General features: G+C 40.5%; 1 protein-coding gene across 3 annotated transcripts; it reads left to right on the forward strand.

Moving 5' to 3' along the window:
- The first annotated feature begins 10,815 nt into the window (after positions 1-10,815).
- Positions 10,816-46,093, forward strand: LOC104212125 (protein PHOTOPERIOD-INDEPENDENT EARLY FLOWERING 1). Of its 3 annotated transcripts, XM_009761326.2 has the most exons (22): positions 10,816-10,981; positions 22,311-22,370; positions 24,646-24,739; positions 26,531-26,611; positions 26,706-26,813; positions 26,945-27,025; positions 27,126-27,214; positions 27,418-27,563; positions 27,652-27,713; positions 29,138-29,273; positions 29,487-29,558; positions 29,642-29,709; positions 29,798-29,932; positions 30,429-30,479; positions 30,671-30,739; positions 30,885-30,947; positions 31,022-34,364; positions 34,679-34,743; positions 34,863-34,927; positions 42,060-42,819; positions 44,059-44,594; positions 45,240-46,093. In XM_009761326.2, the coding sequence occupies exons 3-22, from the start codon at positions 24,680-24,682 to the stop codon at positions 45,658-45,660; spliced, it is 6,411 nt and encodes a 2,136-aa protein (XP_009759628.1). In that variant the 5' UTR covers positions 10,816-10,981; positions 22,311-22,370; positions 24,646-24,679; the 3' UTR covers positions 45,661-46,093. The 3 variants fall into 3 exon arrangements, with proteins under 3 accessions (XP_009759628.1, XP_009759618.1, XP_070026807.1); XM_009761316.2 differs by lacking the exon at positions 22,311-22,370; XM_070170706.1 differs by lacking the exons at positions 10,816-10,981; positions 22,311-22,370; positions 24,646-24,739 and adding an exon at positions 25,049-25,659.
- The last annotated feature ends 25,996 nt before the right edge of the window (positions 46,094-72,089 follow it).

Below are 72,089 nucleotides of genomic sequence, written 5' to 3' on the forward strand. Positions count from 1 at the left end.
ACTTGTAATGGCCATACCTGGTTCTGAATGATGTCTTAGGTATGTGACACTCTCTGAATCTAACCTTATGGAAGCTTGATATTAAGTCTATCTTCAAAAAGCACTTGGCACCCTGAAGTTGGTCGAACAAGTCATCAATTCTGGGGAGGAGATATTTGTTCTTAATCGTGACCTTATTAAGCTATCTGTAATTTATGCACATACGTAGGGAGCCATCTTTCCTTTTCACAAATAAGATTGGTGCTCCCCAAGGAGAAGTGTTGGGTCTAATGAAACCCTTATCTAACAAATCTTTAAACTGCTCATTAAGCTCCTTTAATTCTGTGGATGACATCCTATAATGAGGAATAGATATTGGTTGCATACCCGGTACTATATCGATGGGAAAGTCAATTTTCTACTCTGGAGGAAGACTTGGAAGCTCATCTGGAAATACGTTAGGGAATTCATTCACTATTGGAACTAATTCAAGAGTCAATGTTCCCTTCTCTATGTCTCGAACATGAACTATATTATATTAAGCATCCCTTGGCGACCATCTTCCTCACCTTAAGGTACGAAATAAATATACCTTTTGGCGATGTAGAAATACCTTTCCATTCTATAGCTAACCCTTCCGAAATTGAACTAGACCATCTTCGGTCTACAGTCAACATTAGCATAGCAAGAATACAACCAATACATACCAAGTATAACATCAAAATCAATCATTTCTAACTCAATCAAGTCAACTGTAGTACTACAGTCGCCAATCACAACAGTGCAACCACTAAAAACATGCCTAGCTACTACTGAATCACCAACTTGGGTGGCTACCTCAAAAGATTTAATGGCTTCTAGTTCTATCCCAAACTTAGTAGCAACAAAGGGAGTAACATATGATAGTGTAGAATCAAGATCTATCAACACATACACATTATGAGAATTCACTAATAAAGTACTTGTAACCATGTATGGTGAAGCTTCCCGGTCCTGAGGAACAACCAGAACATAGGTGCGATTTTGGGGACCACCTGTAGTAGGAGCTCCACCTCGGCCTCTACCATGGCCTACTGGTGTCTAAGGAACTTTCCCTTGCAGGCGTGTTGGTGCTAGTGCTGGTGCTGAAGAAGCTGCAACTAATCTAGTTGGCTGAGCTGCACCACTACCACCCTTAGACAGGTAATCTCTCATAAAATCGATTTACACCCAACTGGCATCAGCCCAAATAGCGTCTACACAATCAGAACACCTAGGGAAAAGTGAACTACCCTGACTAAAACCACCTCGATGATGGAATCCTGAAGCCCGTGATGCCTGACTAGCTCTAAACCATGGGGGTCGATCAGCTCTCGGCCCCTGAAATCATGAAGGAGTACTAGTTGTTAGTTTCCTAACATTCTGATGTCTACTAGTACCAGATGTCTCACCAAACGAACCTGAAAATCTACCTCTCTTGCTTGAGCTTCTCTCTCTGTCAGCCCTTTGTTTCTGTTTCCTTCCCTCAAGTGTTAAGGAGAATGCCTAAATATGTGTAATGTCCACACTTGACTGCGTTGATACAGATATACACTCATTTACTAAGTGAGGGACAAGTCCCCCATGTCTGTGTAACCTGTCATCCATGTCTGATACAACTGCAGGAGCAAACCTTGCCAAAGAATTAAAGCGAATGTTGTATTCTGCAACACTCATACCCTCTGTCTTAATGTCAGGAACTGAGCTAATCGTGCTTTATGTGTCTCTATAGGTAAGTAATGGTGGAGGAATGCCTCTGAGAATTCCCGCCATACAGCTGGAGCAGCATTTGCTCCCCTAGACATCTCCCGAGTGGTATACCAACTTGCTGCTAGATATTGTAATCTATATGCTGCCAATTCAACTAACTCTCTATTTGTGGCATTCATAAGTCTGAGGACTCTAGCTAAGTCTAGAAAATCCTGGGGATCCTCTACTGTACTAGATCCCGTGAAAGTTGGAGGCTCTAATCTGATTAAATCACGAATCCTAGAACCTGTATCACCCTGAGGACCAGTAGTCAACAATCTGATGGCCTCCCTCATTTCGTCGTGCTGAGGAGTAGTAGGTGTGGTAGCTAGAGCACCCCTAACCTCTCCCTAAACAGACGGAGTCTATGAAGCTCTGGATGGAACCTTATGTCTAGACTCCTCATGCTCATCTAACTCAAGGGGTACTCTGCTAGTACCTTGGCCAACAACGGCATTGCCCTTCTGGGTAGCTGCGAGTCTCTTCAGCGGCATCTCCACATATAAAACGTTTTATTAGAACGCTAAATTCTTATAACATAGCTCTATCACATGATCTAGAGAAGAAGGAAGGACAACCACCCTATAATGCTCTGTAGCCTCTTGTTCATAAGTATGGCACACAACATACTCTTGAACAAAACTCTACTAGACACGGCGTGTAGACACCCTAGTACTGAACTGCTCTGATACCATGTTTGTCTCGACCCATCCTAGGGTTGTGACGGATAACCGACACTAAGCGCCGACCATCACTAAACTTGTTGATAATTATACTAATCATGAATATAAACTGATAAACTGAACAAGCATAAGCATAGTTAATAAGAACTGTACAATCTGGAAAGCCGACAAGGAAACACAAGATGACATATGAAAACATACTAACTGCACAGGATATAGGCCTCTCGGAGTGCAGAACTGAACAAGTACTGGACGGGATAGGGCCCCGCCATACACAAACTAGTTGACTATACACATACCAAAAGATAAGTAACTCTGGGAGTTAGCGGAATGACTCTAACAGCTGGTGGATGGCCTACTAATGTGGCTTAAGTGCTGATCTATCTGTACCTACACGACACGAAACACAATGCCCTGGAGGGACGTGAGTACGATAAATACAAAGTATGTAGGGTGGAAAGCATACTAAAGTATGACTGTAAGCTGGAAATCTGAATATAAGCTGAAAGCTAAACAAGAGTCTGAGCTAGCAACTGATCTGGAACTGAACCGAAGTTTAAGCTGAAACTGAACTACTATATGAACTGGTACTTGTCTGGAGTTATGTGCTATATCCTTCTAATCAAGTAACTGTACATCTAAGCTAGCATCATGTATAGTCATGCAATGAATATTGTATCTATATACGCGTATATAACATGCTTGATTAGTGTTATGGGCTATATTCCCCCAACAGCTAAATATACAATCAATATGCACGACTTTTGTTATGGGCTATCTCCCCTAGCATATAATCAATAGACCCTGCTGGCATTATGGGCTATATCCTCCCCCCCTCCCCAGCATAATCAATGTAAGCATGCATGAGGTATAACAAATATGGCAACATCATATGGACTCAAGAGATTATGAAGGAAACCATAAACGGAATCATAAACATAATCTAACGCTCATCGTCCATAAATTGGATGGAGGAGACTATCCTCATTTTAGGGAGAAACTGAGTTTGTACATGAGATACTAAGGTTAATTAACTCATTAGGATTCCTCTAGAATCAACTTAGAACCAAGAAACTCAAAATTTGTCCCACTCTTTGAATTTTCAAAAATTTCGGCAGAGTTTCTCCAAAAACTGGATGATCCCCAAAGAAAATAGCAAGAACCATAATATACACGGGAATGGATACCCGGCCAAGATGATAAAATCAAACTAAAGGAGATCCAGTTATCCATAATAGTGTCAAACAGTCGACAAAATGGAATTGTGAACGTAATGTCGGTTCATAGTGGCTAACTTGTGACACGAAAGTCTAAATATGATTTAGGAATAATCTAAGCATCAAAACCTAATAATTAGACTTATATAATCTTAAGTTAAGCTATTAGGATCATATGGGGGTAAGGTATATATAATAACATCAAAGGAACGGAATAAACGAAAGTCTGGATGGCATAGGCCAAATGGGCGATTCGCCCTTGTTGTTTTTGGTGTGTTTTGAAATTCCAACCTAAACTAGTTTCATCCACACTTCACATATGGAATTGAATAATGTACAAGGATACAATAAATGCTGAAAACTCCCTAAGAAAATTTCACACCCCAACCTCGGGGAGCGCGACCGGCACTCAACCGAGTGAATTCGGTCGAGCAAGCCTATTAGACACTTTCTACCCAACTCACTTATGATCAAGAAGAGGCATGTTTTCATTAATTAAACAATAGAAGGGGTATATATATAAACATTACTAATTCATTTCATTTTTATTTTTGCTACGCCGTTGTTAAGTTTTCAAAATACATACACATTATGATTTAGTGAGACAAGAGTCCAAAACACAACATAATTCATCGGACCTTTCTAGAACCCATACACAACCCACAAAATGTCTAAGGAGCCTCTAAAGATACAAAAGAGAGTTATGACAACACCGACAACAAGACCCCGACAATACCTTAAAACATAGTAATAATAGAATCAAAATATACGGAACATGATCCCGGGACGAAGTGGGGGCTCACCAAGACTACTGAGAGAAGAGGATACACCACTAGCTGCGATCAACATTGTCTGCCATGGAACCACCTACATCCATTTAAAGATGTAGTGCCCCCGGCAAAAGGGATGTTAGTACTGTCGAATAGTACTAGTATGTCGAGCTAAAACACCATCTTAATAGAATGAACAGTTAAACAAGGAGGAAATAATCATCAGTTCAATAAGAGCTTCAAGCAACACTAACACATCAAATAAGGATCACATAAGTTCTCAAGTCACATTCTATATTATTAGGTTGAGGAATGTTTAGTACCGATATGACACAATCCACAATACCACCGCATTCTTACACGGAGTCCGATCTCGACCTGATCGGCTAGGTCATCTCTTTTGAGACATCAACCGATCCACAATTCCAATCAATCATTTTCAGCACAGTTACCACCATGTGTGCAACATGGCGTCCGATCACGTCCCGATCGGCTAGGCCATCTCGCTTGAGACATCAACCTTTCAATCAATCATTTCACTTCTCATTTCTTTCCCATATTTCAATACATTGGCACGAGTGACCTCATTTATTAAGTCATTCTTGGCGGTTATCCGTATTTCACAATTCAAGTTTCCCTTTTTACATATTCAATAACATTATCATCAGCAACAATAAGGCCTATCGTGTAAGGCATTTTCACACATAAGGAAAAAGCTTGGAAATTCTAAGCACACAGAGGCTTTTCATACAAGTTGGCACAACAATTTTTATTCAATTTTTTTGACATGAATTCTTAACCTTTCTCAACACATATTCCACACTCTTAAACATGTTCACAAAGGGAAATATGACATGATAAGAATTTAGTACAAATATTGAACACATATCATTCCACACGACACATTTTGTATAGTCAATTCTAGTATGATCAATTTGGGGACTTACACCGATTACACGAACACCAAAAGTTTCGATTATAAGAAGAAGAAAGTTTATCCATACATACTTTAATTGAGCTTTCCTTAAATTCTACAATAATTCCGGAACTCTTTGCAATTTTAATCTATTTTAGGAATATAACAAGTTAAACAAAAAATTAGAAAAGTGATCATGATTCTAGCTCATTTGAGCACATTATCAAATACTAGGTGTGCATTATGTTTTTAAGATCCTTTTGTGAAAGATTCCATCATCCCACACCCCATTCTTTACCATTTTTAGCTCACAATCTCCCTAGACTCTTTTATCATACATGCGTGCAAGTTAATCAACCCTCATACCCATGAACCATCTTGCTAATTACCTAAATCTAGTTGATTTTCAAAAATAAAGGCTAGGGTATAGATTCCTACCTTTAGGATGAAGTCCTAGGTGCCTCCCTTGATGATCTCCAAGGTTTAGACAAGAATTGAAGAGGAATTTCTAGATGAAGAACACCTTCTCCTTCTAGGACTCCATTTCTCACTCTAAAGACATCAGAAAATAGGTTCAAAATGGCCTAATGCATATGATATATCAACCTAGGATTGGGTTTAAAAATTAGAAAATAGGAGCTCCGACACAGATATGTGGTCACAAATGCGACCGCATATTGCTTCTGCAGCCCGCAAAATGGCCGCGAAAAGTGAAACTCAGAAACTGAACCAGTTTGCAACTAATTTGCGGTTCGCATACCAGTTCTGCGACTGCAGAATCTCCCTTCCATATTTTTCATTCAAATTCTGTGATAGAAGTGTGGTCCGCATAACTGATATGCGATCGCATATTGAACCGCACAATTGACCTTCGAATTTCCAAAAGTTTTCTGCTTCTCTTTGCGGCCGATATGCGGTCCGCATAATGGTTCCGCGGTCGCAACCCTGACCGCAAAATCGCTTTCTTCAGCTAAAATTTTTAATCCACAACTTAGTGCATTCTTTGATCCCGCGAAGAATTCCTACTATTTTAACACATAAGCCTAACTTGGCACCATGAAATTCTGGGTTTCTAGGTAAAATATTACGGAGCCTTACATCCCCCTCCCCCCACACTCTTAAGATCATTCGTCCCTAAATGAGGAGCATAGTTCGCTCTAATCACCCAACAGGACTTATCTCCTTTCTCACATATCTCAAGCTCCCAAATTGCACATGCCCCTAAAATATGCATAGTAATATACCTATCGAGTGATTTTCTTGCTCTTCCTTAACCAATACATTTAACTACTTATAGTACCCTACTGAGAACTGAGAACTATATGTATTTATCTTGAACCCTTGAGAAACAAGAAAAGTCTAATACATTATCGTCCTCTTTCTCCTCCATACAAGATTTGTCACTCACTACCACTAGTTTAGTTGGTATAGCAACATCACAATCCTATTCATAGCCTCAACACTACTTTTTCTTCTACCAACAACAACAATAACAACTGGCTCCCCTCCTCGGCGGTGTTCCTTTACAATGGATTCAACTCTTCATTCACACCCTAGAAATTCCAAATTTGAGTAACTCCCCAAATTTTCGAAAATTTTGCCAGAGTTTCCTTTGTAATTAGGCTTATCCACTTGTCAGAGAGCCCAGAAACACATCCTAATAACATATACAAAACCCACTGACATAACACAACTCATAACAACATCACCCATGGCCTTATAAACAACATATAATCAAAATGGAACAGCTTTACATAAACTGATCAAGTGGTACAAGATTTATAGGAACCAAATTCATAGAAACTACTATATGGATATTCAAACAAATGAGGGTACTTCTTTTTCATTTCTTCCTTGCCCACCTCCCCAAGTAGCCTCTTCAACTTGCTGGTTTCGCCATAACACTTTTACGGAGGTAATTTCTTTATTTCTCAACTTTCGGACTTGCCTATCAAGAATGGCAACTGGAATTTCTTCATATGACAGTTCTTCATTAGCTTCAATAGTCTCAAATGGAACGATAAACGACGGATCCTCGATTACTTTCTTCAGCATAGACACATGAAATATCGAGTGCACTAGTGACATCTTAGGTGGTAGCTCAAGCTTGTACACCACCTGACCAATCCTCTGAATGATTTTGTACGACCCAACATACCCCGAGCTTAATTTCCTCCTCTTTCCAAACCACAAACCTTCAAGAATACCCAATCCTCTTCTTTGAATTCCAAATCTCCGCGGTCCGCGCCGCGGTTGGAGTCAGTGTTCTCCGCGGTCAGCGCCGCGGTCGACGCCGCGGCCGCGGAGGCATGTTCACAGTATAGAAATTTAAGGTGCCAAAGTGTCAATTCGAGAATTTTTTTGTAAAACCCTTATAAGATGTAGGAAACTCGCCCAAGAAAGAAGAGGTTTATTTTGAGATTACTTTTGCAAGAAGAACAAGTGTGAGAGATCGCCCAAAATATCATAGTTCTTATTCTCTTCTATCTTTCTTGCAATTCCCATTATGAATATTTTCGTAGTTTATTCTTACGTTGTCATGAGTAGCTAAATACTTTAATCTAAGGTTTTGGTGAAACCCGTTGGGGATGACTTGGTTGTTATATTAATATAGTTTGAATTGGTTGTTAATCTCTATTTGTTCATCTATGTTTTGATTGTGGTTAGTTAAAAGGGCCCTCAATTATCCGTTCCTATTTATTATGTATCTTCTTGAGAGAGAGTGCATATTTAGGTAGTTGTTTGAACAACATCACTCCTGGAGTATAGACGAGAGTCATAACCGAGGGTTTAGAGATTGGATTAGAGATAACGATACCTCGGCTGCAATCTAAAAGAACGGTAATGTGAATCTAGCTAGCGTAGCTTGAGAGAGTGCGTCTAGTAAATTATCATAATTGCTTGAGAGAGATTTATGATAGCTGGAGAGTTCTTGATTGATAGAGACAACTAAGACATCGCTATAAGAAACATACAACCAAGGAAATCACCAACGGGGGAAACCATTACCTTAGACCTTATTCTAACTATTTACACATCAAGCATAGTTAATTTTCAGCTGTTAATTATTTTCAGACTTTAGTTGTTAGAAATATCATCAATTGTGAATTACAAAGTTTGGGGAAAATTGATTCGGTGAATTTAGTAAATCCGTCAAAAGTAATTGATAGGTCAATTCTCTGTGGTTCGACTCTAGGAAGAATTACTCAGATTATATTTGCTACGTCCGTGTGTGTCTTTGTATAAGGCATAGTTTGGCGTTATCAGTACCGATTATACACATCGGCCCAAGTGATAGCCGGGTATTCAATCCAATTCTTCTTCAATTGATGTGAAGCCACTAAGCTTCGAACGTTGAGACCTTGAGTAAAAGCTTTAACAACCCAATTGTCGGTGAGAGGCGGCAAATCCATCCATTCTATTTGGAATCGAGATATGAATTCCCTGAGCATCTCGTTGTCCTTCTGTCTTACCTTGAAAAGGTCTGACTTCCTGGTTACGACCTTGATGGCCCCGGCGTGTGCCTTTACAAAAGAGTCTGCAAGCATAGCAAACAGGTCAATAGAATTATATGGTAAATTATGATACCATATCATAGCTCCCTTTGATAGGGTCTCTCTGAATTTCTTCAACAATACGGACTCGATCTCATCGTCCTCCAGATCGTTCCCTTTAATTGCACATGTGTAAGAAGTGACATGCTCGTTGGGATCGATCGTTCCATTATATTTGGGAATCAGTTTAGGAGCCGCGCTCGGGGGGAAAGGTTTTTAAATGAACTTCTTTGAATCCAAACACTTCAAAATCGGAGGAGCCCCCGGAATTTGATCAACCCTAAAATTATAGGTTTCCACCTTTTTGTCATTCGCTTTAATTTTCTTCTCTCCCGATTCGATTCACTTTGTTAGTTCCTCGAGCATCTTCATGATTGCGGGATCGCTCCCTAATTCACCTCCATTCGACCTTTTTGGCACCGATTCGGCTCTATGAACAACTTTTTGTGATGGCTCGAGCTCGATCCTGCTCGATGCACGGTTCTGGTTTTGGAGTTATGCTATTGCATCTTGTTGAGTCTGCAACATTTCGAATATCATTCGAAGGCTGATCCCGCCTTCTTCACCACCCTGTGTGTTCTGATCGGCTGGTCAAACGCCTCTGCGGATGCTACTTTCAGGATCGATGGCCAAATTCCCATTAATGGCAATATGGGAACTAACGTCGACTGGGTCTACGACCGGGGCTCCATTGAGGTCAACTGGAGGTACTCCATTTCTTGGGGCAACTATGTTGTCATTCTCACCATGAAGACCAAGGCCATTGTCTGTGTGTGTGGGCATTGCTTGAGAGTTTGACATGCTGATCCTGGAATCAAAAGTACTCACAAGAACAAGTATAAAATAGTGTGTGTTACGAAAGTTAGTACCAGACAATCACTACTATCCTTAGCGTTTACCCTAAAAACGGATAACAATTGAATTATACTGTGGTTTTAAAGACACATGATTTTACTTGGTACAAACTGAGAAAAATGCAATATTGATATTAAAATTAACTGAAAATAAGAATAAAACAAACCAAATGAGATAAGCAACTTTAGCCCCCGAGATAGGTTACCCTCGAACCAAAGGAACGAGCAAAATGATATATGAAATAAATAACAGAGTATTGAGAGCTTAGAGAATAGTATATTGCTTTGAATTGCGTGAATATATTGTGCATTACAAATGATCAGACCCCCTTTATATAGTAGGGGAGTCCTACCTTTGGTACAATTCTAAATACAGTAAGAAATCCCATGATTAGCTAATTAATCGGCCTCTTCTTGATATGTGCCGAGATTTCTGCCGCGATCCTCGTCCGATTGCGGATATTTTAGCGTTCCGTTATTTGGCTCGGGAGGCCTTCCTCGATCTTGCTCGGACTTTATCCCGCTCGATCTCGGTCTTGGCTGATCTCGATCTCGATTGGTCCTTGAGTCACGAGCTTGGCAACCTAACTCCATGCCACGGTCCGGTACGACATGGGGTCGAACCTAGGCCTGTCATGGCATGGTCTCGATTAATCATAAAAAAGGGCAAGCCCGATTTTGACCGTGTACAAGCAATTTTACTTTTATAAGGGGTTTATGGTTTGATTTTGAGAATAGACATAACCCTTATATTTATATTTGGGTAAGGTTTCAACTATCTAGGAAGTTTAATTAACAAGGGATGTATTTATAACATATAAACATTACAAGGGTACTTCAGGTGATTCACTTTGAAATTAATCCATATATTAGTATCATCATCACTTTACATTTTTAAAGATATATAAAAATAAAAGACGAGCAGTATTACTCTGTTATTCCGTACAGAAGCATCACGTTGTACCGAACAATCTCATTAGTCCGGCTTTGAGAAAGGGGAGTCGGGGAGTCCACCTATAAACTTATCCAAATGACACTTTTGCCCCACAATAAATATCCTAAAAGGGGTAAATCTGGTTTCGTCAGTCCCATTCCAAACTTTCCCTTTAATCGAAGCTCCGTCGCCAAATTTTTTTCCAACGCCACTGCTAGTACCGTCGCCGCCGTTGCTGCCGAGGTTTCTCCCGCCGGCGTTTTTCACTCGCCTTCTCCGGCGGTTTCGTTTTCTTTTTCCGATTAAGGTTAGTCGGATAACTTCATTACCTCTTCTCCCCTAACCCTTCGCTCCCCGTCCGCCTGTAAAGTCTTATTTTTGCTATTTTTCTTTTTTTATAAAATAAAATTTCTACTTTGCATGTACACGTTAGATTCGAAAGTTCGGACTTTTATCTTTTTCTTTTACGCGATTATTTATTTTTTTACGTTTTTTTTGTGGAGCTTTTATCCTTGCATTTGAACTCCTGTACGAAGAAGTCAAAGATCCTTATTTTTTTTTTCAAGTGTGAAGGACTCTTATTTTGTGAAAACTTTGATCTGAGCTGAGACAAGGGGTAGTGGGTAAAGGTCATGCAAGTAAAATCTTTGAGTTGTCACATGTTTTTGACACTTTTTTTTTGACAATGGTGGTGTCCGAGGCCAGCTTGAACACACCTCGGAGAATGCACTGGTTGTGTTTAGGTTGGCTGTGTTTGACTGGTTAGGGAGTTTAAGAAAGAAAGAAAGATTTTTGCAGCTTGTGGTCTAAACAAGTCATAAATATTTGTTGGGCTATAAATTATCTTATTACGGGTAAAATATGAAGTTTGAAGTTAAATTATTTCTTAATAAGTATGACTGTCTTTTCGGAGCAGACTAAAAGGAAAGTATGCCACAAAAGTTTGGATGGAGTGAGTACGCATTAACTCTCTACTCAACAATGCATAGGCATATGAGAAGAATTAACCTAGTGTAATCTCTGATGTGATTAGTACCTTGATTCTCAAGTTGTTAGTCCAGCTCTTCAATCATTAGGTCACCCCGTTCGAGTTCTTGGCACTCCTTTGTAAAAGGTCGCTTTGGACAGAGTAAAATGCATAGTATCTTGGGCAATCCTAAGATAGGGTTTCCCCACAATGAAGCCGCCTAGGTATTAGGATTTCTTTTGAGCATGTATGATCCTGGAGTACCATAAGAAAGCTCCCCCCACACCAAGCTGACAGAGAGTTTCTGTAGGACAAATTAGAGGAATAGGGGCCTCTTATCAGCTGCATGAATCTCAAGATGAAGAACACATGCCTTCAAGAAAAAAAATGATGGATGAGGCTATGTATGGCCCCCTCCTTTCTATGAAGATGCCAGAAGGGTGTAGGTCTTTTACTTCGGGGCAAAAAGTATATAAAGGTCCAATCTTTTAGTGCAACAAGAGTAAAATGCATAGTATCTCGGGCAATCCTCTTATCAACTGCATGAATCTCAAGATGAAGAACACTTGCCTTCTTCAAGAAAAAAAGAAAGATGGATGAGGCTATATATGGGCCTTTCCTCACTATGAAGAAGCCAGAAGGGTGTTGGTCTTTAGTCTTTTACTTCGGGGCAAAAAGTATATAAAGGTCTAATCTTTTAATGCAACAAGAGTCAAATGCATAGTATCTCGGGCAATCCTAAGATAGGGTTTCCCCACAATGAAGCCCCCAAGGTATTAGGATTTCTTTTGAGCATGTATGATCCTAGAGTACCATAGATGAAGAACACTTGCCCTCTTCAAGAAAAAAAAATGATGGATGAGGCTATATATGGGCCTCTCCTCACTATGAAGAAGCCAGAAGGGTGTTGGTCTTTAGTCTTTTACTTCGGGGCAAAAAGTATATAAAGGTTTAATCTTTTAATGCAACAAGAAGGCTTATCCTGTTCATATGGTAAGAAAATAGTTGCAACTAGTAAGCTATATGGATATTCATCTTGATGGAGAAGTCCTCCAATCTGGAATTCTGAAGCTAAAATCAGCAGAAGAGCCGAAAAGCATAGCGGTCCACTTCTTCCGCTCAATCATGACTGATAAGCAAATGTCTAGATGCATGCTGTAAAGCATCCCCTCTTCTGTTAAAAGTGCAAGTTTGAATATTTGGATCTATGGTAAGCACCGCTAGATGTAAATTTTCCCACATATCGAGCATGGGCATTTGGAACATCTGATCTATTAGATTCAGTAACAACCTGGGGATACTCCGTTCGTCGAATTGCTTATCTCAATGCCATTTCAGTTATTTCTTTTATGCCATTTCAATATAGCTCCCATGTTGTCTGTCATATCTTTAGGAAAAAAGAGGAAAACTAGGCCTATTAGGGCCATTCGAGACGAACTTATTGCAGCGGAGGGAAATGAGGACACATTTCAAACCAGTAAAAAACAGTGATATTGCGAGACCAATAACCAGAAAGGCCTCTTCTTAATAGAGCCTGCGTTCAATAACCCAACCTAGCAACAATGACTGCATATTTCTAGGTCAAGCAGAATGTTCCTTTCAATTTGATAGGATATTGCTAAAACCAATCTATTTTAATGGTTTGTAGACGGACTCCTTGTTCAAAGGTGCAAATTTTGCAGTTCTTTAAGCATAGATTTTTGATGTGTGCCCTTTTTATATTTACCTTTGGATGGTCAGAGCATTGCCCATAATTTGTCATGTGAGGCTAATTACTTTGTTTCATCTCTTTTCTGATTTCAGACTGATTCTGCTACTTTGTGTGTTCGTTTTAATTCCTGGTGGCTGTTACTTGGCGTATCACTTTCTTATCGTCACACTTGAACATTCAAGAATCAGAAATTTGTAAGGATACACATAAAAAACCTGGGCATTTTTAGTACAAGTTAGATCCATTGCGATGCAAATACTATATTTTAACTTTAAGCATCTAAAGAATGTCATAAGATCTGGCATTTGATGCCCTCTAAGTCGGGGGATTGTGATCCTTCCAGATCTGATTCATTAATAAAGTCACTTCTGAAGCAGTAGTATAATAATTACAAATAAACCTAGAAACCATAATAGAAGTGAAAAAATCATGACCCTTTCATTTGACTCTATAAAAAAGAGAATTTTTTAACTAAGTCTAAACCATAAGACACTTATAAGGAAAAAAAACTAATAACATAACAACAACGATAACAGCAACAACATATTCAGTATAATCCCACATAACGGGTTCTGGGGAGGGTAGTGTGTACGCTGACCATACCCCTACCTTGTGGAGTATAGAGACGTTTCCAATAGACGCTTGCCTTAGGAAACAACCTCTCTGCCCTTTTTGGGGTAGGGGTAAGGTCTGCGTACACTCTACTCTCCCCAGACCCCACTAGTGGGATTTTACTAGGTATGTTATTTTACTCGGCTTAGGAAAGCATAAGCACCACATTAATGAAAAGAAAAATAAGAAGGGACACCACAGAGAAGCCATGTAAGATCAGCATAAATAACAACAGGATATTAAGATGACCGAAATGCAAGAAACAACATGTAGTCATAGAAACCTAATACCAACAGAATGCGAGAGTACGTACTAATACTTCCGGTATGAACAATCTAGACTAGTTAACCTACTACCCTATTCCTCGACCTCTACACCTTCCTATTAAGGGTCATATCCTCAGTCAGCTATAGCTAGGGGTGGCAAATGGTCGGGTCGGGTCGTTTATGGGTGGGTCGAAAATGGATAATGCAAAAACAGATAAATTATTTGACCCGATCCAAATTTAATATAGATAAAAAACGGTTAGCCGGCGGTCCATATTATCCATGACTTCCTGAATATGATCACTTTTGGGAGAATTCCTAGTCTCTCAAACTTGAGGAACCCCCAATTTGAGGCTTTACAAATGTAAAAGTTAAACCCATTAGTTATCCATTGGTTATCCATTTTCTAAGTGGATAATATGATTCTTACCCGTATTTGACCTTTTTTTAAAAGTTCATTATCCATCCTATATTTTAATGGATAATATGGATGGATAACTGTTTTCTTTTAATCATTTTGCCACCACTAGATGTAGCGGCGGCATGTCTTGCCTAATCACAATTTTTCTTCGGCCTACCTTTACTCTCCCTCTCCTTAGACCCTCCAATGTCAACCTCTCACATCTCCTTACCGTTGTGTCTGTGCTTCTCCTCCTCCTCACATGTTCAAACCATCTAAGCCTCGCTTCTTGCATTTTGTCCTCAATAGGGGGCCACACCCACCTTGTCCTGAGTAATTTCATTCCTAATCCTATCTAACCTTGTGTTCCCGCACATTCATCTCAACATTCTCATTTCTGCTACCTTTATCTTCTGGACATGGGAGTTCTTGACTGGCCAACACTCAGCCCCATACAACATAGTCGGTCTGACCACCACTCTATAGAACATACCTTTATGTTTTGTTGGCACCTTCTTGTCACACAAAACACCTGAAGCAAGTCTCCGTTTCATCCATCCTGCCCCAATACGATGTGTACATCTTCGTCAATCACCCTATCCCCCTGTGTATAATAGACCCAAGGTACTTAAAACTTCCTCTCCTAGGGATGACTTGTGAATCCAGTCTCACCTCGCCTTCCACTCCCTGAGTTGCACCATTGAACTTACACCAAGTATTCTATCTTGATCCTGCTCAACTTGAAACCTTTAGACTCCAGGGTTTGCCTCCACACCTCTAACCTTGCGTTAACACTGCCTCACTCTCATCGGTCAGTACAATGTCATATGCAAATAACATGCACCACGGAACCTCCCATTGAATGTGGCGTGTCAGTACGTCCATTGCCAGGGCAAACAAAAAAGGGCCGAGTGCCGACCCTCGGTGCAACCCCATCATGACCAGTAAATGGTCCGAGTCCCCTCCCGTTGTCCTCATCTGGGTCTTTGCTCCATCATACATGTCCTTAATCGTCCTAATGTAGGCAACGGGTACACCTCTAGCCTCCAAACATCTCCACATAACCTCCCTTGGGACTTTATCGTAAACCTTTTCTAAGTCGATGAACACCATATGCAAGTCCTTCTCCCTCTCCCTATACTGTTCCATCGATCTTCTAACAAGGTGAATAGCTTCTGTAGTCGAACGCCCCAGCATAAACCCAAACTGGTTTTCGAAAACATACACACTCCTTATCCTTAGCTAAGCAGCTTGATACCCGATAGTTGTTGCAATTTTGAATATCACCCTTGTTCTTGTACAAAGGAACCATCGTGCTGCACCTCCACTTTTCGTGCATCTTTTTCGTCCTAAAAATGATATTTAAAAAACCTAATGAGCCACTCCAAGCCCGCCCTGCCCACACTCTTCCAAAACTGTCGGGATTTCATCCGGCCCGGTCGGCCCCTGCTCATCTTACACATAGCCTCTACGACCTCCTCAACTCTAATCCGCCTACAATTCCCAAATTCACAACGACTAATAATATAAATATTGCAAAAAAGAGTGATTTTATGAGTGCCAACAATTTTAGAACTTAAAGATTTATGTACTTATTGTTTTTTGATGGTTTCAAGCTCAATAAGATTCACATTTTATGACCGCATGCTTATTTGGTTTTATAATCTTAAATAATACTTCCTCTAATTTACTATTTCGGTGTTTTGGTAGCTGGACATTTGTTTACACTCGATAGTAATTCTACCAAGAAAAAAAATTAATAATTTCAAGCGTGGACTTTAACTTACCGAACTAACTTAGTAAAGTAGAAATCATTAGGTGTGAAATACTGAAACCATATACTGTTTCATGTGTATTTGAATGCTTAGGGACTTTATCTTACTTCCTAGTTCCTATGTCTTCGGGTTTCGTGGCGCTATGAGAATTCAGTGAAGTCACTTCATCAATATATTGTTTCTTGTAGTTTGAAGTAGCCACTTAATTTTCTAAATTCCTTTTGCTTTTTTGTTTTTTCTTTCCATTTTAGCACATTCTATCTAGATGTAGGATGAAGGTGAAGTGGGTTGAGAACCTGAGGTCTCAGGTTCAAATCCTATCGGAGAAAAACACATTAAAATATTTCTTCCTATCTGTCCAAGCCTTGGTGGATAGGGTTACCTGGTACCTGCTGCGGATGGGAGGTAGCAGGTATTCTGTGGAATTAGTCGACGTGCGTGTAAGCTGGCCAGACACTACGATTATCACAAAAAAAGAAAGTAAAGTAAGTGTCTTTTTATTCATTGTATAGTCGAACACAACCATTAGATACAGAGATATTGAGATTCATGCAGGAAGATTACCTGAACAAAAAAATTAGGAACATTGTAGTTTAGCTGAATTACTGGCTTAGAGACATCATATGGAGCTCGTTGAAGAGCTTAACATTGGTATTCCGGTTGAGGAGGTGATTTAGTTCTTTAAGAATATTGTCACGCCCCAAACTAGGGGAGGCACGACTGACACTCGATACTGTATTCGATCGAGTTAGCCACTAAACATACTAGCTAACTAAACTGGGCCCAACAGATCGAGCAGCACAACATCTGAAATACTAAGCCTGGACCGTTAAAGTCATGACCGGAATAACAATAAGCCATATAAACAAAGGTAGACGAGCCAAAATAATAAAGTACTAGTTGGCCGACGAGGCCGCGATTGGAGGCATACATGCCTACACACATATATATACATGTCAAGCCTATGGGTTGGATATTGAAAGCTGCAAAAAGAAACCCAGAATACTGTGTCCACAATAGCTTTTAAGAGTGTCATAAGCACTGTCGGAACAAGGCCCCGACTATACCCAAACTGTACACAAAAGTAATCATCCTATGAAAGCTCCAGGAAGAGGTGGAGCTTACCAACTCACAGCTAAACCCCGAAATCCTAGCGGTGGGGTCGATCGGAGTCCCTACCTGGACCTGCACGCACGAAACAAAAATGCAGTGTCCCCAGGCAACGGGACATCAGTACGAATAAAAATGTATTGGTATGTATGGCAGAAAGTAGAATCATACATAACTGATGTAAAAAAAATAATAGTGAAACCACCTGACACTGAAACTCTTATAGCCTCCATGACCGACATCCGCCCTTATAGTAATCAATTATGCATGGTATGCTCGTGTCAGCGTATGTCGTGAATACATATATATTGATGCAAATGCATGACATACCCAACCAAATGCTAGCAATGGCGGTCTCTCCCGATAGCTAACCGGTATCATATTGCCAACCTGTGGCCATCTGTACAATATATATAGTTTTTCGGGCAAATAGGCCCCTTACCTCCGATTATAGCTCGAAGTCCATGCATAATATGCCATGTATGATATGAACTTTGAATGCACATAATAGGCCATAACAAGAACTTAGCCTATCTTGGCTCATTGGTACTCTTATTCTCATGATCTCATAATCACCTTCGTATCGCATACAGTTGTCTTGTGTAATCTCATATGTTTTCTTTGAATAAATAAGCTTGAAAACTTAACTCGACTTTTAGAAAGATAACTTAACTCTGAAGATGTTCATTAAAAGCTTAAGGTGCTTCACTTAGTCCTTATACCTGATTTCTTGATAATTAGCAAAGGAAAGTATATCAAAAATCAAGTGTTTTAATAGTTTAAACGTAAAATTTATATTTGAGATTTTTGGAAATCGATGTGTCACTTTAGAGATTTTAAAATATATTTTAACAATGAAGAAGGACTGATCGTAAACTAAATGCCTTTATTTTGTTTAGTCACACAACCCAAAGACGAATAAGAATTCATATATATAGACATATGGATAAGAAAACCGACAAAATGACATATATAGATGTCGAATACCCTAATTAATTGAACGAGTGGAATATCAACCTAATAGTATCATGAAAATACTTCAGCTACGATCCCAATGCCTTTCACAGAAGGTCTTTCTAGCAATAGAATAGTAAAATATCACATTTGACGTCTTAAGAATTTCCAAGAATTCGTGCAAAAAGGAAGGACGGAGCTTAGCCTTAACATACCTTTCCAATGAACGTCCGAATGCCTGTAGTTCCTTCACGAAAGTTGTTCCTTACGTCCTAAGCTTCGCAAACACTATATATATGCAGTTTATATGCACCTATAAATAGTTCATAATTGAGTTTAAATTGGCAGATTTGCCATATGGCCCTAACTTGACGAAACGTCCGTAGAACTTTGTAAAAACGATCATAAAAGAGTCCCAAGATGATTACCTTGGAAAATCAAGTATAAAGCCTGAAGAACCAGCAAGAACAACAAATTCCTATCTTCCAAAAGTAGCTCCAAACACAGCTAATAGAAGGGGGAAACGATTGCAAAGCGTAGAGATTGAGTTTCTAGGCACGGGGACAAACTTTAACGGTAGAAATCGTTAAAAACGTACCTTAATCACTCAAGAACACCATGGAACCCTTTCTTCAGCTCTCTCACTGTTTTGGGACGAAAATGAAATGTTTTTGGGTCTCACAAGTCGGATTTGCCGACTTATATCACTTGTTTGACCCGACTCGGTTCGCGACCCGGTTTCAGCCTGGATAGTCTGAGGTAAAACAGTCATAACTTTTTACTCCAATGTCCGTTTGATGTGAGGTTTTTTTGGTTGCGAACTAGACTTGTAGACCTTCGATTCATAGGTTGTGGGTCCCATAACTCATTATATATTGGGAGAAATGATCTGATAAGACTAAGCCATATAAACAAAGGTAGACGAGCCAAAATAATAAAGTACTAGCTGGCCGACGAGGCCGCGATTGGAGACATACATGCCTACACACATATATATACATGCCAAGCCTATGGGTTGGATATTGAAAGCTGCAAAAAGAAACCCAGAATACTGTGTCCACAATAGCCTCTAAGAGTGTCATAAGCACTGTCGGAACAAGGCCCCGACTATACCCAAACTGTACACAAAAGTAACCATCCTATGAAAGCTCCAGGAAGAGGTGGAGCTTACCAACTCACAGCTGATCCCCGAAATCCTAGCGGTGGGGTCGATCAGAGTCCCTACCTGGACCTGCACGCACGAAACAAAAATGTAGTGTCCCCAGGCAACGGGACATCAGTACGAATAAAAATGTATTGGTATGTAAGGCAGAAAGTAGAATCATACATAACTGATGTAAAAAAATAATAGTGAAACCACCTGACACTGAAACTCTTATAGCCTCCATGACCGACATCCGACCTCATAGTAATCAATTATGCAAGGTATGCTCGTGTAAGCGTATGTCGTGAATACATATATATTGATGCAAATGCATGACATACCCAACCAAATGCTAGCAATGACGATCTCTCCCGGTAGCTAACCGGTATCATATTGCCAACCTGTGGCCATCTGTACAATATATATAGTTTTTCGGGCAAATAGGCCCCTTACCTCCGATTAAAGCTCGAAGTCCATGCATAAGCCATGTATGATATGAACTTTGAATGCACATAATAGGCCATAACAAGAACTTAGCCAATCTTGGCTCATAGGTACTCTTATCCTCATGATCTCATAATCACCTTCGTATCGCATACAATTGTCTCGTGGAACCTCATATGTTTTCTTTGAATAAATAAGCTTGAAAACTTAACTCGACTTTTAGAATGATAACTTAACTCTAAAGATGTTCATAAAAAGCTTAAGGTGCTTCACTTAGTCCTTATACCTGATTTCTTGATAATTAGGAAAGGAAAGTATATCAAAAATCAAGTGTTTTAATAGCTTAAACGTAAAATTTATATTTGAGATTTTTGGAAATCGATGTGTCACTTTAGAGATTTTAAAAATATACTTTAACAAGGAAGAATGACTGATCGTAAATTTCTCTAATAATTTTTCTAAACTTTGGGTTAAATGTATCAGATCATTTCTCCCAATATATAATGAGTTATGGGACCCACAACCTATCAAATTGAAGGTCTACAAGTCTAGTTCGCAACCAAAAAAACCTCACATCAAACGGACATTGGAGTAATAGTTATGACTGTTTTACCCCGGACTGTCCAGGCTGAAACCGGGTCACGAACCGAGTCGGGTCAAACAGGTGGTATAAGTCGGAAAATCCGACTTGTAAGACCCTAAAACATTTTATTTTCGTCCCAAAACAGTGAGGGAGCTGAAGAGAGGGTTCCATGGTGTTCTTGAGCGATTAAGGTACGTTTTTAACGATTTCTACCGTTAAAGTTTGTCCCCGTGCCTAGAAACTCAATCTCCACGCTTTGCAATTGTTTCCCCCTTCTATTAGCTGTGTTTGGAGCTATTTTTGGAAGATAGGAATTTGTTGTTCTTGCTGGTTCTTCAGGCTTTATACTTGATTTTCCAAGGTAATCATCTTGGGACTCTTTTATGATCGTTTTTACAAAGTTCTACGGACGTTTCGTCAAGTTAGGGCCATATGGCAAATCTGCCGATTTAAACTCAATTATGAACTGTTTATAGGTGCGTATAAGCTGCATATATATAGTGTTTGCGAAGCTTAGGACGTAAGGAACAACTTTCGTGAAGGAACTACAACCATTCGGACGTTCGTTGGGAAGGTATTTTAAGGCTAAGCTCCGTCCTTCCTTTTTTCACGAATTCTTGGAAATTCCTAAGACGTCAAATGTGATATTTTACTATTCTATTGCTAGAAAGACCTTCTGTGAAAGGCATTGGGATCGTAGCTGAAGTATTTTCATGATGCTATTAGGTTGATATTCCACTCGTTCGGTTAATTAGGGTATTCGACATCTATATAGGTCATTTTGTCGGTTTTCTTATCCATATGTTTATATATATGAATTCTTATTCGTCTTTGGATTGTGTGACTAAACAAAATAAAGGCATGTAGTAGTTACGATCAGTCCATCTTCCTTGTTAAAGTATATTTTTAAAATCTCTAAAGTGACACATCGATTTCCAAAAATCTCAAATATAAATTTTACGTTTAAGCTATTAAAACACTTGATTTTTGATATACTTTCCTTTACTAATTATCAAGAAATCAGGTATAAGGACTAAGTGAAGCACCTTAAGCTTTTTATGAACATCTTCAGAGTTAAGTTATCTTTCTAAAAGTCGAGTTAAGTTTTCAAGCTTATTTATTCAAAGAAAACATATGAGGTTCCACGAGACAACTGTATGCGATACGAAGGTGATTATGAGATCATGAGAATAAGAGTACCAATGAGCCAAGATAGGCTAAGTTCTTGTTATGGCCTATTATGTGCATTCAAAGTTCATATCATACATGACATATTATGCATGAACTTCGCGCTATAATCGGAGGTAAGGGGCCTATCTGCCCGAAAAACTATATATATTGTACAGATGGCCACAGGTTGGCAATATGATACCGGTTAGCTATTGGGAGAGACCGCCATTGCTAGCATTTGGTTGGGTATGTCATGCATTTGCATCAATATATATGTATTCACGACATACGCTTACACGAGCATACCATGCATAATTGATTACTATGAGGTCGGATGTCGGTCATGGAGGCTATAAGAGTTTCAGTGTCAGGTGGTTTCACTATTATTTTTTTTACATCAGCTATGTATGATTCTACTTTCTGCCTTACATACCAGTACATTTTTATTCGTACTGATGTCCCGTTGCCGGGGACACTACATTTTTGTTTCGTGCGTGCAGGTCCAGGTAGGGACTCCGATCGACCCCTCCGCTAGGATTTCGGGGTTCAGCTGTGAGATGGTAAGCTCCACCTCTTCCTGGAGCTTTCATAGGATGGTTACTTTTGTGTACAGTTTGGGTATAGTCGGGGCCTTGTTCCGACAGTGCTTATGACACTCTTAGAGGCTATTGTGGACACAGTATTCTGGGTTTCTTTTTGCAGCTTTCAGTATCCAGCCCATAGGCTTGGCATGTATATATATGTGTGTAGGCATGTATGTCTCCAATCGCGGCCTCGTTGTCCAACTAGTACTTTATTATTTTGGCTCGTCTACCTTTGTTTAACGGTCCAGGCTTAGTATTTCAGATGTTGTGCTGCTCGATCTGTTGGGCCCCAGTTTAGTTAGCTAGTATGTTTAGTGGCTAACTCGATCGAATACAGTATCGAGTGCCAGTCGTGCCTCCCCTAGTTTGGGGCGTGACAAATATGATAGAGATTTTATTGAGATTTCCTGTTATCCATAGTTATACCATAGTTAACCGAACGAATAATACTGCTGTCATAACACAAAGCATGGGCTCTTGACTTGCGTGTGGATTTGTTTGTTTGGGATTCTTTGGACATACGTATGTCATTTTTGAAGTTTTATACATTGTGTACAAGTTGCGTTTTTCTTGGTTGCTATCTCTTTGCTTATAATATATATAAAGTAATGTAATAGCTTTCCTGTACATACTGCACAGCATACAATTATTGTTGGTAATTAACAAAAACTATCTCTTACTGCTACCAAATATATAAAGTAATTTGTAAAGTGAGGTGGCTGTACGAAAATAGGGACCTAGAAGCACGGGTATTTAGGATTAGGGGGTTGTATGCATCCTGGGAGCGTGATATTTATAAGGAGCTGTTAATAGAAGATGTGATAAGGGAGCAGCTGGTTTTCTGTCTACCGGCATCATCCACCAGTACATTTCAATCAGTGCATTCGAGAAGAACAAAATATAGAAGAGTGTTTAATTAATGATCTTCATTGTTTTATGTTGTAAAATATTCTACTGGAGAGAACTTTTTTCTGTTTGTTTGTGTAAATAAACTTGATGTGCTCAGTTGATAGTTCTTATATGTGGTTCAGAAATGAACAACTTCTGAGAAGAGTGATAGTATCCTTCTCACCTATCTAGTTAGTTTTAAAAAACCCTAGAACATTCCCTAGTTTTTTCTTCCTTTTGATAGGCAAAGTAAGGGTTTTATTGACGTAAAATAGCCCTGTTAAAGATACATACAAAGTGTAAGGACATTACAAAACGTATAGTGAACTAAGGGTTTTATTGATGTAAAATAGCACTGTTAAAGATACATACAAAGTGTAAGGACATTACAAAACGTATAGTGTAAGAAACTATCATGATGGGGCACTAACAAATTTGCCACAGCCATGTTAAACGAAAAACTAAGCAAGGATTAACAATTGAATTTAAGTTTAACTACAATGTCCTCGTCTTGAAAAGCTCGTGCATTTCTTTCCTTCCAAATGACCCACCCTACAGTTGCGACGATGGAATTCCAAGTTTTAGAAGAGGCATTAGTCAAGCCTTTTTTATGCAGGAGGAAGTCCAAAGTAGTTCTTGGCATGCACCATAGGATTCCGAGAATAATAAAAACAAAATTCCAGATTTGGGAAGAAATCCTGCAGTGAAGGAATGAATGGTGATCTTCTTCCTGCTCCTTGCAAAGTGAGCACCTATTACATAATAGGAAGTCCCTCTTTTGTAGATTATCCAATGTGAGGCATCTGCCTTTTGCAACAATCCAAGAGAGACATTTGACCTTGTAAGGGGCATTGCTCTTCCGAATTGTTTCCAAGGCCAGGGAACCAGACCAGGGGGTGAGATAGTGAGGGTGTTGTAGCAGTTTTTTAAAAGAGAAGTGCCCTTTAGTGTGGGGTTTCCAGAAGATGTACTCAGAAGTTTTGTGGAAATGAATAATTGAGGAGAAGGATCAACTGCGGTAGAGAATAGGAGAAGTGTCTGGGATAGTGTCAAAACCTGTTTTTTCTTCCATCGCCCACCACAATGGATAAGGTGAAAGCATACATGTAATCTTCCCTAGCTTTTGCTCATCTGGAGAAAACAACTAGCCTCGCTTATCCTTGATAAGATCATAATCTGGTGCCTCTTGACACCAGTTAGACATTCCTCTTTGGTAGTTGTTAATAAACTATACCTACATACTGTGTTTGATCTAGATAAGCTAGGTGTTTCCATATTCTTGAATTCATTTTCCTTTCCTATATTCTTCCTTGTTATGGAGATAAGTTTGTGCCTGTAGCTAATTTTCTTTTTACATGTGTAGAGGCCGGAATCATGGTGTATGTATCTTGAGATATATGGCTTCTAAAGGGTACAAGTCTAAGCCGGACCATGAAATACGTGTCCGACGTCAAAAGGTATGAATTGGATCTTAGTTGCAATCATTCTTAAAGTTAGAAGCCATCGTCTAAAGTCTGGATTTTTCAATTGTGTTAATCCTTTTTCTTATTGATCCAGTTTCTTTTATATCTGCATTCTCAAAGTGAATGGGGTTGTTTCTCTATTTTCTTTTTTCTTTATCTTTTTCTAGTTTTCCCCTCTTGTGGGATTACACCAGGTTGCTGTTGTTGTTCTTTATCTTTTTCTGTTTTTGGGCAAGTGAGGACTGTTTTTGAATAGTGCATTATTCCTTTTTTGGTGCTTAGGCTGAGCAAGTATCCATGATGTTAGCATAGCAGTATGCATAGAATGTGAATGGATTGGTCTGCTGAACCTAGGACAATCTAAGCATTGTGGTTGGTGGGTGATAGTCCAAACCCTGGCAGTGGTTTTTCAGCCATGTAATTTGAAATTTTCTTGGTTGCTAAAATGTGCCTATTTTAAAGGCATTCCAGTTCCAGCTGCAAATGGCACACAGGCACTACAGTGAAATCTAGTGGGTGGAATACACTATTGTGCAACAGTACATTGATGAGATTCCATGTAAATCTGTCATGTGCAGAAGATGTTTTCAAGTCTTTATTTCTTAAGGGGGTATCTTAATTTAAAGTTCACACCAGGGAATCAAGTATACTTTTAACTATATCAATTTACGCCAGAAGGTCTTATCTAGAATGGAGGCTGTTCATAATTATGTTTGGACTGAACCCTTGGAAGTATCAGCAGTCGATGTGAAAGAGTTAATAAGTAGAGCAATTAGCTGCTGCTGTGTTGTCTATCAATGTATGGATGCCTTTTTGTTTTAAAGCAAACTGGATGCCGTCCTAGAAGATGCCAAATGCTCTCATTATTGGAGAATGACAAAGATAACTGTGAAACATAGTATATTACTGTTCAGGTCCATGCATTTCGTTAATGTTTTTTGGGACTTCTCACTTGGTTGATCCAAAGTTGCAAATTGATCCTTTTAGTGCATTAGTTCATTAAACTATTTAACTTTTGTTTTCTATTTTCTTGTTATCTAATACTCTTGACTGGAACATGCTGATGTATCAAAATGTTACACATTTGACCCTGGCATCACTTTAATGATTACAACTTGCCATATGGCCTATTAGCATTGTGATTGATTGTTCTGCACATGCTTTTCTCACGTGACTAACCAATTGTGATTATTGCAATGCAATGCAATCTTAGTGATACTCGTTAAAGAAATAGACAAAAAAGCAGTCTTCGAAACAGCAAGAACGAAAGAAAGAACTCTAAGCTTGCCTTCCCATGAGCTCCTAGGAAAGAGATCCTACTCCCAAAGAAAGGTAGCTTAAGAATATTCTGTAAGAGAGGAGGTTCTTTCTTGACCTTGTATAAGGATGGGGGAATATGGAAAGATAAAATGTGAAACATAATATAAACCACTAGTTTTAGTGGAACATTTCAGAAAAATATGAAAAGATAAAATGTGGAACATATTGCAAATCTAGTGTCAGAATCTGTTGGACCAAATTTTTTCCCCAAACAATTGTGTGACATAGGTTATGTTCTTTCTTGCTCTTGAGAGATATAATTGAAACAGATCTACCTAATTAGTAAGTTAGATGTTCGGGTATCCCCATGATGGAATTTGTTCAGTCATGGGTAGGTAATAATTGTCCTATCATAGTGTTATAGGATAAGCTCTGGTAGCTACATGAATGAATAATCAGGGGGTACCTTGTTACTTTCTTGTGTTTTACATTTTCCGCTTGCTTATTTTCTTGATTTGTATTTAGGGTCTTGAAGCACCTAAAGAACCTCGACGACCTAAAACACACTGGGATCATGTTCTGGAAGAGATGGTCTGGTTGTCAAAGGTATAGAAAGTCCTTTCCTTAGTTCAGGAGCAATTGTGTAAGCTATTAGATTAATGTCAATGAAGTTATTCTAAGGAAGATATCTTATTTACAGGACTTTGAATCAGAGAGAAAGTGGAAGTTGGCTCAGGCAAAGAAGGTTGCTATACGAGCTAGCAAGGGAATGCTTGATCAGGCGACACGGGGAGAAAAGAGAGTTAAGGTTGATGTTTTATTCTCTTCTCCCTGCACGTGAATATTGTCGTATTTAGTGACCAAAACTTCAGTATTTTGCATTCTTTACTATTTATATTGCTAAATTTTACTTATTTCTCTTCTATAATATGTCATCAGGAAGAAGAGCAACGTTTGCGAAAAGTTGCACTCAATATCTCAAAGGACATCAAAAAATTTTGGTTAAAAATAGAGAAGCTGGTAATTCATTTTCTGGAGAATTTTCTGAAGCAGTTGGTTTTTTCACTCCAAGTGATCTTGAGATTTGACAGAGATTGTTCCCATGTTTTTCATATTTCAGGTTCTTTACAAGCATCAGTTGGAGTTGGATGAGAAGAAGAAGAAAGCACTTGACAAGCAGCTAGAGTTCCTTCTTGGACAAACAGAAAGGTTCAGTCCTTTTCCCTTTCTATCCTGCTTTGCTGACGCCATTTATATTGCTAGGAAGACCCTCTTATTTGCTATGAAAAGATGTTAAAATTTTGTACACACAATGAACAACATGATCAGCCCTGATAGCTACGAATTGAGGTTTAGTTGATTGATTGACCTAAGAATAACACAATTTGGCACTCTTCTTGTTTTTATCCCAGGTACTCAACAATGCTCGCAGAGAACCTTGTAAGTTCACCAACTACTAGCAAACGAACCAATTCTTTGTCTGCACCAGAAGCCTTGAGAATTCAATTAAAAGAAGGGAGTGAAGGGGATGTAAAGAATCGTGCAGGAGAAAATCTTCGTAAGTACAGTAACTAGATTTCTGACCAATATTGACAAGCGTTTTGACAATATTTTCCCCTAGTTTCTTACGTAAACTGAAATTTCAGAATCTCATTCGACTGGTAGTGATATTGATGATGATTTTGACGTGCAGTCTGAAGACGAAATGGTAAGCTTTCGAATAGCAATAGTGGAGTTTGATACTGTGCATATTTATGTTTGTAGGATCTTGAAGTCTTACATGTCGCTCATTGTTACCATTAGAAAGTTGTTTGACATGTATTCATGAAATACTTGAATGCGAGGAGCAGAATGAAATATTTATACTTGAGCTAGAAACCAAATTATTGATCATAGCACTTTGCGTGGCTTCAATATTAAGCTAATTTAGGAAACTAGCTTTGAAGCCAATTTTCTGATGACACAAGTTTTGGAGAATTTTCTTCCTCTCTGCCCCCTCTCTTTGTGCTACACAGTTGATATCACAGCCCTGAATAGAGCTTGATTTATTTGCAAATAAGACCTAATCAATATGTTGATCTTTATGGCGAATTAAAATGTACTTAGATGACCTTGCAGAGTATAACATTACTAATGCATGTTAATGCAATCATCTAATCCAAATGGCAGGCAATAACTTTATGGGGGCACCAGTCATTTCAGACCTTTAATTTCTTGAAGCAGTTGTGTGGATTCTCATAACCAAGGTCATAACATATAATGTTGAATTATGTGAGCACTTATTATTCTCATCATGGACGATCTTTTTTTGTGAAGAATGTCAAGGATCAAACCTTCTTATACTAGATTAATCTTTTTGTTCCAGAACTCAAATGTCAGGAAGTTACCTCAGCTAATCCAAATAGTGTGAAAAATTTATATTTTATCACCTTTTAGCCTTAAACATTCCAAAGCAAGAAACAATAAATTCAAGTACCTTGTATAAAGGAATTCAAGGAGTCTGAAAACATACAACGTTTGTGCACACTCACACATAATGGGGAGATGATTTGAAGTTGACTGTTGTTTTTTTTTATTTCTGTGTGGCTTTACTGTTGTTCGGAATTTTTTAGGCTGAGAACTGAACAGGGATCTGACTGCAACCATTTTTTTGGGGATAAAGATTTGACTGCAATTGTCTGATCTCTATGAAATCATTGGTAGTCATTGTTAGTAGGATATGTACCAGAGAATTTTGTGTTATGGTATATTATCTATTGCATTGATCAAGTCAAAAACCATGTTGCTTTGTCTTCTGTACTTTCAAGTCGTCTGTAGACTAGAAGTCTCTGATGAGTTACCAATCTTTGTACTGGTGAAGCGAATTGAGTTCCCACGTCCTTTCTGGGTTGGGTTTGAGAAGGGCGCTCTTATCAACACCGTTTATTCATTTGATTAATCTGAAGTATTTATGTGGTCCTTTATCTGTTCCTATGGCTTAATTGATTGTTTTTTTCCTTATTAACTTCTCTGGTTTTGAGTTATAGCCATGTGAACCATTATTGTTAGAGGGGGGATATTACAAAGTCTGTTGCGGTTCTGCTAATTTTGTTCTACAAAACAATATTGTCATGTATGTCGATGCTGCTTTAGGAAGATGACGAGCATACCATTGAAGAAGATGAGGCTGTTATAACTAAAGAAGAAAGGGAAGAAGAGTTAGCTGCTTTACAAAATGAAATGGATCTACCTCTTGAGGAGCTTCTTAAGCATTATGCAGTTGGGGAAGGTACAATATGGTTGATTGAGTTATGCTAAAGTTTTTCACATTCCTGCCTCTTCCATCCTTCAAATTTGACAAGTTTCTGTATCATCTGACGATCGTGAGGAAAATGAACTATCTTGTCTTATGTCTCCTTGTTTTTTAGGATAATCCCATGATTTTGGCGAAGGATCATCTAAATTATGTGTTTGATTTTGTTTAATCGTTGCGAACTTTCAGCTAGCAGAGATTGTAGCCCAGAGAAGAGTGGTGCAGATGTTACGGTCAGTTCTGGCGAGGACAGTGATAAATGTGAGTGGATCTGCCACTTAGTTTATTTGCTAATTATTAAGTCATGGAACTCTCCATGAATTTCAAATAATGATGTTGTACAGGTAGAGATGATGATGTTGCTATTGAGACCAACGGGGGCTGCTCACCTGCCATTTCTGGTCGTCGTTCTGTAAGTTGTATGTGTTTATGGTTACTGCTTTGACTTCTATAACGAGGTAAGTGGTCAAGGTGATATATATGCTTTCTGGTACTTGCAGGTTGAAAGTAATGGCGTCTTATCAGTACCAAATAACCAGTATCCTGACCTAGGACAAAACAAGCTAAAAATTCCTCCAAAGAAGTATCAAGAGTTAGACAAAGTTAATTTGTTAGGTGTCTTTAATGATGAACAGGTGAAGATGCTTATCTAACAACTTTTTTCTAATTAAACCTCTCATTATCAATTATCAATATTCCAATCCTGACTAAGAAGTACTCTGCAGAAATTTTTCCTTAGCTAACATCCAAGAAAACTTATCGCTCATTACTTATCATTAAAAACCAATGCCTTGCAATATAGATGTTTGTGTATATTTGTTTTTGGAATTTTAACTTGATGCATGACCATCAAGTACGATTTATTGCTTTGTCATAGAGGAGCTGCACTTCTGGGGTCCTCCTTCAATGCGGGCCCAATTGATAGCATTTGAGTATTGAATATCAAGATTTTGGAGGGAACTTCGAGTGTGAATCACTTATGATGAAAAAAACTAAAATTTTCATCTCGCATTTTCATGGAATGCAGTGTTTTTCTATCAGAAGTTGGTTTCTTTGGTCTCCTTAGTATGCATCATGATGAGTATCTTCAGTTTTTCATACCTTTCTCTGATTTTTCTCCATTTTATGTAGGATGATGATGATTATGTCCTTGCTCTTGGTGAAAATAAAGAATGCAATATGGTAAGGCAATAACTGCTATATTGTTCAGTTGGTTGGAGAGCTTCATCTTGTCTGAGGCAAAGTTTCATCTTTTTACAGTTCATTTTTTATTGTGTTCTCTAATTTCCGAGTTGAATTTTGTGGCTAATATCTTGCTTTATCTAGGCTTTGAGATTGCTTAAAAATTTAATTACTCTGCATGGTTTTGATAGGATGATGAAACAACTTTGTTAGAGGAGGAAGAATTGGCAAAGGCAGAGCCGAATGATGCTGCAGATGAGGTAAAAGCTCACTCTTTTGACCTTCATAACTGAAGATGCATTCCATCATACGTAGACCTGGTCCAGTTTTCCCCTCACATGTAATGGAGCTTCAAAATGGTTGAACATTCCATTTGATTTCTTGAGCTAAATTCTCAATTTTCAGATTGCACTGTTGCAAAAGGAGAGCGAACTTCCTTTAGATGAGCTCCTTGCTAGGTATAAAGAGGTATGTGGTGCTCTGCTCTTCTGTAGGACTTGGTTTACATTTTATTCTCACCACTGTCACCTTTCGCTTGTTAGGATTATGATAGTGATGAAAATGTGGGGGATGATTCTGAATCATATGCGTCTGCTTCAACAGCACAGAATGTATCTGAACTGAGTCAAGTAAATGATGGACTGAGTGATGTACTGCCCACTACAGTCGCTGAGACAGAAGAAAGGGAAGTTGAAAGCATGGATAAAACAGGGGAAGAAAGGCAGAGTGAGAATTTTTCAGAATCACCAGCAAAAAATGAATCTGAACCCAATCAAGTAAATGATGGACCGAACGATTTACTGCCCACTACAGTCACCGAGACTGAAGAAAAGGAAGTTCGAAGCATGGATAAAACAGTGGAAGAAAGGCAGGGGGAGGATTTTTCAGAATCGCCAGCAAAAAATGAATCTGAACCCAGTCAAGTAAATGATGGACCGAGCGATGTACTGCCCGCTACGGTCACTGAGACAGAAGAAAAGGAAGTTGGAAGCATGGATAAAACAGGGGAAGAAAGGCAAAGTGATGATATAATTGCTGATGCAGCAGCTGCTGCCAGATCAGCACAACCAACAGGTAACACCTTCTCAACAACCAAAGTGCGGACTAAGTTCCCCTTCCTTCTAAAATTTCCCCTTCGTGAGTATCAACATATTGGTTTGGACTGGCTTGTAACCATGTATGAGAAGAAACTTAATGGGATCCTAGCAGATGAAATGGGTTTGGGGAAGACTATCATGACAATTGCTCTTCTTGCTCACCTAGCATGTGAAAAAGGAATATGGGGTCCTCATCTTATTGTTGTCCCAACTAGTGTCATGCTAAACTGGGAGACTGAGTTTCTTAGATGGTGTCCTGCTTTCAAAATTTTGACATATTTTGGCAGTGCAAAAGAGCGAAAGATTAAAAGGCAAGGTTGGTTGAAGCCAAACTCGTTTCATATATGTATCACAACTTACAGACTTGTTATACAGGACTCCAAAGTTTTCAAGCGTAAGAAGTGGAAGTACTTGATTTTAGATGAAGCTCATCTAATAAAGAATTGGAAATCGCAAAGATGGCAAACACTTCTCAATTTTAACTCAAAACGGCGTATTCTTTTGACTGGTACACCATTGCAGAATGATCTCATGGAGCTGTGGTCTCTAATGCATTTCTTGATGCCTCATATTTTTCAATCTCACCAGGAATTCAAAGATTGGTTCTGTAATCCTATATCTGGAATGGTTGAGGGACAAGAAAAGGTTAATAAGGAAGTTGTTGATCGCTTGCATAATGTCCTTCGTCCCTTTATTCTCCGCCGGTTGAAGAGGGATGTGGAGAAGCAGCTTCCTTCAAAACATGAGCACGTCATTTATTGTAAGCTATCAAGGAGGCAGCGTAACTTGTATGAAGACTTTATTGCCAGTTCGGAGACACAAGCTACTCTTGCTAGTTCAAATTTTTTTGCAATGATAAGTGTTATAATGCAACTTCGCAAAGTGTGCAATCACCCTGATTTATTTGAAGGACGTCCAATAGTGAGCTCCTTTGATATGAGTGGTATTGATATGCACTTGAGCTCTTCCATTTGCTCGATTCTGTCACATGGTATCTTTTCATCTATCAACCTTGGGGCTTTGGGGCTGTTGTTTACACATCTTGATTTTTCAATGACCTCTTGGGAGAGTCATGATGTTCAATCCATTGCTACCCCTTCAAGCTTGATTGAGGGTCGTGTGACTCAAATTCATGGTGAAGAAACTTCACTAGTACTTAAACGGAATAAGAAGTTTCATGGGACAAACATATTTGAAGAGATCCAAAAGGCACTCGTCGAGGAGAGGCTAAGAGAAGCAAAGGAGAGAGCGGCATCTGTTGCATGGTGGAATTCCATCAAGTGTAAGCGGAAACCTGTATATTCAACAAGTCTTCGGGAGATTGTTACTGTGAAACATCCTGTTCACGGTATTTACTGTCAGAAAAGTAATCCCTTGTCATACCTGTACTCCTCTAGGCTTGCAGACTTGATACTGTCGCCAGTTGAGAGATTCCAAAAAATGGTTGATCAGGTTGAGACTTTCATGTTTGCAATCCCTGCTGCACGTTCCCCAGCACCTGCTTGCTGGTGCAGTAAACCAGGTACTTCCGTATTTTTTAGTCCAACCTTTAAGGAGAGATCTTCTAAGGTTCTCTCTCCGCTTCTCACTCCTTTTCGCCCAGCCATTGTTAGAAGGCAAGTCTACTTTCCAGATAGGCGGCTCATACAATTTGACTGTGGAAAGCTGCAGGAGCTTGCAGGTTTGTTGAGGCGATTAAAATCAGGAGGTCACCGTGCACTAATTTTCACCCAAATGACAAAGATGCTTGATGTTTTAGAAGCTTTCATTAATTTGTATGGTTACACTTACATGCGTCTGGATGGTTCTACTCTGCCCGAACAGAGACAAACTTTGATGCAACGGTTCAACACAAATCCAAAGATTTTCCTTTTTATTTTATCAACCCGCAGTGGTGGAGTTGGCATCAACTTGGTGGGGGCAGACACAGTCATCTTTTATGATAGCGACTGGAATCCAGCTATGGATCAACAAGCTCAAGATCGCTGTCATAGAATAGGCCAGACCCGTGAAGTACATATTTATCGATTGATAAGTGAGAGTACCATTGAAGAGAATATTTTGAAAAAAGCAAACCAGAAGCGAGCTCTGGATGATTTGGTTATACAGGGTGGAAGTTACAACACTGAATTCTTCAAGAAACTGGATCCAATGGAATTGTTCTCAGGCCACAGAACAGTTTCCTTAAAGAACATTGAAGGAGAGAAGAATAGCAATGTTACTGAGGTTCAGCTCTCTAATGCTGACGTGGAGGCTGCTCTGCAAAATGTAGAAGATGAGGCGGATTACATGGCTCTGAAGAAAGTTGAACAGGAAGAGGCAGTAGACAATCAGGAGTTCACTGAAGAAGCAGTTGGTAGGTTGGAAGAAGATGAACTTGGTAATGATGATGAGATGAAGGCTGATGAGCCTGCTGATCATGAAGTCCCAGTTACAACATCAGGCAAAGAACTTGTGGCTATGTCAAATGCTAGTAATCCATTAAAAGAACAAGCAATTACTTTTGCTGGTAAAGATGATGACATTGACATGTTGGCCGATGTCAAACAGATGGCAGCAGCTGCTGCTGCTGCAGGACAAGCTATCTTGTCTTTCGAGAGTCAGTTGCGTCCAATTGATCGATATGCTGTACGTTTTCTGGAGTTATGGGACCCTATCATAGACAAGACAGCTATTGAATCACAAGGTCATTTTGAAGAAACTGAATGGGAATTGGATAGAATTGAGAAATTGAAGGAAGATATGGAAGCAGAGATTGATGATGATGAAGAACCTTTAGTTTACGAAAGTAAGCTTATCTTAACCCCTTCATAACTGTTTGTTTTTGTATTTGTTCCGAGTAAATATTTGACCTAGCTATCTATGGAAGAAAATGTTCAGACTGAAATAGTTTGTAGCCTCTTATATGTGAGGAATATGATCAAATTTGGCCTTCGATGCTGGTCATTAATTGGATCAATACTATGATTTGAAACAAAAATGTTTTACTGGTAGTTATACTAAACATTATCTTAGATATTTGAGGTTGCAAGCATTTTTAATTAGCTGAATATATGCTTCTAAGAATGTATTTCAAATGAGTAACGTTCCTGTTAATGTCAGGATGGGATGCTGATTTTGCGACTGAGGTATACAGACAGCAGGTGGAGGCTTTGGCTCAACATCAGGTCAGTAATTTTGTGATACTTTGGGTCATTTCTCCTGTCACCCTTCTCCTTTGGTCCTTTATAAAATCTGAAGGTTTCACATCTGTTCTTTTGGAATAACTTACCTTATAATATGACAGTTGATGGAGGAACTTGAAGCTGAAGCTAAAGAGAAGGAGCTTGCAGAATATGAGAACTCGATGGGGTAAGTGATTCCTGTAATAATAAGTAACTGTTTCCTATCGTTCTTTCATTTCTTTTATGTTTTCTTTCTGAGATAATTAAGAGTCTGCTTGTCTTTCTTCTTCTATTCTGAATCTTTACTATTCCTTATCTTTTCTTTTGGAATCTTGATTGTCAATTATCTTACTTGACTTTATTAGCTTCTACCGTTTTGCTGTAGGATGTTATTTGTGCCTCCATGGATCAATATTTTTGTGTCGTTAGTATTTAGGGCATGCATAGTGAGATTAGCTGTTTCTTCTTTGCTCGTGCTTTGCAAGATCTCTTCCGGAGCTTTTGTGGTATATATATATTGACTTAATTCAATGGATTATTGTGGTTTGATGGAATGAACTTTGGATGAGGGCTTTGTCCTGTATATATCTGTTCCTTTATGTAATTTTCTGTACCATCTTGGTACTTTTATCGATAAAACTTTACCTTATCAAAAAATAAAAAATTTGGATGAGGGATTTCCACTTAAAGGAGATTGATTGTACCTGTTAAGTAAGAAAGTGTCTTAATTAGGAATGTGGTGTTGTCTATTTCTATGGTTTTGTACAATTCTCACCTTCCAAGCTAGTTTTTAAGTTTGAGTTAGGCCCAAGCTGATATTAGAGCCAGATCCATCCCTATTCTTGGTTTACCCAATGTTGGGTCCTCATGTTATATTGTTGAGACACATGATGTCCAGTCCCGAACTTATGGGGTGGGGGTGGAGATTAAGTGTCCTACATTGGCAGAGGGAATGGGTTGTTTTTCTTATATACTCTTGGACAATCCTCGCCTCATGAGTTAGTATGTTGGGGTTGAGTTAGGCCCAAGGTTCATTTTATTGAAATTTGGGTATATGTGCTTTCGTACTCATTATTGGTTGGTGGAAAAATGGCAAAAGGTCCAAAACTACCCCTGGAATATCGGAATTGGTACAAAAATGCACTCTGTCCACCTATTTGAATAAAAATCGCGCACCGTTATTTTTTTGGGTCAGCCTTACCCTTATTACTAACGGCCCTTTCTGAAAAAGAAAAAAAAAAAACTTATTCAATATCCAAGTGTCTTAAGCCCATTGGCCTAACTTAAACCCCAACCCAAATATTCAAACCCACCCGTAACCCGTCCAATAGTCGACCCATCCCGATTTAAACCCTATTAATTCAAAATTGGAATTCAAAATTTTGAACCCCACTCGATCACCTCACCTCTGCCAGAACGTCACCAGAAGAAGCACATCCAACCAAAAGAATCAGAAAAAAAGATGAGAAAGAATAAGAGAGAATCGAGGAGAAGAAATCAGAACAAAAAAAGCTGCATTTATCAAAATTTCTGGGAAAATTGCTTCAGCGTCTTAAACACCAGCAAAATATTGGTCCATGGTGGGACTTCAAAAATTCTGCACAAAAAATATCAAATTATTGGATTCCAAATCATCAAAAATTGTGCAGAACAAGCAAAAACTATTCCGACAATGTAATTGTACTTTAATGGAAAAAACTAGATGATGATCCCATTGATTGATTATAACATAAAAAAGTGCCTTCTTGTCCAACTTTAAGGAGCTTCAATCTTTAAGAATGAAAAAAAATCATCGTTGGACCCATTTGATAGAAACAACAACAAACCCAGTGTAATCCCACAAGTGGGGTCTAGGGAGGGTAATGTGTACGTAGAGATGCTGTTTCTGATAGATTCTCGGCTTAAGAAACAATGGCAAGGAAGCAACCGACCATAACTAACTAACAAGGAAAAACAAAGACACAACGTATAAAAACAAAGATTTAAAGATAAGAAATACAAGAATAAGACTAATACTATTGTTCGAATGACACAACATGCAATAAAAAGATCTAGGAACAAGAATATATAAGAATATTACTAATACTATCGGTAAGACTAGGAGATACCCTCGACTACCTCAACCTTCGACTCTGATTCTCGACCTCCATACCTTCCTATCTAGGGTCATGTCTTCGTAAGCTGAAGCAATGTCATGTCCTGCCTAATCACCTCTCCCCAGTACTTCTTAGGCCTACCTCTACCTTTTCTCAGACCCGCCCTGGTCAACCTCTCACACCTCCTAACCAGAACGTCTATGTCTCTCCTCATCACGTGCCCAAACCATCTCAGCCTCGATTCTCGTAGTTTGTATTCCACAGGGGCCACTCCCACCTTGTCTCTAATAACTTCATTTCTAATTTTATCCTTCCTGGTATGCCCACACATCCATCTCAATTCTCAATATCCTCATTTTTGCTACTTTCATCTTCTGGACACGGGATTTCTTGACTGGCCAGCACGCGACACCATACAACATAGTTGGTCTAACTACCACTCTGTAGAACTTGCCCTAAAGTCTTGGTGGTACATTCTTATCACACAAAACACTAGATGCGAGCCTCCATTTCATTCACCCCGCTCCAATACGATTTTTAACATACTCGTCAATCTCCCCACTACCTACCTTGGATAATAGACCCAAGATATTTGAAACTATCACTCTTGGGGATGACTTGTGTATCAAGTTTCACGTCTACTTTTGCTTCATGTGTTCCATCACTGAACTTGCACTCCAAGTATTCTATTTTCATTTTACTCAACTGAAAACCTTTGGACTCCAGGGTCTTTCTCCAATCCTCCAGCCTAGCGTTGACCCCGCAATGCGACTCGTCAAATAACATACACCATGGTACCTCCCCCTAGATGTGTCCCGTCAGCACATCCTATCACCAGAGCAAATAAAAATGGGCTAAGAGCAAATAAAAATGGGCTAAGAGCTGAACCCTGATGTAACCACATCATCATAGGAAATTGCTTCGAGTCCCCTCCCACAGTCCTCACCCGAGTTTTAGCGCCATCGTACATATCCCTAATCACCCTAGTGTACGCTACTTGAATACCGCTAATCTCCAAACATCTCCATAGAACCTCTCTCGGGACTTTGTCATAGGCTTTTTCTAGATCAATGTACACCATATGCAAGTCCTTCTTCCTCTCTCTATACTGCTCCACCAATCTCCTCGCAAGATGAATTGCTTCTGTAGTCGACTGCCCCGACATGAATCCCAACTGGTTCTCAAAAATAGACACACTCCTCTTTACCCTCCTCTCCATCACTCTCTCCCAAACTTTCATGGTGTGACTCAGCAGCTTGATACCCTTATAGTCGTTGCAATTCTGGACATCACCTTTATTCTTGTACAACGGAACCATCAAATAATTTCCATCTAAAATGTTAGCTGAGAAATGAACTCCAAAAATTAAAACTAGAACAGACAAAAAAGATGAGAGAGAGAGAGAGAAACAGTGAAAAGTAGTCAGACTTTTACATGGAAATGCACTGAACAATATGGAACCGACAAGGGGGGGGGGGGTCAATTATTGGGCGGGTTACGGGTGTGTTTGAATATTTGGGTTGGGGTTTAAGTTAGGCCAATGGGTTTAAGACACATTGATATTAAATATTTTTTTTTTCTTTTCAGAAAGGGCCATTAGTAGTAAGGATAGGGCCAACCCAAAAATAACGGTGGGCCATTTTTATTCAAATAGGTGGATGGAGGGAATTTTGATACTCTAGGGGTAGTTTTGACCCTTTTCCGTTCATGATATATGGGATCATATACAATTAATTTAAAAAGTTTAATTAGAAGTAATTTAAGTAAAGTTTTTTTGTTTTATCTTTTATTGTTCAGTTTTATACCGTTCCTTACCTATATAATTGAAGTAGATTCAGAATTAAGGTAAGGAAATAGAAATATGAAAATAAGAGCTTCTCTTTGTAAAATTTTTAAGAAACGTTGACTAATCTGTAACCGTGGGCGAGCCAAAAAAGCTCCCACAAATAGAATTTTAGTATCGTGGAAAAAAGCTAGCGGGATAAACAAGCTCGGGATCGTCAATACTACCATTTTTTTGGGGGGGGGGATATAAGAGAAGCTAATTTGAATTATCAGGAGAATGCAATGCTTGGTATATCTATTTATATTTATATTATATTAAAAGCACGAAGCCCACCTGCGAAATGTCGTTCGCCTTTCTTTACCCTTTAAAAGTAGATTTCACACCAAATAAAATAGTTATTTAATTATTTTCCGTATATTTAAGAATTTTCATTTAATTATTCTCTAATATTTAGGAATTCCAAATCAACTAAATTTTGTGTATTAAATCCTTCCTTGTTCTATCTTCCTTATTTAAGCAAGAGGTTACATTTCTTCTTCTTTCTATGCGGAAACTCTTTTTAATCTTCTATGACGTGAAATGTTTTACGTAATGAATGTTTTACTTTGAAAAATCATTTTCTGTATCATGTTTCCGTGCTTTATATGATACTATGTTAGTATAAATATAATGACACGCAGCACAGTACAAGGTGGAGGGGATATAAGATAAAAAATTGTTTTTTAGTGACATTTTATAATCCAAAAGCTGACAACAATTCTAACTATTAGTTGAAGCAAGTGATATAGATTAAACGATGTAATATTTGTAAAGAAAAATGGCTTTCACCCATAAGTAAGGAATGTTATTTCCTCTTTTATTGGAACAAGCTTTTCTTAGTGAATAATCCCAAACAAAGTAGTTGCAAAATCATAAAACCTGGAATTATTTTGTCAATTCAAAGTAAGTACAAAAGTAACTTTTCTTTCTTTCACATACAAATACAAGGAAATATAGGTACCCAAAAATAGTAAGGAAATATTTGTCTAAAATGGCAGAACATATTGATTTCCAAATACGGTAATACCTAAATTACGAACCTAAATAACACTATTTGTGCTGAAAAAATACAAATAAATGGTAGAATAAGTCATGCTAAGCTTTACCTCAAGCTACTGACCAAATGAATACATCTTTTTCCTCTTAGCAATATAAAGATTGAAGAGGCAGCCAGCAAAATTATTCTCAATTTACATAATATGAAGAAATTAAAACTCTATTAAGTGTGTGTACTATTATGATGATATTATGACTCTTTCTAGATTGCCAGCAGCATCCTCATCCCAACATCTTACCTAATTTACCCTGCCTCTTTCTTATATAAATATGTGCTACAGTCATAGACTCAGTCCTTTGCACACTCAAAAGTGACAAAGTTTGTAGGGCAACAACCATGGGAAGGACACCTTGTTGTGACAAGACAAAAGTGAAAAGAGGACAATGGTCTCCTGAGGAAGATGAAATTCTCAAGAATTACCTACTCAAACATGGCACTACTGCTGGCAATTGGATTACCCTTCCTCACAGAGCTGGTTCTATTTTCTTTTTCTTAACTACATATAAAAAGAAATATGTAGGAAGTTATAAAATATTAACATAGGTCAGGAACGACAAAAAGGAACATACATCAATATCTCCTTGTAGAAAATTGTCTACAGAGCAGTTGAAGCCTAAGTTACTCGGACTCTTAACTTTGGGTGCAACAGCAGTATCGACACGACGTGGGTGTTGGGTTCGTACTGGATCTGGTCAACCGATTTTGGTTACTTGACCAAAATCGAAAGATAAATTCGGGACATATATAATGATTTTTGAAATGAAAATAAAAGCTAGGGAGAAATCGAAGAAAATGTAATACCTTAGTATATAAAAATTTCTATGTCAGGCTTTTCTTTTTATCTCATTCTCGGATTCTCCTCCTGATCAATATTCTCTCCTTCTCGGAATACTTTGTAAGTTTTCCACATAACGTCTCATAATTTTGACATATTTTTATAACTCCAATTTTATATATTTGAATTATTTTAGGCGACTCCTCTGCACCCGTATCCTTATCTGGATCCGTATTGCCGAATCTTAAAGTTTAAATCATTAAGGATCTGACCTCTAGATTCGTACCCGTATCGAACACCTGTACTTGAGTCTGAGTAACTTAGGTTGAAGCGATAAAAAAGGAATATGCACCAAGAACATCGTTTATAAAGAGAACTCAACTTACCATATCATTATCTCATACAATAAAATATCTATTATTATAACTCTCCTAATATATTCGACTTTGCAGGTTTAGAAGATATACAATTACTTTGAATTCAACTATTACGTCAATGTAATACTCCCTCAGTTTCAATTTAAATGACACACTTTCCTCATTAGTCCGTTCCAAAAAGAATGACACATTTCTATATTTAGAAACAATTCAACGTTAAACTCTTCATTTTACTCACTTTACCCTTGATGAGAAACTCTCATAGCCACACAAATGTCATGGCCCCACAAAGCTTTTGCCTCTTAAACTTTTAGGACCACATGTTTCAAAAATCATATTTTTTTTCTTAAACTTTGTGCCAAATCAAACTACCTCATCTAAATTGAAACGGAGGGAGTAATATTTATTCTCCCATTTAAATTAATTTTGCATCTATCTCGACGTCAATTGTTATTACCCATAGTTCATTCTTATTCTATATTCTATTTACTCTTTTTATTGATAGGCACATAAGTGGTGTGCATTGCACGTACTAAAACATTGAACCTATTTCTCAATTCGCTCTAAGACGTGAACAAGATCCCAATACAGATGGAAAAAGTAATGTGATCACGTGTACTCCAAGTCGTAAATGAAGCAGAACACCTGGGGAAGTCCTTTTTTTTTAAGAACTGATAAATTCCCGAGTTGAAACTCGGTGGATAATGGGCTCACTCCTCTATCTGGAAAAACTCTTTAGGGAACTTTTCATCTGAGGATTGGATTTTACTGCAAACTTGTGAAAAGTTGCATGAGATCTGTCGAAGTTTCTTAAAGTTGGAACAACATCAAATTCCTAAAATTGTGTAGATTTGATCAAGTAGATTACTTATGGTCCTTATTCTCTGTTGTACAGCTACCTTCAAATTGAAAATGGTTGCTTTACGTTATTATGCTGTTGGTGCCAAAGCAAGCTTTCTAGTTGGTTGCTGTCACTTAATTAAAATATGAGTAAATGGTATTAATATTTGGATGTGTTGTCTGTCTCTCATTCACTTCAACTGTTTTTCCATTCTTCTTTTAATCCTTTGTTTTGTTGGAATGGAGTTAAAAATCTTTTGTTCTGCTTCAGTTGTTTTACTCCTTTGGAAGTAAGCTATCTAACTTTGGCTCCTTTTTTGCTGATTTTCTACTGCTATATGCTTTGCAGGCATGCTACAGCTTCTGTTCCAAAATCCAAGTCAAAGAAGAAGGCAAAGAAAACAAAGTTCAAATCTTTGAAGAAAGGAGGTCTAGCTTCTGAACCTCAAGCTTTAAAGGACGGGTCTTCGATAGAGTTGTTGCCCATAGATGATGATGTTCTATCTAGTGAGCCAGTTACAACGCCTGATTCTGCTCAAGAGAGAAAGCGTAGACTAGCAACGGGTGATGAGGATGTGAAGAGCTCGAAGAAGTCTAAAAAATTGAAGAAGTCCTCTGAGGTATCTTCGCTGGTAATGCATTCAACTTACCATGGAAAGCGGCAGGTTGAATCTAAAGGATTGAAGCAGTATGATGGTGGCACCATGGATGCCGAACTCAGACCAATAAGCAGAAGCAAGATGGGAGGGAAAATCTCAATCAGTCCGATGCCTGTAAAGCGAGTTCTTACTATTAAATCAGAAAAGCCGATTAGGAAAGGTAAAACGTGGTATAAAGATTATTTTCCATCCGCTGATTCATGGTTGCCACAAGAGGACGCTGTACTTTGTGCTTCTGTTCATGAGTATGGTCCTCACTGGAGCTTGGTGAGTGATATCTTGTATGGAATGACTGCTGGCGGAGTTTATAGAGGAAGATATCGTCACCCTATTCTTTGTTGCGAAAGGTTTAGGGAACTTATACAGAGATATGTGTTATCTACGACAGACGGTGTAAATGATAGATCCACTAATGCTGGATCGATAAAAGGTCTTCTCAAAGTGACTGAGGTAAGCTAGATTTCTATTTCATCTCCCTTACGTTTGGAGGAGATTATTAAATTAAAAAAAAAAAAGGAACAAAAAATAAACAAAGAATCATCATTAGTCAAAGAGTAGGACAAAGGGTTTAAGGAAATTAAGAAGAAAATTCTCCAGTGCTTCCCTTTATTCTTGTATTAAGCGTAGGGACCTTGGCGAGAATGAAACAATAGGAGACAAAATGGATTTTACGGCTGACAAACTATGTTGTTTCGTAATTTTAGGTCCCGCTCAAAGTTGTGTAATGTATCTTAAGTTGAAGACAGTTGTTTCTTAGTGCTCATTTAGGGACATTTGATGTATGTGTTTGGAGATGCATAATTGACAAATGGTCAGTGTTGCAGGTAGAGTTATAAAGAACATGGCAGATTGTTTTACCTTGTGATAGAGGAGAACATACTGCATTATAAGACTGTTTCTTCCACTCCACCCCAGTTAGTCTTTGCTTATACCCATTTGGAAGATGATAAGATGCTCTTCTTTATCGTGGACGTCCTTTTCCTACTTAATTTTTCCAAGCTGGTCCTGACGCCACCACCATTAAAAAAAGAGAGGCTAACTTTTGGTGGAAAGAGGGGCTTTTAAGTCAGTTTGCTAGTTGGTTCTCCATTTAGTCATTTTCTTTTTCCTTTGCATGGTTGCTTTTTTGTGCATGTTCCTTCTTTTCTCTCTGGGTTTTCTTTTTAATCATTTGTAATACATATGAGATAGTAAGTCATTTGACATCGCATCTCCTCTGTATACAGAAGCTATAGACCAGATACATGTGGAACTCTTGTATGCTTAGTGTAATGATGTTAATCTTTGTTCCAAATATGTCTTTTGACATCTGCAAATGCGCTCTTAGTTGTAAAAGTTGTAAAACTTGTAAAACTTTACTTACATCGCAAATTGTGGTATTTGGGGATGCGGTTGTTTTGGGATACAAAGGGAAGGGGAAAAAGTTTAATTCAAGCTTCTATTTGATTGTTGAATGGTGAATTGGTTGAGGGAAAGGGTTAGAATCAACTGAAATTCTCTACATCAAGGTTTCTATAGCTGGCCAGGTCAATCAGCTGCTTTAAAAGAACTTCCTCTATTTTCCTGAAGTTGAAAAAATTTAGTTATACCATAGCAATGTAATGCTCAACCAAACCCCCCTTCCCCTCCCACCAGGGAAAGAAAAGGGTCATATTTGTATTTGGCTAACTGTTCTTTTCCTCTTTACAGGAAAATGTCCGTCTGGTGTTAGATATTGCATCAGAGGTTCCAGATCATGAGCCTCTTGTTCAAAAGCATTTCTTTGCCCTTCTTTCCTCTGTGTGGAAGATGTCATGCCGGAAAAGCCAGACAAATGCGTTCTCATCTTCCCAGAATGGCTTCTATCATTCTGGAAGTTTGTTTACACTGTTTACACCAACTATGAACCTTGGTTCCACGAATTACGCAACAGGACCACTGGAAAAGAGATTTTCTAATTTAAGTATATGTGCCAAGTTAGTAGCAGCTGCTCTCTCTGACCAGCAGAGTGCACAAAGTGATGAGAGAGTCTCCATTTGTGACCAGAGAGAAGAGGCTTCTTTTCCTGCTGAGCAGTTGGATGTTACACTGGAATTTGGGGCAGAGAAAGATAATAAGATAATTCCCTTGCCATCTCCTGTAACTGTCAAAATACGTGGTCCTGAAACCCCATTGCATCCAGGAATGATGATAGCTGAGCATCAACATTTCAAGTCTTCCCTGAATGTGGCTGAAAACCGGTTCTGGTATGTGATCTTGCAACCCTACCTTATTTCATACTTTCACTTAAGTGAACGGAGTCAAATGATAACCTAGTTAAGTGGTTTCAATCTATCAAGTAAATCACACTGATCACTTTCCTAGGTTAAATTATCTAAGATAAGTTTCTATAGGTATAAGCAATCCTCAAGTTTTGAGTCATTATAATGACTTTGTGGTGTTAATTTTCTTCTATAACACAGTGTTAAACTTGATGATTGCATCTAAGTTTTTCATGATCATAAGATTAAGAATAAAAATATCATGTTAATTGGAAATGTACGAGCTGGAAAAGATTCTGGTGTCTCCTTATTCTCCATCATTTAGAATCATTATGTCTTCACATTTTCTTCTAAGAACCAGCTGAGGCAGGAAGCTGTGCTGAAAGCAAATGTAACAGTGATCTATATTATTTCGAGCTTGATACTCTATGGTTATGCTCTTAAATACTTGAATTTGAAAATATAAATTCAAATGGACCGTTATCCATGAATGTAATTTTGGAAGCACTATCGAAGTTGGTAGGCATTCAAATTTAATGGGTACAAATTGAACCAAATTAATCAATCGTCTCATCTGAATTCATATTTATGCAGGGGTTAGGATTTACATGTTGATTTTCTGCTTTTCAGGGCTGCGTCAAGTACTGAAAGTTGTTTGGATTGGGCTTCTCTTGCTTTTCCTGTTGGGGATGCCAAGTCACGAACTCCATTGACATCACAATTTTTGGGGAAGCACAAGCTCTCTGATTCTGTGAAGGTCTCCAAATCAAAGTCCAGAAAGATTCCAACAGAATCTAGTGATGTTGGTCGGACCAAGGATCTAGTAATCCTGCCAATGCCATCTGCATCTAATGATTCCTGTGCAAGAGCTGATGTGGGATTATCGTTCCTCGCAGAAAGTGGACATGATTTTGAAGACAGGACCCTTTTTAACCTAAATTCAGAATTTAACTTGGGGAGTGAGGATGTATTCCAACATGAATATGTTCCTGACTTCATATCGGGACTTGACGATTGGTCAGTTTTTCCAGATTTCACGGATATCGGGTAGATACCAAAATGTGAACTATTATATCACCTGGGAGTGGTAGCAATTTGCTCTAATCTTGGAGGCAAGAAACCTCTCGGGCACCGAGGCTTGGGATAATGAAGGTGCTCTCGGGGGTTCGATAAGGCAGGAAAGGTCTCTGTTTGTTGGATGCCGATGATGAGACAATTGGTTTGCTGTGGCAGCAGTTTACATGCCTGGACATTGATGGTCAGAGGTACTTGGTGGACATGAAAGACGTAGGAAAATGTAAAAATAGCAATTGATGTAAGTAGGGTGTAGGCTGCTTAATTTTTTCATTTAGTGGGAAATTTGTGCTCGCAAAATTTTGGAGGATGCAGTCAAATTCATTTGTGTAGGCACACAATTTCCCTCTTACCTTTCGGAAAAGTTAGCTGTTTAGTGATCTAGTCATTGAAAGGAAAGGTTATTTCTACACTTTCTGTCTCTCCTTTTCTCTCTGAACTCACTCATTGGGTTCCCGCACCTGCTCCAAGGGGATAGTTTAGTGTCAAGAGGCCACAATTAAATCACAGTTCGATGATCTTTTAGTCGTGCCTGTGCATGTGTGAACTGGTCTCTGTACAGTAATTGAACACAGATGAAATAAATGAAATTGTTAAAATGATCTTACAACAATCTTAGAACCTTGAAATACACAGTATCTTGTTTAGAGCTGTCAAAACGGGCCGGCCCAACCCTAGCCTCATGGGCTTCTAAATTTGGTGGGCTATGACGGTCCGGCCTGCCATATGAATGGGCCGGCCCTAAGAGGGCCACGGGTTAGGGCGGGCCGACCATTCATTTTTTTTTAGAAAAAAATTTCTTTAAATCCTTAAATATTTTTCCGTGTAGTCGCTTAATCATGTAAATATTTTCAGTTTGCTTAGAGCGTACAAAAAGCTTAATATTTGATGAGGGCTCTCGTACTTGAAATGCAAATTCTCTATATCTCTAGCTCTTCTTTTTTAAAGCTATATGAATATTTTCTTAATAATTCATTTTCCTCAAATTCAGGGATTGCTTCAATAAGTTTATATGCTGAGGTTTTTTAATTTAGGATTACTATCATTTGCTGATTTCATCATTATAGTCCATAAAAATTTTAAAATTTCTGATATTTGCTGGTCGTCATTTTTTTATGTATTTAAAATTATTTTTTTTCTAAACTGAAGAGTAGTTTAAATATTAATAATATGTTAAAAAAATCCAAACAGATCATTGGCCACTTAAAGTAATATTTTCTTTTAAAAAAAAAGATTATTATTGGTCACCTAAAACTTTTGGAGTTCGTTAATAATTAAGCAAAGAAAAACTAATTTTGTTATATTACATGCATGTCAAAATCTAAATTCTAGTTGATATAGAAGGATAAATGAGCAATCTAGGGTTCGGGAATGGGGATTATAATTAATAATTTTTTTAGTTTTTAATTTTTTTTAAATATTTAATAGTTAATTAATTTGAATTTAATTATTTTTTAGTCCACGGGCCGGCCCAGGCCAAGCCTCGGTCAAGCCTCAAGGCCCAGTTGGCTGACTTGGGTCGGGCTTATAAGCCTCAATTTTAAATGAGTTCAAAAAATCCTAGCCCAACCCTACTCAAGTAGCGAGCTGGGTTGGGCTGGCCTCACGGGCCAAGCCCATTTTGACGGCTCTACATACAAGTCAATGGTTACGCTGAATTGGTTATTTGGAGAAGATGAGCCTATGTGGGTCTTGTTTCTACTGTCACATGCATTGCACGTGGAAAGGAGCCGTTAGTTTTGTGCCTTTTGTTTGGGTTTGCTGTTAACTAGACTATATGTGCTCCATTTTAGCAAAGATAAAGGACTATATGTGCTCAAGATGAAATATCAAGGACAAAATTAGACCTACTCCTGTACATAAGGGATAATTTTGATTAAAAACTCCAGTTATTCCATTAGGCGTGATATAACTCTTATTGGTTTAATAGCTTATGGAAGTGATACATACCATTATTGGCACTTACCTACTAAAAAGGTGGACCATCTCCCTCAGTCACATAGCTCCCTATGGATGGAAGGTACGGAAACACATCAATTACGTGTTTTTATATGTGTGGGACTGATTTTAAATGGAAACAAGATCGAAACGAACTATTCGGTGCTAGTTGGAGTTGAAAACACAAGAAGAATGGAGTTAGGGAAAGGAAGTTTTGCCTTACTCGCGTTGAGTCCCTGCTGAACGAGGGCAAGGCGCAGGCCATCAGGCATAATAGCTAAAAAGGGATGTTTTCTCGTCCTTGTATCGCGTCAACTTGGAAAAGCACTGCAGGTATATTGCCAGCCAACATGGAGTTGGCTACTTCTTCCTCCTACACACCCTAGGTCATACATAAACCCCATCCAATATCTTTTGGAGGGGGATGTACTATTTTGGAGGCAAGGAACATACGGGGAGTGAAGTCTAACGAAATTAGCGACGAATTTCCAATTTGCTTTCTTTCTGCTTGTTCGTTTATGAATTTTGAATATCGGTTTGAGATGACTGCTATGCGTGGCTAGATTCTTTTGTTCTAGGTTTATGGGTAACGATGAATATTTGATGTTTGATAATTATTACTTCATTAATACGAGTTACTACTTTATTTCTGTATATAATTACTTAATTATTTGGTCATCAATTAGGTTTTATTTACTATCTAAGTGTACGCTCAGGAGTGACGCTCTTAAATTACATAAGAATTAAAGAAAGCTTGATATTATCCATAAGCCTTAGGGTGCGATTTGTGGTTAAGATAAGAATATACTTAATCACTCTGCTTAATTACAAGCTGCAATCTCTATACTTTCTTGATAAACTTGATTCCATAGGAATATCATCGTTGAATTATCTTGAATAGGCGAGTAGTAATTAGGAGGATCCAAAAAGTATTCTAATACGACTAATTAACAACAATAGGTGATTCAGATTAAAGATATGTAATCAGAACTCAATAGAATTGGTAATATGGCCGTAGCCTTTTAGTTCGGGTGTCGCCTAGTGGGCTTGCTTTCTCGAGTTATCCGGGCTTGCCAAAGATAACAGTCCCTGAGTGGAGGTGGCCGTGACCGTTAAAATTTGGGGGTTGCCTGATAGGTCTTATACCCTCGAGGTCTAATAGCTTGGACCGTCCGAGTTTGTTTTCGGACGACAGTCCTCGAGTGAGAGAGTGATTGTTCGATCTCAGGTTAAAGCGTCCGTTGGGCTCGTTACCTTTAGGGGATCGGAAGTAGGGAATTCCTTAAGAAATGTAAAGAAGAAATTTTAAAAAACAAGATAACTGCAAGGAAAAGACTTCTCTTTATTCTTGTGCATAATAGTAATATATGTGTACATGCTTTGTGTCAGGGCTCGAGCAATCTATGCGGGCACAGTTCGTTTTACCGTTTGGCCTTTATAATAAATCCTACCTATTGAGACCCTTTCATCACGAAGTACTTTCCTTGCTAAAGTCGATATCCGAGGATAATATCCCCCCAATATTTGAGGTTAATCATAGAGAGAAACCTCAGATATTGTTGATTGTAATCCTTAACACCGATTCATGACCGGCTTTCTATTCTAAGTTAGCATAATCTACTGTTGCCTCCTTAAAAACCTTGCCGGAAAATCCATTTGGGACAAAACCTATTTAAGGAAAAAAGAGTGCAATGCGTGCTTTCAGACCTAAAAATCTGTTTCGCTTCTTGTTGGTTACCTGCAAGTGTTAGTCCAAAAATAAGTAAAAAGGAAATGAATGGGGTCGTACCTTAGTAGTAGTATGGTTTCAAGTGAGTTTTGTTCTAGTTATTCGGTAGCCTTCACCGTTTATTGCCCCGAGTTTGTATGATCCTTTCCCGGCGATTTCGAGGATTTGGTATGGTCCTTCCCAGTTTGGCCTAAACTTCCCTTTGTTCGGATTCCGGATGTTCAGTGTGACCTTCCTTAGTACCAAGTCCTCGATGTTGAAGTGTCGAAGGTTGGCCCTTCGATTGTAATACCTCTCAATCTGTTGTTTTTGGGCGGCCAATCGGACGAGGGCGGCTTCACGCCTTTCGTCTAATAGCTTCAGGCTCGTACTCATGGCCTCGTCATTCGATTCCTTTATTGCATATCGGAATCAACACTTGGTTCACCGACTTCGATCAGTATTAGAGCTTCTGCGCCGTAAACCAGTGAGAATCGGGTGGCCTCAGTACTGGACTTTGAGGTCGTACGGTCTGCACATAGGACTTCGGGTAAGATTTCCTTCCATTTTTCTTTAGCATTGGTTACCCTTTTTCTGAGGTTTTGAAGTATGGTTTTGTTGGTCGATTCGGCTTGTCCATTCCTACTAGGGTGATAAGGTGTTGACATGATCCTTTTGATCTTATGATCCTCGAGAAACTTGGTCACTTTGCTGCCGATAAATTGTTTCCCGTTGTCAAATACGATTTCGGACTGCATTCTGAACCGACATATGATGTGGTCCCAAATAAAGTCGATGACTTCCTTCTCCCTGACCTTCGCGTACGCCTGTGCTTTAACCCACTTAGAAAAATAGTCAGTCATACATAATATAAATTGAGACTTACCGGGTTCCCATGGAAGAGGGCCAATGATGTCCATCCCCCACTTAATGATCGTGATGACAAGACCGAATGCAGCAACTCCCCGGGTTGGTGAATCATCGGAGCATGTCTTTGGCATTCATCACATTTTCGTACGAACTCCTTCACGTCTTTTTCCATGTCGATCTAGTAATATCCGGCTCTAATTACCTTTCGAACCAATGATTCGGCGCCTGAATGATTTCCACAGGTGCCCTCATGGACTTCCCTCAAAACGTACTCGGTATCTCTTGGTCTCAGACATATTACTAGTGGGCCATCAAACATTCTTCTGACCAAGGTTCTTGTCTTCGGACAAGCTGAATCGGGCTGCCTTTGTGTGCAGGGTCCTCAATTCTTTTGGATTTGAGGGAAATTTCCCGGTCTTCAAATATTCTACATATTTGTTTCTCCAATACCAAGTCAAGCTTGTTGAGTTTATTTTGGCGTGACCTTCTTCTACACCGATCTCATAAGCTATACAACTGCCCTCGAGTTGAGTTTGTCGTCTTCACCGACGACCCTAAGTTCGCAAGGGCATCGACCTCGCTATTTTGATCTCGAGGTACGTGCTGCAAAGTCCACACTTTGAACCGATGTAATGTTACCTGCAACTTATCTAGGTACCTTTGCACTCGTTCTTCTCTGACTTCGAACGTTCCATTAATAACTTGGTTCACCACAAGGAGGGAGTCGAACCTAGCTTCGATCACCTCCTCCCCCAAGCTTTTGGCCAGTTGGGGACCTGTAATTATGGCCTCATATTCGGCCTCGTTGTTAGTCAATTTCACAGTTCTAATGGATTGTCGAACTACATTGCCTGTGGGTGGCTTCAGTACGATGCCAAGTCCAGACCCCTTTGCGTTCGAAGCACCATCCATAAAGGGGGTCCATATTCTCGAAGACGTTCTCGAGTTTACCAACAACTCTCTTTCAACTGCGGGTATTAGGGCCTGCGTAAAGTCGGCCACGAAATCTGCCAAAATTTGAGACTTAATGGCTGTCCGGGGTCGATACTCAATATCGTACCCGCTAATTTCCACGACCCATTTGGCTAATCATCCCGAGAGTTCGGGTTTGTGCATTATATTTCGCAATGGACAAGTTGTCACAACACATATATGATGTTACTGAAAAATACGGTTTCAGTTTCCTAGATGTGCTTGGCAAAGCGAGCACCAATTTTTCTAGGTGAGGTTATCTAGTTTCGGCCTCACCCAGGGTCCTGCTAATATAATAAATAGAAAATTGCGTACCTTGTTCTTCTCGAACTAGGACTCCACGTACCGCTATCTTCGATATTGCCAAGTACATGTATAGTTATTCGTCTGCCTTCGATGTGTGGAGCTGGCGGCGGGCTCAATAGATATCGCTTGAGTTCTTCCAAGGCCCGTTGGCATTCCGGGGTCCATGTGAAGTTGTTTTTCTTCTTCAGTAACGAGAAAAATTGGTGGCTCTTATCGGAGGACCTCAAGATGAATCGCCCTAGGGCGGCAATGTGCCTGGTTAGTCTTTGCACGACCTTTACGTTATCCACTACCGTGATATCCTCGATAGCTTGGATCTTGTCGGGGTTGATCTTGATTCCTTGGTTGGATACCATGAACCCGAGAAATTTACCTGATCCGACTCTGAACACACATTTCTCAGGATTCAGCTTCATGTTGTACTTCTTCAATATACTGAAGATTTCTTGCAAATGCTTTAAATGATCCTCTGCTTGCAGGGATTTATCCAACATATCGTCAATGTAAACTTCCATGGACTTCCCTATTTGTTTTTCGAACATTCGATTTACTAATCGTTGGTAAGTGGCACCAGCATTTTTTAATCCAAATGTCATTACGTTATAGCAGTATGTGCCATGCTTAGTGATGAAGGAGGTATTTTCCTGATCATCCGGGTTTATCTGTATTTGGTTGTACTCTGAGTAGGAATCGAGAAAACTGAGGATCTCGTGGCCGTCCGTGGCATCGATCATGCAATCGATGTTAGTCAAAGGGTAAGAGTCCTTGGGACGCACCTTATTTTAGTCTTTATAATCTACACACATTCTCAGTTTGTTCCCTTTTTTAGGGAATACTACTATGTTTACTAACCATTTCGGGTATTTGACTTCCCAAATGGACCCTATTTTAAGGAATTTTGTTACCTCGTCCTTGATGAAAGCATGCTTGATCTCGAACTAGGATCTTCTTTTTTGCTTGACCGGGTGGAATTTGGGGTCCAGGATTAGATTGTGAGTGGTTATCTCTTGTGGGATCCCTGTCATGTTGAGATGAGACCAAGCAAAACAATCTATGTTAGCTATGATAAATTGAATGAGTTTTTTATTGAGCTCGGGGGTTAACCCCGTGCATAGGTATACCTTCCAATCGGGTAGATGTTCGATCAATGTGACTTGCTCGAGCTCTTCGACCGTTGATTTTGTAGCATAAGAATCATCGGGGACTATAAAAGATCTAGGAACCCCGTAATCATCATCTTCATCAGTCCTATGTTTATCCGATTGGGTCGTGGCTAATGTCAATAATTGCTATTTAGTTTCTTGCTTTGTATTCGAACTTGGTTCCTTTGATGTCGCCAGTATACCGGAATCATTTCTTCGACTGCAAATATTTCCTTTGCGGCCGGTTTTTCCTCGTAAATCGTTTTAATCCTTCCTGGCATTGGGAATTTTAATATCTGGTGAAGAGCCGAGGGCACATCCCTCATGTTGTGGATCCATGGCCTCCCGAACAGGGCGTTGTACCTCGTACCCCTCAATCACATAAAACTTGGTTTTCTAGATGGTCCCGACGGTGTTTACTGGTAATGTTATTTCTCCCTTAGTAGTTTCACAAGCCATGTTGAATCCGTTTAGCACTCGGGTTGCAGGCATGATTTGGTCCTGTAGGCCAAGTTGTTCTGCGACCCTCGATTGAATGATATTGACCGAGCTACCTGGATAAATTAATACATGTTTAACTTGAGATTTATTTATGAGTACAGATATTACCAGTGCATCGTTATAGGGCTGCATGATTCATTCTGTGTCCTCGTCGCTGAAAGATAAAGTTCCTTCTGGTATAAAATCTCGAGTCTGTTTATCCCTTGTGGTGGATACTTTGGTTCTCTTTAACATCAGACCTTGAGGAACATCGACCCCTCTGATGATTATGTGAATGACATGTTGTGGTTCTTCTTATTCGATTTATTTATTAGAGTCCCTATTTCTGAAATGTTTCTTGGCTCGATCATTCAAGAATTCTCGAAGATGCCCGTTGTTGAATAACAGGGCTACCTCCTCCCTCAACTGTTGGAAATCCTTTGTTCTGTGACCGTGAATGCCATGATATTTGCACATCTGGTTTGGATCCCTTTTGGGCTGGTCGTATTGTAAAGGTCGAGCCATTTGGTATCTTTGATGTGTCCGCTAGCCGATACGATGGCAACAACATTAATGTTAAAGTTATATTCTGGTAACCTTGGTGCTTCCTTAGGTCCGATAGGCATGTCGAAACCGTTCTTGCTCATGAGTCCCTAACTGCTCTGGCCTCAATCATTTCTCTTTTCATTTTGCATAGAACCCCGTCCGGACCCACTGTTTCTTCGAGCCTCATTATACGCCTGATATCGATCCCTGTTCAGCATTGGTTCACAATCGATATCTCTGTTGATTATATCTACGGGTATAACAAGATAAACGGACCCGGAAGGAGCCCCCAGTTGGTCATATTCAACTCTGATCTTCGATCGATATCGGTGATGCACATCAGCCCAAGTGATAGCCAGATATTCTATTAGATTCTACTTCAACTATTGTGAAGCCACCAAACTTCGAACATTGAGTCCTTGGGTAAAATCTTGAATGGCCCAATCATCAACGACTGGTAGCAGGTCCATCCGTTCCACTTGAAACCGAGATACGAAGTCCCTGAGCATTTCATTATCCTTTTTCCTTACTTTGAAGAGGTCCGATTTCCTGGTTTCGGCCTTGATAGCCCCAGCATGTGCTTTCACAAAAGAGTCTGCAAGCATAACAAACAAATCAATAGAATTAGGGGGTTAGTTGTGATACCATATCATAGCTCCCTTTGACAGGGTTTCTCCGAATTTCTTTAGCAAGACAAACTCGATCTCATCATCTTCCAAGTCATTTCCTTTGATGGCACAGGTGTATGAAGTGACATGCTCATTTGGGTTAGTCATCCCGTTGTACTTAGGAATCTCGGGCATGCAAAATGTTTTAGGGAACGACTTTGGAGCCTCACTCGGAGGGAAAGGTTTCTGTACAAACTTCTTGGAATCCAAGCCTTTTAGTATCGGTAGTGCTCCCGGGATCTAATTGACCCTGGAATTGTAGGTTTCCACTTTTTTGTCGTTTGCTTCGATTTTCTTCTCCCCTGATTCTATTCATTTTGTTAGCTCCTCAAACATTTTTATGATTTTGGGGTTATTACCCGACTCATTCCCACTCGACATTTCCGCGACCGGTTCCTCTTTACGAGCGAACTCTCGAGACAGTTTGGGCTCGATCTTGCTCGGTATTCGGCTCTGGTTTTATAACTGAGCTATTGCCGCATGTTGAGCCTGTAACATTTCGAAGATCATCTGTAGATTGACCCCGTCTCCTCTATTATTTTGAGTATTTTGTGATGTCGACCGGGCTCTACCACAGATGCTATTCTCGGGATCGGTAGGGAGGCTTGTGTCGATAGCCACATGCAAATTAGCGTCCAACAGGTCCACAATTGGAATTCTGACGGGATCAACGGGCGGTACCTCGTTACCGGGTGCTATGTTATTTTTTCATTGTGGTTACCAGACTCAATCGTCAGCAGGTAGAGGTGCTAATTGTGGGTTTGACATTTTGAGCTTAAACCGGAAATCAGAGACACTTCAAAGAACAAGTGTAAAATAGTGTGTGTTAGAAATTCGTATCAAATAACCACAATTATCCTTAGCCCCACGATGGGTGCCAAACTATTAACCCTCAAAATTGGATAACAATTGAATTTATACACGATTTTAAGGATACGTGATCTAAATTGATACAAATTGAGAAATTAAATTAACATTGAAATTAATGATAAAAAAGTAAATGCAAACAACACAAGTTGAACAATCTTGGCCTTGAAGGTTGGTCACCTTCGAGTAAAAAATACCTTAATCGATATTAGAACAGAATGGTGCGATAATAAGAACTATTAATAACAGTATATTTCTTTGGGATGCATGTTACAATATGTCCAATAAATTATCGGACCCCTTTTATATAATAGAGGAGTCCTACTCTAGGTACATTTCTATAAAAGGTAAAAATCTCTAGATTTGCTAATTGCTGATTCCTTGCCAATATGCGCCGAGATTCCTGCCATAATATTCGCCTGGTAGCGGATATTTTGGTCTTTCGTTTGTTATTTCCGAGCTTGCTCGAGGCTTAGGTCGATATTAGACTCATCATTCCTCGAAGGCAGGTCTTCCGACGTACGATGACACAAAAGGTCATCACTTATTTTAAAAGTCAAATATGTGTTTCGAGGCCTTAAAAACCTCCTCTTGTCTCACCTCGATTAGCGTCCGCAGTCCGAGCATATATTCGGAAAGCCGTTATGTGTAAAATTGAGAAAAATGCTAATTTTGCCTTTAAAATTGAATTTAAGCTGACTTCGGTCAATATTTTGGGTAAACGGACCCAGATCCGTGATTCGACGGTCCCGGAGGGTCCGTAGGAAAATATGGGACTTGGGTGTATGCCCGAAATTTAATTCCGAGGTTCCTAGCCCGAGAAATGAATTTTTGAAAGAAATTATTTAGCTGAAATTTTAAGAGTTTTTGGAAATTTAAAGATGTTTGAATTTGATGGTATCGGGCCCGTATTTTGGTTTTGGAGCCCGGTACAGGTTTAATATGGTATTTAAGTTGTGCCTGTAAAATTTGGTAAGAAACGAAATTCCTATGACGTGAATCGGACCCTCATACGGAATTCATTGATCGTACGAGTAAGTCCGTATGATGTTTTCAGGTTTGTGTGCATGTTTGGTTTTGAGCCCTGAGGGCTTGGGTGAGTTTCGGATAAGTTTTGGGATGTTTTGGACTTAGAGATTTCTGTTGTCATAGCTGTTTCAGGTGCTCAGGTGTTTTCTTCTTCACGTTCATGGAGGAAACTCTCGCGAACGCATAGTATAAAATTTGTCTGAAGGAAATTCCTTCTACGCGAACGCGAGGCACAAGTCACGAACGCGGAGCGTTGGGGGCGTTACCCTTCGCGAACGCGACTTGGCTATCACGAATGCGAAGGCCTTGCTGGCAGGGACTTGTGGGAGGGGGAAAATACTCTACGCGAACGCGGCGATTGGCTCGTGAACGTGAAGGTCGGGGGGTGGGGGGTGGGGGGTGGGGTGAACCTTCGCGAATGCACACAATACCTCGCGAACGTGAAGGCTCTTTCAACCAATGCTTCGCGAACGCGAAGAAGTCCTGTCCACCGAATTAAAATAGAACCTAGATCGGGATTTCTTCAAAATTACGTATCTCCTTCCCTAAAATCCGACCTTGGGCGATTTTTGAAAAAACGTTTCAACACCAAATCATTGGTATGTGTTCTTAAACCCATTTCCTTCATTTTTTCATCAACATCCATTAGATTTCTAGGCCTAAATCTTGTTTTTAAGGGTAGAAATTAGGGATTTTAAGAGAATTAGGAATTTTACAAATTTGGAGATTTAGACCTCGATTTGGGGTCGTATTTCGAAACTAATTGCATATTTGGGCTCGTAGGTAAATGGGTGAACGGGTTTTGGTTCGAATATTGAGTTTTGACCAAGCGGGCCCGGTGTCGAGTTTTGACTTTTTTTGGAAGAATGTTGGGATATATGTAATTTCTCATTTGAATTGGTTTCTTTGGCTTCAACTAATGTTAATATTGGCTAGATACAATTGAATTGGAAGTGGAATCAAAAGTGAAAGCGGTATTTGAGGCTTGAGTTTGGCCGTGGAATCTGAGGTAAGTGTTTGATCTAACCTTAGCTCGAGGGAATATGTGTGTGTCTTAATTGCTATGTGTTAGTGTCGATTACGACGTATAGGTGAGGTGACGAGTATCTATACGTTGGTGTCAAGCATGCCCGTGATTATTATATTAAGATTGTTGTGATTTTATTATGTCTTGTTCATGAATTAGATTGATGATTAGCACTGTGGAACAAAACTTATGATAAATTCTTGGTAATTGCCATTGTTGAATATTGGTTCAAGTGGGGGATTATCTTTTGAAGTAACTATTGAACTAGGTTGGTTATAGCTGATTCCCTTACTGGGATGATATTGTTTTTCTATTGTTAACTCCCTTGCCAAGACGATATTGTTTCTTTGATGTTTCTATTGTTGATTTCCTTGCGGGGATATTATCATTGTATTTGTTTGGGTGAGGAAGAGTGTAAAGCACGAAGGGTGATGCCGTGCATGAGATTGTGAGTGAGTGTTAATACACGAAGGGTGATGCCGTGCCGATATTGTGAGTGTTAATGCATGAAGGGTGATGCCTTGCTTCTATGTTATTGTTTCTGTTGCTTCAAGTTTGATATTTACTTTGTTGCTTTACTTCATTATTGTCATAACCTGATGTCCCCCTCAACATGTTCCCCCTTTTCCCGTCTTATTATGTTTTATTCTTGTTATTATTGCTTCTCATATATGATTTAATTGCACATGTTTATATGGTCGTCGTGTCCTAGCCTCGTCACTACTTCGCCGAGGTTAGGCACGACACTTACTCAATACATGTGGTCGGTTGTACTGATTCTACACTCTGCACTTTTTTGTGCAGATCCTGGTACTGGGCCCTATGGACCATAGTTCAAGGTTGATGCATTCAGTCCAGTGGAAACTCAAGGTAGTCCTGCAAGCGTCCGCAGGCCTTGGCGTCCCCACTATCATATTTCCATTCTGTTTTTACTTATTTCAGAGACAGATGTATATTTTCCTTGTTTAGACCACTGTTTGTAGTATTCGTAGACAATCTGTGATATTGTGACACCAGTTCTGGGTAGAGTTTTATTATGGACTCGCATTTGTATTAAGTTAAATTGTTAGATTTCGTTCTTCCGCAAATTTTATTCCGCTGTTGTTTTATATTAGCTTGCAAACTATTAAAAGATAAAGTAAAAAGAGTAAAATAATCAGTAATGTTAGCTTGCCTAGTGGGATCAATGATGGGCGCCATCACAATCCCAACGGTGGGAAATTCAGGTCGTGACACGACCTCAGGTTCTAGCTCGATGAGACTCGATGTCAATCTCCAGTCCGTGGACGCCACATTCTAAGCCAAATCTACCAAGCTGTAGTTGAGATCGACTTCAACCGTATACGAAAGGCATGAGATAATAAAGATATACAAATTAATACAGGTAGGAACATATAGCACGTATGCAGATATTGATCGAGAAATGAATAAATCGAAACACGTAATAGCTAAATGACAATTAACAAGTAAGGCATGGATAACAAGTAAGATTATATAGAAATCAAAGCATGTAATAAGAGATAACATGGAATAAGTGATGGCATGAAGGTAAATAGACCCATTCGCATGCTAAACCCATGGCATCAAGTTTTGGTAAGGTTTGAGACACTTAGTCTCTTTTGAGTAAGCTTAAGTTGGAAAAATCAATCAGATGTTGACTTATGTGTTAAAGGGCTCGGATGTGAGTTCCGATGGTTTGGATAGCTTTGGGAGGTGATTTGGGACTTAGGAACGTGATCGGAATGTGTTTTAGAGGTACAGAGTAGATTTAGGCTTGAATTGGTGAAATTGGAATTTTGGCGTTTTTCAGTTGGTAGGTGAAATTTTGATAGAAGGGTCGGAATGGAATTTCAGGATTTGCAGTAGGTCCGTTGTGTTATTTGGGATGTGTGTGCAAAATTTTAGGTCATTCGGACGTGGTTTGATAGACATTTTGATCGAAAGCGGAATTTGGAAGATGTCAGAATTCTTAGGCTTGAATCTGATGCAAATTTGGTGTTTTGATATTGTTTTGAGCGTTCCGAAGGTTGGAACAAGTTTGAATGATGTTATGGGATAGGTTGGAATGTTTGGTTGAGGTCCCGAGGGCCTCAGGTGAGTTTCGGATGGTTAAACGGATCATTTCAAGTTGAGGAAAATTGCAGAAAATCCGCTGTTGATGTTGCAGACAGTTGTGCGTCGTGTTCGCGAGTGGAACCACGCGTTCGCAAAGTTTTAAGATGGGAGGCTGCGAAGCTGGCCTTCATGTTCGCGAAGGATGTCCCGCGATCGTGTAGGGTTGAGATCAATGGTCATCGTGTTCGCGTGTGTTAGTCGCGTTCGCGTAGAGGAAAAGCTAGCAACTGGGTCCAGGTCATATTAGCCTTCGCATTCGCGAGTGTGTGACTGCGTTCACGAGGAGTTGTGAAGCTAAAGGTTCGTGTTCGCGTGCATTTGGTCGCGTTTGCGATGAAGGGAAAATTGGTCAACTCAAATTTGTGCTTCGCGAACGTGAGGCGTTGACCGCGTTTGCGATGAAGGATTTTTAAGTGCTGGGCAGAATGTTTAAAAGACCCATTTCCGCGATTTTGGGTCTAAGTTCCTCCATTTTTGGGCGATTTTGAAGCTTTTTGAAGGGGATTGAAGAGAAAATCAAGGGGGAACACTTGGAGGTAAGATTTATGGACTTAATACTCAATCCTAATGTGATTTCTAACTGATTAATCATGGAATTTGTAGAATTTAAGCCTAAATATTAAAGAACTAGGGCTTGTAATTGGAGACCTAGAAATTGGGATTTAAGGGGTCGTTTGTGGTTGGAGTTTGGTGCTTTTGATATGAATGGACTCAGGGAGTGATAAGGAGTCTATTGATGTAATTTTTCTCGGATTTCGAGATGTGGGCCCGGGGGTCAGGTTTGGCCAATTTCGGGATTTTTGGTATAATCTGATTATTTTCGCATGAGCTTCATTCCCTTAGCATATTGTAATGTTATGATTTTGATTTTGGGTAGATTCAACACGAGTTGAGGCCGAGGAGAGAAGCAAAGGCATCGCAGAGTAGTATTTCATCCGGTTTGAGGTAAGTAACCATTGTAAATCTGGAACTGAGGGAACAAACCCCGATATTTCATATTGTTTTGTTAAATGAGGTGACATACATGCTAGGTGACGAGCATGTGGGCGTGCACCAGTAGGGATTGTGACTTGGTCAGTCCCGTAGCGACTATTAAGCCATGTATTTGATTTTAAATCTTATCATTTCACTTATTTTAGAGGTTGATACTATATTAGGGGTTGTATGCCATGTTTGGGACCTTGTGCGGACCTGTTGAGACCCTTAGGGGTATTTTTACTGTTTTCCTCACTCTATTTGTTTGAAAGCATACCCTCAGTCATGTTTTAACTGTTTACTGTTTAAACCTGGTTTTATCACTTTATTTCTTAAAATGTGAGACTTGTTTGGGCTGACTTTCCTTGATTTCCACTGTTATGCCCGAGTGACTGTGGGGTTAATGACTGAGAGAGGTTGAGGACCTAATGGTGAGGATTATAAATATTATGGACCGGGTTGCACGCCGCAACAATATTATATGTATATATTATGGATCGGGCTGCACGCCGCAACGATACTTATATGGATCGGGCTGCATGCCGCATCGATATATATATTGGATCGGGATGCATGCCACATCGATATGATGCTTGGGCTATAGGATCCCCTCCGGAGTCTGTACACCCCAGAGAGCGTAGTCGACTATAAACTATGGATCGGGCTGCACGCCATAGCGGTTATTATGATTATTACTATTATGAGATATTATTGAGCTTGAGTGCTAAGTGTGAGTACTGTGTGACGAGAGTTGAGTCACGAGTGACCGAGAGGCTATATCTATGAGTGACACCTTGCCTGAGGGGTCTATTTATGATATTTTTGCTGATTTCACTCTTCTTTTATAATGAGTCCCTGTTAAAAACTGCTAAATAAATTATTTCAAGTATTTCAATTAAAAATGAAGTTTTTACGAAGTAACCGGCTTTTAAACTGTTGAGTTTGGTTTGATACTTTGTTGCATACCCTTATATATGATTTTTAACTGCTCGTTACTGCACTCAGACCTTATTTACTATAGTTACTTACTGAGTTGGCGTACTCACATTACTCCCTGCACCTTGTTTGTAGATCCAGGTGCCTGAGCGGCAGAGTGAAGGTCCCCAACATTATCGGAGCTTACTGGAGATTGCAAAGTAGCTGCACGGCGTCCGCAACCCTGCTTTCCGCCTTCTTATCCTTGTTTTCCGCATTTTTAGATTCTTTATGTAAAAGACAAATAGACTTGTATTTAGAGGCTCTGCACTCATGACACCAGATAGTTGGGCAGTGTTGGTTTGATGTTTTACTGTTTTCCGCACATTTTGGTGATTTAAATATTTCTTATGAAAAATCGAAACTTAATTAATGTTAGAAAATTGTTTTTATTAAAAGAGATTTACTATGGATATTTGATTGGGTTGGCTTGCCTAGTATTGTGATAGGAGCCATCACGATCGGGTAATTGGGGTCGTGACAAGTTGGTATCAGAGCCTAGGTTACATAGGTCTCGCGAGTATGAGCCGGTTTCGTAGAGTCTCACAGATTGGTGCAGAGACGTTTGTATTTATCCTTTGGAGGCTGTAGAACCTTTAGGAAAAACTTCATATTCTTGAAATTCTTGTCGTGCGAATCTATTGATCCGAGTACTAAACTTATGTTATTCCATTCTCTCATAGATGGTGAGGACACATGCTACCGGTCAGGATGGACGACCACTAGTACCACTACCTGGGGCCACTAGAGGTCGAGGACGCGATCGAGGCCGTCGTAGGGGCAAGGGTGTAGCCCACACAACAGCTAGGGTAGCACCTGTAGATCCACCAACTGCCCCAGTTCATAATCAGGTCCCAGTTGCGGACGCTCCAGCAACACCAGTTGTGCCTATTGTGATTCCAAGCCTTCAGGAGGCTTTAGCTCAGATTCTATCAATTTGCACAGATTTGGATCATGCGGTCTCAATTACTACGGCCGCGGCTACTTATCAGGTCGGGGGAGGCACCCAGACTCCTCTCGCTCACACACCTGAGTAGGTTGTGTAGGGACTTCAGACACTAGGGGCACCTCCAGCCCAGCCGGTTGCACCAGCTCAGGAGTATGTGGTACCAGTTATGCCTGACGACGAGCAGCATTGATTGGAAAGGTTTTGTAGACTTGAGCCTCCGACATTCAGCGGTATTGAGGGCGAGGATGCCTAGGGTTTCTTGGACAAGTGTCAGAGGATTCTTCGTACAACGGGTATTCTAGAGACCAGTGGTGTAGCATTTACTACCTTTCAGTTTTCTGGAGCTGCCTTTACTTGGTGGGAGGCTTATGAGAGGCGTAGGCCTATTGGTGCAATGCCCCTTACCTGGCAGCAATTCTCTGTTCTCTTTCTGGAGAAGTATGTGCCATAGTCTCGCAGAGAGGAGCTGCGCAGGCAGTTCAAGCAGTTGTGTTAGGGAGATATGACTGTGACACAGTATGAGATGCGGTTTTCTGAGTTAGCTCATCATGTGGTCTGGTTGGTTCCCACAGATTGAGAGAGGATCAGGAGGTTCGTTGATGGCCTCACATATCAGTTTCGGATTCTCATGACTAGGGAGAGGGTGTCAGGTGCTACTTTTGAGAAGGTTGTTGACATCACCCACGAGATTGAGTCGGTTCGTCGCCAAGTGCGATAGGAGAGGGAGGCCAAGAGGCCTCGGGGATCTGGTAGTTTTGGTAGTGCTCCTTCGAGGGGTCAATTTCAGCACGACAGAGGCCGTCCATTCAGGCAGGCTCAGTCAGATCCCCCAGGTTATTATGGGGAATCATCGGGTCATGGTTCTCACAGTTCTCATCAGGGCCATTCATCACTCAATGCCCTTCCAACCCAGAGTTTGTCCCGTGCTCCATCAGTTTAGGGTTCTTCTATGCCAGGTCCTTCTACTGGTCATTCCGGTGCCAGGGGTTCCCTTCAGTCCCCGTCTCCAGTGCCGGGGAGTTGTTATGAGTGTGGAGAGTTTGGGCATATGAGGAGGTATTGTCCTTTCCTTCTTGAGGGTTCGTCTCAGCAGAGGGGTCAGCCCTCGACTTCAGCTCCAATTACTTCACCACCCGCTCAGGCAGCTAGGGATGGGGGTCAGTCAGCTAGGGGTCGCCCCAGAGGGAGAGGTCAATCAGGTGGTGGTCAGGCTCGTTTCTATGCACTCCCAGGTAGACTAGATGTTGTTGCCTAAGATGTTGTGATTACAGGTATTATCTTAGTTTGCCGCAGAGATGCCTCTGTGTTATTTGATCCCGGTTCCACTTTTTCATATGTGTCATCATATTTTGCTCATTATTTGGATATACCCCGTGGGTCTCTTGTTTCATATGTTCGTGTATCTACTATGGTGGGTGATACAATTATTGTGGACCGTGTGTACCGGCCGTGTGTGGTGACTATTAGGGGTCTGGAGACCCGAGTGGATCTTTTATTGTTATGTATGGTGGATTTCGATGTTATATTGGGCATGGATTGGCTATCTTCGTGTCGCACTATTTTGGGCTGCAATGCTAAGACACTGACTTTGGCTATGGTGGGTGTGCCAAGGATTGAGTGGCGAGGTTCGACTGATTTTGTCCCCAGTAGGGTGATTTCATTTCTGAAGGCCCAACGTATGGTTGGAAAGGGTTGTCTGTCCTACTTAGCCTTTGTGAGGGATGTCGGTGCAGAGACTCCCAGTATTGATTCTATTCTTGTTGTGAGGGATTTTCCCGATGTCTTTCTTGTAGACCTACCGGGTATGCCACCGGACAGGGATATTGATTTTGGTATTGATCTAGTGTCGACACTCAGCCCATTTCTACTCCACCTTATCGTATGTCACCAGCAGAGTTAAAGGAGTTAAAGGAGCAGCTTCAGGAACTCCTTGATAAGGGGTTCATTCGGCCTAGTGTGTCGCCTTCGGGTGCGCCTGTTCTATTTGTGAAGAAGAAGGATGGCACTATGAGGATGTGCATTGATTATAGGCAGTTGAACAAAGTAAAAATTAATAACAATTATCCTCTGCCTCACATTGATGATTTATTTGACCAGATTCAGGGAGCGAGAGTGTTCTCCAAGATTGATCTCCCCTCAGGTTATCACCAGCTGAAGATCAGGGACTCGGATATTCTTAAGATGGATTTCAGGACCCGATATGTTCATTATGTGGGACGACCCGGCCGGTCATCTTAAGAATTAATGCCCCGATCCCCTATTAACTGCTTTCCCCAAGTTTATTTCTGCTAATGTGATTTGCCGGGATGCTCGATTTTGAGTTTTGAGGAGTTTTGGGACACTTAGTCCCTAAATGAGAGCTTAAGTGTTAGAAAGTTGACCGAAGTCGGAACAGTAGGGAGACAGCCTCGGAATGGAAATCCAACGGTTGTGTTAGCTCCATTAGGTAAGTTTGGGGCTGGGAGCGTGTTCAGAAAGTGTTTTGGAGGCCCGTAGCTAATTTAGGCTTGAAATGCCAAAGTTTGAATTTTTGAAGTTGCCGGTCCGATAGTGAGATTTTGATCCGAGGGTCGGAATGGAATTTCAGAAGTTTCAGTAGCTCCGTCATGTCATTTGGGATGTGTGTGCAAAATTTCAGGCCATTCGGACGAGATTTGATATAGTTTTTGATCGAAAACATAATTTAAGAGTTCTTGGAGTTCTTAGGCTTGAATCCTATGTGAAATTGGTGATTTGATGTTGTTATAAGCGTTCCGAAGTGTTGATCAAGTTTGAACAAAGTCATGGGATGTGTTGGTATAATTGGTTTGAAGTTCCGGGAGTTCCGGGTAGGTTCCGGGATGTTTTAGTGCAAAAAATCATAGTTGTAGCAGGTCTACAGGGGTTGTAGGCCCCAGAACTCACTCACGCGGTCCGCACAAAAATTAGTGCGCCTGCGTTGAGTGCTGTGCGGACCGCACAAAAGCGGCCGCGGCCACGGTAGGCGTCGCACGGACCGCACAAAATGGAGCGCGGCCGCGGTGAAGGGCCCTCCCGCTAGTCCTACTTCGGAAGCTCATATCTTTTGATCTACAAGGAATTTTGAGGTGATTCAAAAACGAAAGTTGTATCCCTTCGTGTCTAGTTTCCAGAAAGATAAGGAGATTGCAATTTGGACAATTGTAGCAAAAGTTATGGCCAAAATACTAAAGCCTGTCACTGTATAGGGAGGCCTGTGCGGCCGCATGTTGCCTTTGCGCGGACCCCACTGGCTTGAGCGGACAGCGTGAGTTTTAGTGCGGCCCGCAGTAGCTGGAAACCTGAAGGGTACCTATAAATATGAGGTTTTGGATTTTATTTAATATTTTGACCTAGAAAGCTCGGATTTTGGCGATTTTTCGATTGTTTTTCAAGAAATTCATCGGGGTAAGTGATTTTAACTCAGATTTGGCTAGAATACATGAATCTAACATTGAATTCATCATTTAATTCGTGATTTGAGAGGGAATTTGGGAAGAAAATTGTGAAACCTTTCAAAAATGTAAAATGATGATTTAAAGGACCAAATAGTGTCGGAATTGTATAATTTTTGTATGGTTAGACTCGTGAGAGTACGAGGTTTCTGGGAATATAAATTTTTACCGATTTCGAGACGTGGGACCGAGGGGCGTTTTGGTCATTTTCCATAATTTCACGTATTAACTTTGAATTAAAACATAAGATCATTTGTTTGAGATGATATTTACGATATGCAATTGAATTGATTAGATTTGGGCCATTTGGAGTCGGATACTCGTGGCAAAAGCGTGGTTTCTAGTTGATTTTGAGTCGGTTCGAGGTAAGTGGCTTGTCTAACCTTGTGTGGGGGACCTTTCCCCTTAGGATATGCTATATTTGATAATTGAAATGCCCTGTACGTGAGGTGACGAGCGCGTACTTTCCTCGGGATACCAAGAGATCCCTAGTACATGTCGAGGATAGTAAGAGATCCTCGGGATACTTAGAGATCCCCGGTTACTTTCCTTATGGTTTGTTTTCATCATTGTTTCCGTTATTGTACTCTTATTATCCTGCATAGATTCTTACTGTAGGTTCTCAATTGCACTGCTTATCTTATCTTGCCATCTTTATATTTTATATAACCTCAGTAGGGCCCTGACCTTTCTCGTCACTACCCAACCAAGGTTAGGCTTGGCACTTACTGAGTACCGCTGTGGTGTACTCGCGCCTCTTCTGCGCATGTTTTTCATGTGCAGATCCAGGTACCTCTACTCAGGCGCACTATCACTGAGGCAGGAGGACTACGGAGACTTCGAGGTAGATCTGCTACATCCGCAGACCGACAAGTCTCCCTCTTTATTCTATCTTTAGTACTTAGTTCTCTTTCCTTCCGTTTGTTAGATATTTGGGAGTTAGGAGCCTCACTATACATTTCTGTAGCCTGTGTTTTCCCGTGAGTTTCCGGGTTTTGGGATTGTTTTAGTCTTGAGATATTGAGTTGTATATGCCGAGCGACATTCAGTACAATTTCCTTTTTAGATAATTAAATATGGTATTCTATTTTTCCGCAATTATTATGTTTTCGCAAGTGTTAGGCTAACCTGGTCATGGAGACTAGGTGCCGTCATGACATGTTCACGGTTGGTGAACTAGGGTCATGACAAGTTGGTATTAGAGCTCTAGGTTCATAGGAGTCACGTAACACAAGCCGGTTTATTAGAGTCTCGCTGATTGGTACGGAGACGTCTGTACTTATCTACGAGAGGCTATGTAACTGTTTAGGAAAATTCTTCACTTCATTGATCTCCTTGTCGTGTGATATTTTTGACATCAATTCTAAACTTTTGTCTTCTATTCTCTCACAGATGGTGAGGACACGTGCTACTCGGGACGATCAGGCACCCGCACCCCCTCCTGCAGCCGTCAGAGGCAGGGTTCGGGGCAGAGGCCGTGGACGCGCACGGGGTGCAGCCAGAGCACCTGCGCGAGCTGTCGCTGAGGTACCGCCAGCAGATCCAGCTGGAGTTCAGGCACCCGACACGCCTACAACCACTACTACTCCAGCCCTTCTGGAGACATTGGCACAGTTTATGAGTATGTACACCACGCTGGCTCAGGCAGGGTTGCTTCCCCTTGCTGCAGGCATATCCCAGGCCGGGGGAGGGGCACAGACTCCCGCCGCCCGCACTCCTGAGCAGCGAGTGCAGGTTGAGCAGGTCCCAGAGATCATTCCTGTACAGACTACTGTACCAGTTCAGCCCGAGGATGGGGCAGCTGCTTCTGAGGATGAGCAACGGAGACTCGAGAGGTTCAAGAAGTATGATCTTCCGGTTTTCAGTGGACTAGCAACAGATGATGCCTTGGGATTTTTGGAGGATTGCCACCGTATTCTTTGCACTATGGGTATTACCGGATCGAGCGGGGTTTCCTCCACTGCTTTCCAACTTCGGGGAGCCGCCTATGAGTGGTGGCGCACCTATGAGTTAGACAGTCCAGACAAGGCTGCTTCACTGACTTGGACCCAGTTCTCAAATATGTTCTTGAGAGAGTTCGTTCCTTAGAGCCTCAGGGACGCATGACGCGCAGAGTTTGAGCATTTGCGCCAGGGAGCTATGACTGTTTCAGAGTATGCCATCCGTTACACCAGATTAGCTAGGCATGCACCAGCCTTGGTTGCTACTGTCCGCGAGAGGGTTCGCCGGTTTATTGAGGGGCTTATTCCTCCCATCAGATCTAGCATGGCTCGTGAGTTGGAGATGGACATTTCTTATCAGCAGGTGGTGAGCATTGCTAGGAGAATTGAGTGTATACATGCTAGGGAGAGAGAGGAGAGGGAAGCCAAGAGGTGTCGTAAGTCGGGCCATTATTCTGGTGTCCGTACCCTAGCTGCAGGTCGTCATGGTAGGGGCTATATGAGTCGACCCGTTCATTCAGCTCTTCCAGCAGCCAGCAATGCTCCAACTCCTCCCAGATCTTAGGAGCCATATTATGCACCTCCGGTTTCTAGCGCGCCTACTGTGCGGGGTGCTTTCAGAGGTCAGTCTAGCAGACCTGGCCCTAGCCAGTCACAACCACCACGTCCTCCCAGAGCTTGTTTCGAGTGTGGTGACACACGCCACTTGGTGAGGGAGTGCCCTAGACTTGGGAGGGGTGCACCTCCACAGACTTCTCAGCTACAGCGTGTCCCGCAGAGTTCTTAGGCTATGGTTACAACTCCAGTAGCTACCTCACCTACTCAGCCAGCTAGAAGTGGAGGTCGGGTAGGTAGAGGTCGCCCTAGAGGGGGAGGCCAGGCCAGATATTATGCCATTCCTGCTCGTACCGAGGCTGTTGCTTCCGATTCCGTCGTCACAGGTATTATACTGGTTTGTCATAGAGATGCATCGGTTCTATTCGATCCAGGTTCCACTTATTCTTATGTGTCTTCTTATTTTACTCCGTATTTGGGGGTAGCCCGAGATTCGTTGAGTTCTCCTGTTTATGTTTGTACTCCTGTGGGAGATTCTCTTGTTGTGGACCGCGTTTATCGGTCGTGTTTGGTTACTATTCGTGGTTTTGAGACCAGAGTAGATCTATTATTACTCAACATGGTTGATTTTGATATTATTCTGGGCATGGACTGGTTGTCGCCCCATTATGCTATTCTTGATTGTCATGCCAAGACCGTGACGCTGGCTATGCCAGGTATTCCGCGTGTTGAGTGGAGTGGTACTTTAGATCATACTCCCAGTAGAATTATCTCTTTTCTTAAAGCTCAGTGTATGGTTGGAAAGGGGTGTGCCGCGTATTTAGCTTATGTGAGAGACGTCAGTATTGATACTCCTTCAGTTGATTCAGTTCCAGTAGTACGGGATTTTCCGATGTGTTTCCAGCTTATCTTCTAGGCATGCCGCCTGATAGAGATATTGATTTTGGCATTGATCTGTTGCCGGGCACTCTGCCCATTTCTATTTCCCCATATCGTATGGCTCCTCCTGAGTTAAAGGAGTTGAAGGATCAGTTACAAGAATTGCTTGATAAGGGTTTTATTCGGCCCAGTGTATCGCCTTGGGGTGCTCCTGTCTTGTTTGTGAAGAAAAAGGATGGTTCTATGCGTATGTGTATTGATTATCGCCAATTGAACAAAGTTACAATTAAGAACCGTTATCCTATGCCTCGTATTGATGATCTGCTTGACCAGCTTCAGGGCGCACAAGTGTTTTCTAAGATTGATTTGCGCTCAGGTTACCATCAGTTGAAGATTCGGGAACCATATATCCCGAAGACTGCTTTCAGGACTCGGTATGGCCATTATGAGTTCCTTGTTATGTCATTTAGGCTGACCAACGCCCCAGCAGCCTTTATGCATTTGATGCACAGTGTGTTCCAGCCATATCTTGACTCATTCGTCATTGTCTTTATTGATGATATTCTGGTGTATTCCCGGAGTCGGGAAGATCATGAGCAGCACCTGGGAACTGTGCTTCAGACTCTGAGAGAGAAGAAGTTATATCCTAAGTTCTCGAAATGTGAGTTTTGGTTGGATTCAATGGCATTCTTAGGCCACGTGATATCGAGTGAAGGTATTCAGGTGGATCCGAAGAAGATAGAGGCCGTGCAGATTTGGCCCAGACCATCCTCAACTACCGAGATCCGTAGTTTCCTTGGTTTGGCTGGCTACTACCGTCGTTTTGTGGAAGGGGTTTTCATCGATTGCAGCCTCTATGACCAGGTTGACCCAGAAGGGTGCTCCGTTAGTGTGAGGCGAGCTTTCAGAAGCTCAAGACAACCTTGACCACAACCCCAATTTTGATACTGCCTATAGGTTCGGGGTCTTATACAGTCTATTGTGATGCCTCGAGGGTGGGCCTCGGAGCGGTATTGATGCAGGATGGTAGGGTGATTGCCTACGCATCCAGACAGTTGAAGATACATGAGAAGAACTACCCTGTTCACGACCTTGAGTTAGCTGCCATTGTTCATGCCTTGAAGATTTGGCGCCATTACTTATACGGTGTGCCTTGTGAGATTTATACTGACCATCGGAGCTTGCAACACTTGTTCAAGCAAAAGGATCTAAATTTGCATTTGAGGGGGTGGTTAGAGTTGCTAAAGGACTATGACATCACTATCTTGTATCACCCGGGCAAGACCAATGTGGTGGCCGATGCTTTGAGTCGCCGGGCGGAGAGCCTGGGGAGTTTGGCATATCTACCAGCATCAGAGAGGCCTATGGCAATGGATGTTTAGGCCTTAGCCAGCCAGTTTGTGAGATTGGACCTTTCGAAGCCCAGTCGAGTCCTAGCTTGTGTGGTTTCTCGGTCTTCCTTGTTTGACCGTATCAGGGAGCGGCAGTATGATGACCCTCATTTTCTTGTCCTCAAGGACAAGGTTCAGCATGGTGATGCCAGAGATGTGACTATTGGTGATGATGGGGTATTGAGGATGCAGGGTCGGGTCTGTGTACCCAATGTTGATGGTATTCGGGAGTTGATATTGGAGGAGGCTCATAGTTCGCGGTATTCTATTCATCCAGGTGCCGCGAAGATATATCAGGATTTGAGACAGCACTATTGGTGGAAGCGGATGAAGAAGGATATAGTTGGATTTGTAGCTCGGTGCCTCAATTGTCAGCAGGTGAAGTGTGAGCACCAAAGACCAGGTGGTTTACTTCAATAGATAGAGATTCCGGAGTGGAAGTGGGAGCGGATCACCATGAACTTTGTAGTTGGGCTCCCACGGACTTTGAGAAAGTTCGATGCTATTTGAGTGATTGTGGATCGGCTGACCAAGTCCGCTCACTTTATTCCTGTGTGTACTACTTATTCCTCAGAGCGGTTGGCGGAGATCTATATTTGGGAGATTGTTCGTCTGCATGGTATCCCGATTTCCATCATTTTAGATAGAGGTACTCAGTTCACATCACGGTTCTGGAGGGCCGTTCAGCATGAGTTAGGTACTCGGGTAGAGTTGAGTACAGTATTTCACCCTCAGACGGATGGACAGTCCGAGCGCACTATTCAGATTCTTGAGGATATGCTCCGCGCGTGTGTGATTGAGTTTGGAGGGTCTTGGGATCAGTTCTTGCCATTGGCGGAGTTTGCTTACAACAACAGCTATCAGTCTAGCATTCAGATGGCACCATATGAGGCTTTATATGGGAGACGGTGTAGATCTCCGGTGGGTTGGTTTGAGCCGGGCGAGGCTAGATTATTGGGCACGGACTTAGTTCAGGGTGCCTTGGAAAAGGTTAAGGTGATTCAAGACAGACTCCGTACAGCCCAGTCCAGACAGAAGAGTTATGCGGACCGGAAAGTTTGTGATGTTTCCTATATGGATGGTGAGCGGGTTCTGCTTCGGGTTTCGCCTATGAAGGGCGTCATGAGATTTGGGAAGAAATGGAAGTTGAGTCCAAGGTTTATTGGCCCTTTTGAGATATTGAGGTGAGTTGGGGAGGTTGCTTATGAGCTTGCCTTACCTCCCAGCTTCGCAGGAGTGCATCCAGTATTTCATGTTTTGATGCTCCAGAGGTATCACGGTGACCCGTTGCACGTGCTGGATTTCAGTTCAGTCTGGCTAGACAAGGATCTATCTTATGTTGAGGAGCCAGTGGCAATATTGGACAGGCAAGTTAGAAAGTTGAGGTCAAAGAACATTTCTTCGGTAAAGGTTCAGTGGCGGGGCTAGCCGACCGAGGAGGCGACCTGGGAGACCGAGCAGGATATGCGCAACCATTACCCTCATCTTTTCACTACTTCAGGTATGTCTCTATGCTCGTTCGAGGATGAATGAATGTTTAAGCGTAGGAGGATGTGACGACCCGGCCGATCGTCTTAAGAATTAATGCCCCGATCCCCTATTAACTGCTTTCCCCAAGTTTA

The sequence above is a fragment of the Nicotiana sylvestris genome, chromosome 3 (genome assembly GCF_000393655.2).
Source record: "Nicotiana sylvestris chromosome 3, ASM39365v2, whole genome shotgun sequence".
In the NCBI taxonomy this organism is placed as follows: domain Eukaryota; kingdom Viridiplantae; phylum Streptophyta; class Magnoliopsida; order Solanales; family Solanaceae; genus Nicotiana; species Nicotiana sylvestris.

Coding starts and splice junctions, on each gene's coding strand:
- LOC104212125 (XM_009761326.2), top strand. CDS start 24,680: ATGGCTTCTAAAGGGTACAAGTCTAAGCCGGACCATGAAATACGTGTC. Junction 27,564..27,651: donor TCGTGCAGGAGAAAATCTTC/GTAAGTACAGTA, acceptor CTGAAATTTCAG/AATCTCATTCGACTGGTAGT. Junction 34,365..34,678: donor AGAACCTTTAGTTTACGAAA/GTAAGCTTATCT, acceptor TGTTAATGTCAG/GATGGGATGCTGATTTTGCG.